Source organism: Parasteatoda tepidariorum, chromosome 3 (assembly GCF_043381705.1).
Source record: "Parasteatoda tepidariorum isolate YZ-2023 chromosome 3, CAS_Ptep_4.0, whole genome shotgun sequence".
Taxonomy (NCBI): Eukaryota; Metazoa; Arthropoda; class Arachnida; order Araneae; family Theridiidae; genus Parasteatoda; species Parasteatoda tepidariorum.
Window position 1 is genome coordinate 91,127,252 of NC_092206.1, and position 60,948 is coordinate 91,188,199.

Consider the following 60,948-nt stretch of genomic DNA (forward strand, 5'->3'; position numbering starts at 1 on the left):
CTCAGTTTTATTACGACCTTCTAAAAAACGCTAATAAACAAAATTATGTTAACAGATACAAACGATTATGTAGGCGCTATAACAAAAAAAAAAAAAAAAAAAAAAANTAAAAAAAAAAATACGCTTTATATTTCATTTAATGCAGAAGAATCTAATGAAGATCAGCGTATTTGAAACTCTGAAATGTCACACCCATATATAACTTGGTGAATGATAGATACGTGATACCAAAAACAAAACAAAAACATAAGCATACACAGCTGTTTGGCGATTTGCGAAAACGTTCCTTTAATGCCAACTGAAAGTTTCGCTAACTCTTTTACAAGCTATGGTATGTTTTGGCAATTCGCTACCCGCTCGCATCAAAAAATCTTTTTAGATTCTAATAATTAGAGTGCCAGACCACCGGAAAATAAAAAGCTATTATATCTGAATAGAAAATCACATGGAGGATTGAAATGAAATGTTTTAAATCAGAGAAAGAGTCAATAAGTTGATAAAGATTTAAGCCAAAAGTAGGGATGATTACCACTTGCAGTGGATGACGTGTTAAAATGGCAATCTGATGCTCTAAGCCTAGATCAATGGAACATCGGAAATCAAAAGAATAAAAATAGAAAGATAGACCTCCCTGAGGCCGGAAAAGACTCACCGGAGATGCCTTCGACTATTACATGATGTTTTTGTGAGGATTTCGCGAAGAAAAAAGATTATTTAATGGTTTTTAAAGAAGTTTTTTGAGCTACTAAGGAAGTTGTTGTTGCGAGAGTGGGAACTAGATCCTGTTTCCATCTTATCTTAGAGCGGGGAACTACAAACCATGATCCGTCTACCACTGAAGATATTTTATGTCAGCACTGTGGTCAGTGTGAGTAGGATGCGGAATCCGAAACGACCAGCTATAGTAGGGATTCGAACCCCATTCACCTCATTGGTAGGCGAACGCTTTATCCCCTGAGCCACCACGGCTCAATCACTTTACTGCTTTAAGGATTTTTCAAACGTTGTTTTGCTTTTCATATTTTACTTGCTTTTGTTTACCTTGTTTTTATTATTATTTGCCCCGATTTTTACAATAAACAGTTCTTTACTGGGCGAACTTGTTATATTGCTGACGATGTTACATGGAATTTGGATAATGATTTTTTTATTTTATTTAGACAGACCTATGATTTTTCGAAATAATGCAGATGGAGCCGTGATGGCCCAGGAAATAGAGCGTTCACCTTCCAATGAGGTGAACCGGGTTTCATTCCCTGCGCTGGCCGGTCGATTCAGATTCCGCACCCGGCTCGCACCAACCACAGTGCTGACATAAAATAGCTTCAGCGATAGATGGGTCAGATCATGGGTTAGAGTCCCCTTGTCGTCAGACTAATCGTGGAAGGTATTCGTGGTTATCCTATCCATGTAACGCAAATGCGGGCTAGTTTCATGAAAAAAAGTCCTCCCCGAAGGCAAATTTCTCCCAATACTTGATCCAGGAATTCCCTTGTCTTCTGGATTGATTTCAAAATAGTCGTAAACCTATAGGAGTCTTGAACCCAAAATTGGGTCCGCTGCTCAACGACGGTTATAAAATAAAATAATGCAAATGATCTTGAACGTAATATGGACGGTTTATACTTGCCCGGTATGTATATGTCTAAGGCATTGATGGTTTTACTACAACTGCCTGGTACACATTTGTCCGGTATTTCATACACTGATGTTTTCTTTAAGCTCAAGTGCCGCATTATTAGATCATTCTTCATTGTACGATAATTTTGCTTTATTCGTTTACCGTTCCTGACCCAATTGTGTTTGTCGTTTGTTATTCGTTTACTATTCCTAATACAATTGTGTTTCGTTTACTGATCCATTCGTGTTTCCTGTCAACCGTATCATACTCTGGATCATTTTGCCTATCCATATTCTTCTTTGGGATCTATCCGTAACACCAGGAAGCAGATCTTTTCTTTTATCTGGGTTTCTTTTTCTGTACCAATTGTTTAGTATACTTATTTTAATTCCCTTTAATAGATTTTCGCTATTATATAGTGTCACCACCTTTTACAAATTTTAGTCGCCTGTGGCTCTTGTCCAAAACGAATTACTTTCCACAGTCTTACAAAAACTCAAATTAATATAATTGATATATTAAATATTTTTGAACAAAAGATCTTAAGATCAGTGGTCGGAAAAACTATTTTTTCTTTGTAATTAACTACAACTACTTTTTTTATTAAATGTAGCAACTACAAATTGCTTTCGAAATGCCGTCACTACTTCGCCACTTTTAGAAAACAAACTTTAGAGGAGAACTTAACTTTCACCAATATTCAAAATGATTTTGAACAAAAATTTGGTTTAGTTAAATATGAAGAGTTAAGAAGTTTTAATAGTTTTTTTTATTTTTATTTCAAAGCACTTTTTTTACGAATTTGTTCTTTTAACCTCTAAACTCTATGCTTTTCTTGACAGGGAAAATTTATTTTAAATAATGCATGGAAATTATCTAATATTTGTGATTTGAATGATCAATGCCTTCTTACATCCTTCCAGAAATGAAGCACAGTGGGAAAAACAAAACGCGGATCACCCTGAATAACTTTTGATCTAATGATCGGATTTTCACGTTCTAGGATTCAATCTGGATGGTTTGAGGGGGTGACCACAAATATGCTAATTAATTAATGCAATCGATATTTTAAACTACGAAACTTATTATACTGTCACAAATGCTCACTTCATAGTTTCTGTGAAATCGAATTTAAAAAAAGTCAGATATGTAAGATTTGATTTGTCAGGGACAATTCGACCGTGTTCGCACCGATTTTTCTGAGCATCAAACGTAGGTAGGTAGTTCATTTACGTCGCACTAGAGCTGCACAATGGGCTATTGGAGTCGGTCTGGGAAACATCCCTGAGGATGATCCGAAGACAAGCCATCACAATTTTGATCCTCTGCAGAGGGGATGGCACCCCCGCTTCGGTAGCCCAACGACCCGCACGCGAAGTCGAGCACTTTAAGGTAGAGCAGTTTAAAGAGGACCCGTACCGCACACCCTCGATCCCTACCGCAGACTGATCCAAGTGGTCACCCACCCGCACACTGACAGCAGCCAGTGATGCTTGACTTCGGTGATCTGCTGGGAGCGGTGTCTTAACGATCAGTCCACTGCGGGACGAGCATCAAACGTAGATCTTATTAAAGCTCGGCCACAGAAGCAATCTCATAGCGTACGTTGACGGGCACGCGAAGGATTTGCACCAAATGAAGCATGAAAAATTTCTTGCGTTTGAACTTAGTTTGTTTACTTAACTAACGTTAAAAGTAGTTGCCAGGAATCGCTATAAACTACTATTTTTTTTGCATCGCATCTTCACTACTTCTTTTTAAAAGTTGCGCACTTCTCCACAAACTAAGGGGGAAAAATGAGCGACTACGGTAGTTTCGTTACGTGTAGCGCTCTAATTCGGACCGCTGCTTAAGATGCATCGCGGGGGGCACACTGGTTCTTCGGAAGCAAAACCCTCTACAATAACCTTAAATTAGATGAAATTGATCACTATCTTAATAAATATGACGCTTCTTTTTTCAAGGATGCTAAAAACCTGCTACTTAAACAAAGTATTAGATTTCAAATGAATAGATAGAAATGCTAAGTTTAGTCCTGCAACCGCTTTGTTTATTAGCGACAGTGTGCTGTCTAAGCATTTTAACCTCAATTTAGTTAAGGTTCCGTAGCCTAGAAAAAAAATGGGAATGATTATTCTAAAGGAATTATTCTGACTCCATTATTCTGATTACTTTTCCGAAAGGAATGCGATTATTTTATTTTCAATGAGGCTTATATGAAAAAAGGCAATATCAAAATGCATTATAATAATCAAGCACAATTTTAATTATTTTACATTGAATGAACATTTTCGAAGAACAATAAGGTTAAGGACTGTATTTCTTGCAATCGTTATTTTCCACAATAAGTAGTCTGAAGATAACATTCGTGATGGCAACATGATAGCCACACAATACCGAAAAATGAAAAGCTCTTTAACCTTTAGCTTGCGGCGCTTAGTAGGATGAAGCCATTCTGGTCCACTTATCGCACCAGCCGTTATCAAAAGGTTAAAAATTGAGAATGGACTAACGAGTATCTTGTGTGTTCATTTAATACACTTCGTCCATGTAACGATATTTCCAATATCAGATTTTCTGACGTTACAACAATGGATAGATAAGGAGGAACTGACACTACAATTTACGTAAAACTTTTCGTCTCGAGATAGATCTCATTCAATTCAACGTATAAAAACTATATCGAGAAATATACCTCATTTGCCAATCTAGAAGAAATTTTATTCTCCTTCTCAAATTCTCTCAATAAAAGGGGAAAAACCGTGGTGACTCAGGGGATAGAGCGCTAGCCTCCCAACGAGTTGATCAGGCATCGAATCTCAGTAATGGCTGGACGATACGAATTCCGCACCCGGATTGCACCGGGACCACAGTGCTGACGAAAAATATCCTCAGTGGTAGATGGATCGTGGATTAGAATCTCCTTGCCGTCAGGCAAAGCGTAAGAGGTTTTTGCAGTTTTCCTCTCCATGAAACGCAATGCAGTTTTAAACGTTGCCATGCTAGTTAGTTTCCTCAAAAAGTCCTCCGCGAAAACAAATTTCTCCCAATACTTGATTCAAGAGTTTCATTATTTTCTGGATTTGGTTGAAAATTGCAATGCTACAGAGTTACACACTGGTAGACTCAATATTGGGTTGGGCTGTTGAACGACGGTGATAACATAAAAGGAGGTGATGCGTACAGAGGAGAATAGGTGAGTTTTCAGGCATTATTTATAATAGCAAAGCTTTTCATCAAAAATATCTAGGGTATAATTTTTCCTTAGAAACACTTTTTTTACTATAACTATTGGACTAAATTAAGAGGTAGCACTTATTAAATATTATATTTGAGGTTAACAACCTTTTGATCCATTAACATTGATTTTTCAGCAAGCGAGCAAAAATTATTATGGGTAAATTGTTCTTCACACTGTACACATTAATGAAAGTCTGGCAATTTGCAGCTATCCAATATTTTAACTTTCATCAAAAACTGTTTAGCAAATCGTAGTATTAATTCAACCACCTCAAAGATAACTGCGAGTGATAAACCAAGGAACAATCCTATATCGTTGCCAAAATTGCTTAACACCTCCGTACTTTGATGCATCGGTTCTTGTTGAAACACGTGGCTTCCTGAAAATTCCTGATGAACTCGAAGCATCAAAAACCCTTCCTTGAAACGAGCCAGTTTTCTCAAATCAAAACTTAAATCTAACTTATCGAGTAAATGCTTTTTAAAATATTCCACCGATGGCCAATCAGCTTTAGAAATTTGCTCGGTAAAAGAAGTTGTCTTGCAAGGAAAAGGACAGTCGCAAGTACTGGTTTTCTCTTCAAGCATGGAGTCAATCGCATCATCTAAACAGCAGGAATTCGTTGCGTTGGTAACATCGCAGAAGTGTTGCCCATGCCGCTTTTCGAAAATGGTTGGATCTACACAACCGCATTTGTCGAAGCTTTGCTGCTGAATGCACAGTCGAATGCATTCGTCGACATGGGTGGTACCTGATCCGTAATTTTTGCATTCATCTTGATACGGGGTTGGCAATCTGTTGAACTGGTTTTTAACGAGAGTAATGTCTGTCTCTGTACCTGGAAAAACATAAAATCCATGTTCTTCCACGTTAGGATTTTCAGTTGGATCGTGGACTACGATTTTGAACCCCTTACTTGGAGTTACGTAGGGCATGTAATTCTCAATGCTTAAATCGAGAATTAATTCTAATCCTCTTGTCTCGAACAAATATGCACTAGTTTGAGATTTGTTCCTTTTAAAAGTAAAACAATTTCCATGCCGGAAGCTTCGAGTTAAAGTAAAATTTTTCCAAGAACATACTTCCCCGTTGAATGAACACCATCTCACCGTGTCTTGTGCCTGATTGCTGTAATTTTGACGCTTTCTCTCCCCCGCTTTTAGATAGATGTCCAAGAACTCTTTCAGTTCGATCATTCCTTTTCTTTCAGAGTTCGCTTTTAAATCTTCTTCTGATTGTTGAAAAGGTGGCAGAATGAAGAATGTTTCCTTTTCCTCTTCACTGAGAACAGTTTTGTTGAATAAATTGCACGAAAGCAACAGTCGTCTTTCAGATAGGGTAAGGTGTTGCGGTTCATTCAAGAAACCTTTACCCCAACGCCGGCACTTTTCAATCGGTGTATTCTTTTTGAAGCATTTGTAATACTGTCCCCGTATTCTGTTAAGATTGCATACGGTAACGGCTGGAAAGCTTCCTCCGTATTCCATCTGCAAGTTAACCATCACAGGATAACTCAAATACTGCATCGTGAACTGAATGCCGCGGTAAAAGGCTACAGTACTTCCAATTACAAAAATGAGTGCCCACAAAATTTTTCTGCAAATATTTTTTTCGTGAATCTGATCAAAACGAATATCAGAATCTGGATTCTTTAATTTTGAAATTTTGTAGCTTTTCTTCTTTGAACCTGGCGATTGCTGACCATCGCTTTGTATGTCAGTACTTATAAATCCTGGAGTATTTCGAGTGTGTACAGCATTTGTTTCGGATATTTGGTCAGGACCTATGATATTCATTTTTCTTCTATTTCTTTTAACACTATCAGTTTTTTCTTGAATATCTCTAATTAAATTTTCTTTATTAACTTTTTTCTTTCCTTCAGATAATTTTTTTTTATTGTCTTTCTTTTAAGACCTTCGGTTATCTTTTTAAACTAGCTTTATTTATGACTTTGATCTAAGACGATGAATGACAATTCTTTTTGTTTGTTTGTCCCACTCTTTATTTTAAACTTTCTTTCTAATTTCGATTAATCTCCTTCATTTTTTCCCCCTTTTTCCTCATGTATCTCTAATATTTATCTATAAATATATTTGGATCAATTTTGGTTTTTTAATTTATTCATTTCTATAAAATTATTTTTCGCATCTGTATTACCTTTAGTAACACTATCATAATACTCTGACCTTTTATTTTTTTATCTTGAGCATCTTTATTTTCTTTAAATTTTTTCAAATGTCTTCTCATCTGAAAAAAAAAGCAAAGTTTAAACCTCTTTTTTTAATATAACTAATATTAAGTAACTAACAATTGTTTCGTAAAATCATTTAAATCTTATTGTTCGATTCCAGAGTGTAGTGAATGTTAGAAATTATAATTTTCCATATTTCTTTTAAGAATATGAATAAAATTATTATTATATTTTATTAAAAAATCTGTTAGAGCCTACTTTGATTTGAGACGATAGAATTTTATTGCGTAATTATAATTGCAGTTCTGCTACTAATTTTATTATAATCTGACTTTATTATATCTCATTTAATATTATATCTGATTTTAATATCGATTATATAATTATCATTAACAATAAACAACACTGTGCAAATTTACTATATCGCAATTTTTTTTCACGATTTGTCATTTAGTTGGTTTTTTTTTTAAACTTTATCACACTAGCCTACTTTGTAAAAATACGACATGGATTTCCATAGTAGAGGTGTCACTAAAAGCAGGGTTGCCATGGGCTACTAAGTGGAGAAAATTCAAAATTTTATTCAAAAGAGATTAGCAACTTTTTATGGCATATTTATTTCAGTTTACTATTGAAAGTGTTTCTGCTTTAGATATGAATAATTTGAAATGTATGCAGAGATGCCAACTGTTCCGCCTTATTCAGAAGTTTTAATAAATTGATGACTAATTAAATAATAAAATTTGTAATAAAAAAAGGATAAATAAGCCTACTTTTTAAAAGAGTAACCACGAGTATAGTATAAAAAAGTTACATTTCATATGATACATAGAATTTTTGATCAGTAGTGATGGAAAAATTATTTAAAATGAAAAATATTAAACCAAAAATAACTTGAATTTCGATACCACTAGAAAATACTTCTTTATAAAGCGGAGCAAGTTGGCATTTCGGGAAAAATATACTTGAGGGTGCCCCTTGGCGAAATTGGTGACTTATGTTTGGCGCTATTCCTTTTGCGAGGAACACCGGGTAACAGGAATGACGGTCAAAACATAGTGATATTTCAATAAAACATTGCAAAATTTCAACAAAACATCGGCCAAAACTTGCAATGAACCCAAAATAAGCAAAATTAATAAACCCAAGAGGATTTTGAATCGAAGCAAAAATTAATGGAGTAGGCGCAGAAAGAAAAGGAAAAAAAAGTAACTCCTTCAATAAGTTTGAATATTCTCAGATTTAGGTGCACAGAATTATCTAATAATAGTTAGATACTGTCTAAATTTATCATGAATAGAATCTGTGTACCTCCATCGCCACATAAATACGACGAAATACGAATCGAAAATGGCGCCTGTAATACCGGACTAGCGGTGGCATTTTTTTCTTAAATCCCTTTTTATGACTGCCCACATACCTTCGATCTTATTGACCAGAAGCAAAAGTAACCTTACCAGCCGGTATCCAACGTAGAACTAACGGATCTCTGAAATTACATATATAACGTTGAACATTTAAAAATAACGCTAAAATCTAAACCAATCAGAATCACGATTGGGTTCCAAAATCGCCCAGCTTGGAGATCAACCGCGATCATAACTTGGCGAGAATCAAGGGGCACCCTCAAATATAGTCTACCCGGCATTTCTGTCATAGAGAGTGGTAGTTACGATTGAATAATTAAAGAGACTATAAATAAACAAAAATGAATTAAGTTTCCACTACTTTTGACATTTTTAGTTGCCAGAGGCATTCTTGATAATCAAAAACTTGCACCCAAAACTGAACTTACTTCCAGATCCGTCTTTGATAACCTCTAGTATAAAGATGTCCAAGCTAGAAGCTAAATTATATCACTTCAGTAGAATGCCATTTCCGTGATTTTGTGGTTATGAATGGCAACAAGTTGTTTGAGATTATTCTTGTTGGATGATTCTTATTTTCCTTCAAGTCGAAACGAATTCCTATTGGTTTTTACTAGTAACTGATTGATCGTTAATGATTTTTTAGTTGATTGGTAAGTGAAGTGAAGTCAGCTTCGTTATCTCTCAATTGAATTTTTTTATTATTATTAAATCTTGTCTCCAGTGAATATAATTGAATAAAAGTAATTTAATATGAACTTCCAATGTTCATCGAAATACAGTGAGCAAAAAAATAAGCGGGCCACCCTGAATAACTATTGATTTAATGATAGGATCTTCACTTTCAAGTCATCCATGTTAATGGTTCGAGAGGATGACTTCAAATATGCTAATGAAATTATAAAACTAAGATTTTTTTTTCAAAATTTGATTTCTTTCAAACTATTCGTTCGATTTCGCTCAAATTCAGAATTTTACCTTTTAAAATTGCATTCTTTAAAATGATGTAAAAAATTGCATGCCTTGCAATTCAAACTTTTTCGACCTTGAATAAAATGCTAAAAAATAATAAATATTTAGTAAAAGTCATATCTTGCATGGAATTATCTTTGTATAAATGAAGTTTATAATTTTGAGCAAAAAATTTTCCATTCGCATTAAAATTTCTCGAAATATGATGCAATACGCGAAATGTAAAATTAACATTAAGCAGTTCAAACTTTAGGATTCTCTCCTGACCAAACTTTGCGGACCATGTTTCCCAGATTGCGTCTCCCCCCGATATTTTGGTGCCGAATCCATCGGAAAAAAAGGTATGTTTATTCGGAGAAAGTACGTTTTCGTGTCTGATTTCATAACTTAAAATATAATCTTTTTTCGATTAATTTGCACATTTGAGAACACTTTCTTAAACCTTTAAGATTGAATCCGAGAAGGTGAAGGTCCAATCATTAGATCAAAAGTTACACAGGATGATCTGTTTTCCATTTTGCGCAATGTATATGTCACGCGTCACATTTGCTTTAAATTGTTTAAAAAAAATAATATATTAAATTCTATTATGCATTCAATTTGAAAAAGATATCTTTAATATGTTTACACAAATATGATAATATAATGTTTACACAAATATGATCCTAAAATTTATATGCTAATACCATTAAAATATTGTGATGAGCGCATAGGTCTTCTATTCATGCTGCTCGATTACTACTGGATTTTCGCAGTTTTCAATAATATTTCCCCTTATAGTATAGTGTTAATTATTTAAAAACAATTAGACTTAAAAGAAAAGATTTTACCATTACCACATATAAGTAACTTGGATAATAAATTGGAAAGTGTGAAAAGAAGGTATGCTTTTGGGCCCTTTTGAAATACCAGAAATGTTATTTTTTCACACCTGTTAGTGCAATTTTTTGGGGTTTACCTAAGATTTTAAATTTTTTAAAAATCTTGCTTGATTCTTGCTTTCGTTAATTTAATGCAAAGAAAATTTTAACTACTTTACATTTAAATAGCTTAAACATACACGAAGAAGGATAAACAAGCTATTGTTTTGTTTTTGTCCCGACATCAAGAGCATATACATATCCTCAATTTCATTATATCAGCTTAGTTAAAGTTCATACTTTTACAATATAGTCTTATCACCCTACTGCATATAATTACACAGTCCAAACCTCAATGATCCACATGAATATTCCTTTACTTCATTTGCATTCTACAACCTCATCGAATCACCACAAAGATCAAGCTTAAAATGAATGGGGCCGCAAGCGAACTCAAGTGCCCAGATATTTTATACAGTTTAAGTTTAACAATCGTTTTGTATTTTAAGTACTAGCAAAAGATGAATTAAGTATAATTGTTATTTATCTTCCATTGGGAAAAAGGTTTTTCAAAGCGCGTAAGAGGCATGCTTGTTTTAAAAATTTCACGAAAACTTTAGATGGAGGGAGGGTGTGCAGGATGCCGTCCGGATGGTTCGTGCCAATCTTCGTTGCTCCCAAAAATCCTCCAAAAACATTTAAGTGGTTTCAAACTACTCATTAAAGCAATTTTGAAATTTTCCTAATTTCGCAACCACTTTAATTTAGATAATATTCTTGTATCAGATTTCATTATATGCTAAAGGTTTCCGATTCTCTTCGGTGATTGTGAAATTTTAATGACTCATTTTTAAAGACAAGAATAAATATATTATATGGTATAAAATTTACTTCCACTTGAATATTTTTAGTGGATCTTTGGGAGCTCCACCCGTCAAAAATCGGCACCCACTTTCCGGACGACCATGGTAATTAGGAAACAAATCTGTCTCAATTATTTACTATTAATAAAAAATGTCTAATAAATATGATAATAATAAGTAAAGTCTTATTAATAGGATGCTTGGCCTAATTGGTTAAATAGTCGTAGCTACCAATAACTACGTACTTGCCGTTACATTCATTTTTATATTTAAAAAGGTAATGAATTTTTAAAAAAATTCTTTTTAATTTTTGGCTTAATAATTCTAGTTTAAAATGATTTCGACTACTTGTAAATGTCAATAGATTTCTCTTATATATAAAAAAAATTTTTTTTAATGGTGGGTACTTGGCGGTTGTCACATTGGCCACAGAAATGCCAAAACTGCTACTCTCTTCACGTTCCCCAGTAGGCACCTGTGGCGAAGCCACGGCAGTGGAGCAGCGCCGCCCACGTCACACAACCACAAACCCGTTTATAGGGCAGGTCACATTCACACACAAAGGAGAAAGGATATAGAACACAGAGAGAAAGAAACATCCATGCCCTGAGCAGGATTCGAACCCGTGACCAGCGGCTCCACAGTCAGGCACGCTAACCACTCGGCCACCAGGTCGGCGATTAATCTTATATTATATAGTGAAAATGGATGTGAGCCATCAACAATTGCTTTTCAATTAGTGTTTCACACCCATTTGGCAAATACTTCCTCGGAAAATGTAAATGTTGGCTCAGATCAGATATTTTGAATAAGTAAGATATGTATATTCAGTAATGTAAATAAAGTATAGTTGGTTATCTTTTGAAACAAAATTGAATCGTTAGTTAAAAGGAGAAAATATTAATTTAGTTCAAATGTTGAAGTATTACTGTTACGAATGAAATCAAGAGAATGTTGACTGTTACCGGGGAATGTCCGAAATATTTGTTATATCCGATTCGATATTAATTTGTTCGCTGATATTATTATTTTTATTCGATATTTTAATGTCTGCTAAGGGCAGATTACGAGTTCAGTGTACCGGTTAAATGCCTACCGGGCAGTGACATTCACCGATGGAAATCAACAACCACCAATCTCGGTCATTCACAGTACGATATATATTATTGTGAAATGTTATTGCGATATATACAAAAGTGTTGTTAAAATGTAATTATTTTGTGAAGAAAATTTAAAGTGGTAGTTAAGAGGAGAAAATAATTTTTTTTTCAAATGTTGAAGTATTACCACTTTATAAATAAGAGTACTTTTCACATTATTGCATTTTTTAAGAAAGAATTAATGAGTTGATACTATTGAAAAACTGAAAGAAAAAAAATTTATATTCAAAATTGATATACATATTGTTAGTAATTAATGTTATGTAAATTAAGTAATAGTTGTACTTACCTTTTAATCTGAAATGATAAAACTAGTTACATAATTTTTTTTTAATTTGTTAATATTAATCTGTAGAAATTCGAGATAAGAATAAACAAAAACTGTTAGTGGTTGTATTTACTGAATGTTGCCACTCAATATTTTTTTTAAAAAAAGTAATAAATGAAGCTACATTAAAAAATTGATGCTTGTATTTTCTTATAAACCATTTCAAAGTTTAAAATAATTATATACGTATATTTGGAGGAAATGACATTTTTGTTTTCATTACCTATTACGTAAACGTGATTTTAAAGGAAAGAGATCCTAATTTCTATTTAAATTTTCATTAAAAATGAACTTGATGCACATATTAATGTTTTGCCTATGTAGTTAGACATTCAATTTATATTTTATTTTTAATAATGATATGAGAACTGGGACAACTGAATTAACTGAAGAATTCCAACTTGAATCAAATAATTTAAAACTAGATTTTGCAGAAAGCTTTTTTTTATGATCATTAAGTCTTACATAATAAATGAAAGAAAGAATTAATCTAGTATATGAGGGTGCATGTTTTTTTCTATAATAATATCACATTAGAACGTAAAACAACAAGATTGGAAATAAAAATACGTTTGTATACAGTAATTTAAAGTATTCTTTTCAAAAAACGGAAGCAATAAGATATTAAATTTTGATAAATAGTAAACAATTCATGAATCGACATTTTCGAAACAACAATTTCAATAACATATTTTGGTGTATATTTTTTATACAATAATCAGCAATTCATCATGTAATTCAGGAGATTTTTTTATTATTATCCAGAATTGGAATTGAAGAGACCTACACGCTTGATACTAAAATAAATTGTTTTGGCATCAAGCATGTATCGATTCGTTAAATTATTTCAAATCGCGTGATTTTTAAAAAATGCAATAAGCAAGTAACGAAATAAATTTAAGTTTAATACTAAACAAAATTGGGTTAGGCAATAAATATTTAATACCAGCATTGTTTGGTATAATTGAACAGAACTTTTATTACTTTACCTAATTTTAATTGCAAATAGAATTGTATAATGTTTAATGGTATATAAATATCATTCGTGCCAGTTAATTATTCTGCTTACTATATTTTTTCTATTTAAGCGTTTTTAAAACATCTACACGGGTCGCTGAAAAATTGAAACATAGATACGGGTATATTTAATTTTGAAATGAATTAGCTTAACGTGTTGTCCAATACATATAATATGTTTAATTATTCAAGAAGAGTTAAAAAAGTTATTCCGAATTTAATTTTTAATAGAATGATTTCGGTGTCAAAAAAGGTAAGCAAATGATGTAGATGAGCATTTAGAAAATTTTAAAGACGAAAACAATGAAAAATATAAAAATGACAACCGAAGCTGATGTCGTCAGGGGGCACCAGTTCCGGAAGTCAGAAAAACACGAAACCTTTTCTATCGAGAGAGCATGCCAATTGTCTAAAAATTGCTCTCTCTCTGTATCCCGAAGGTTTTGTAAAAAATCCAGAAAGAAAGAAAAGAAATACAAAACCGAAATACAAAAGTAAAATACATAAACTAATTATAAAGGGAAAACATTGTTCATGAAACCTACTTAAAAATATTCCTAATTCAAACCAAAGCACATAACTTTCTAAAAATCTTTAACCAAGAAAGAAACAAACATCGTCCGCATTTAATGCGCAGAAAGAAGAGAAAAGAATGAAAGGAAAGCAAGAAAACAGTTGCCATCTGTTAGTAGAAAAGCTTAACTGGAGCAAACTCAGTCAAGTCTCTATCTAGCCCTATTAAAAGAAAACAAAACCTAATAATTAGTTTGAAAATCTTTGAAAGTTATCCATTTGAAATAAAGATTATGAAAATCTTCATGACCAGTAGTATGAACGACAATATTATTATATGTTTGAAGTTTTATATGGGACATAAAACAGTGAAGGATCAAAATTTAATTTTTACATCCTTGTCAAAAATCTTCAATTTTACGACTCTTTATGGTATCGAGCACAGGGGTTCGTGTCGATTGGAGATTAATAGTACAGTCCTTAAAAGTCCAAAAATTTATTAGTAGAATCTCCCAGAAAATACAGAAATTTTTAGAACTCAATTACAGTATGAATATCCAGCTGGTTCACAACAAATCACAGGCTTTGAAACCTCAGACCGTTCATGAAAGACTCGCAAATCAGAACACTACTGCAGTCACAAGCAGACTTATGTCTTCTAATACTCTCTTTGCGAGGCACACTTCTATTTATATAGATAGGCTTGGTGACGGAACTTTGGACATGATTCTAGACAATTCTCGTATGACTCTGTTAATACTATTAATGTCTCTTCGAAACTCGAATTTTCCAGAACTCTCCAACCAAATGCCAAAATGGTTGCCAAAATGGTCACCAAGACGCCAAAATTATCGCCGAGTCGGAAAAAATGTCGCCAAATCGAGTCATCCATAAGAAATGCGATAGGCATTATTTTCTCTCTAAAATACGCAATTTTCTATTTAAACTATTTATTTAGGGTCCTTCTGAGATATTTAGCCTAAAAACAAGAAGAATGTTTACAAAATTATACAGATATTTACAAATCTGTAACAATATATTCAAGAGAAAAGATATCGCTATTTACAGCGTTAGCACATTTTTCTCGAAACTATCCCTCAAATTTTATACATATCAATAATATGGCTTTTTTTTCTTCTAAATATTTCTTTTTGTCACTACATTTTTTTCTTTCGTCGTGCTACCAGAGCAGCCACCCTCTCTACTGCAACAGAAATCCTCCAACAACTTTGAACAACTCCTGTTAACTTCAATTTTAAAATCATTTGAACAATTTCTCGAACTCTTTTGAATTCCTGTGAATTTTTTTGCGAATCCTTTGGGAAATTTGCAAATATTTATGAATTATCTGGACTCACCTGGATTATCTGGACTGAATTATCTGGATTACCTGGTCTCACCTGACCATCACTAGATCAACTGCATATACTCATAACGTGCCCTTCTGCCAGAGACATTAAAGACCTTCAGAAACACCTTATTTGAATTTGTGTGGTATATCTCACTATATTTTAAAATCTAATGGTGGTGTAGCAGTTTTTCATTATTGTCCGTCCGTGAATTTTTATTGAATCGAAAAATCACGTGGTAGGATCCAGTTTTTCTTAATTTATTTTCATGTTGTTTTGGTTGCATAAAAGTAATAAAAGTATTGTTTTTTCAATAAATATTTTTGAATCCCTAATTTAAAGTTATTTCTCTGTACTGCTATTATTACGCTTTTAATTAAATAGTTTAAAACTAAGAGAATTGTTTATTATTATTATAATGTAATTCTGCGCTACATTTTAAGATAAAGTTATTTAGAAAGGTGGTCTAATCTTATTAACCATTTTACAATTATTATTGCCGATCGGCCTGTGTAGGGGGCAAGGAACTGTCCTTGCATCAGAAAGGTCCTGGGTTCGAATCCCGGACAAAGACATGGATGTTTCTTTCTCTCCCTGTGTGTTCTATGTACTTTCTTCTTTGTGTGTGAATGTGACCCGCCCTATAAACGGGTTGTGGTTGTGTGAATGGCAGAAGTCGTGGTAGAAGTCGAATTCCTGGCCATAGATGGCACTGAAAAACAGGAACAATCGCACCCCACTGCCTGAACAGGCATTCGACAAAAAAAATATTATTTTTGTGCAAATAACATCATATACTGTTATTAATTACAGTCAAAGAGATCTGTTAAATGATATAGAGTTTCATATAAATGTGACGCAAGTAAAAATAGTATTAAATGCATCTGGTAAGCGATAATATTAAATTACGGCTGTGAACTCATCAAATTTATTTGAACAATATAATGTTATAACAATAGAAATGTTATTTTAAAAAATGATTACTTAGAAAAATTATCCCTGTTCACCCATAGATCTATAAATTTATAATACTAATAGATAATAATAGACGGGGATCGTGGGAAGTGAAACACAAGCGTTAGCAAACAGAATTTTTTTAGTACATATATCGCTCATGGGCTGCAACAGCGGCACAACTCAAAAAATCAAGTTTTGAGATAATTGGGTTTAAAGTTTTCATCGCTAAGCAAAATGCATAAGAAATGCTTTCGTTTGCTTAAACGAACATTACTTTCAAGTTGAATTATGAGTTGTGCTAGTATTGCTGTTGAAAGAATGTGTATTTTCCTATTTACACCTGTTCTTAGTCGAAAACTCGTGTTTTTTGAGTTGTGCCACTATTGTAGCCCATGAGCGATATGTTTATACTGCATAATTTTAACTTCATTAGAAAAACTGTTTTCTGCCAAGAAACAATTATTGCGCACCAATCATCGGAGTTGGTGAGTGGCCGGCTTAGCCTCTTTGTAAATTATATTTTCCTTTTATGAAATTCAAAATAAATGTAAACAGTACCATTTAGGCTGGTTCAGCACTGGTTATTTTAATTTGCTTTACTTTAAAAATGAATTGTTAACTATGTTTATCTCTCCCTCCAAATTACCCTATCTGAGATAAAAACTTTTTTAAAAAAATGGCTATAAAAAATATTGGAAAATTAAATAAGATTTTGATGAGTCACTATACGGTGTGCGTATTGACAAAACATACCGTAGATTGTAAACGTGGCGATTGCAGGTGGAGTTGGCGATGGATTACGCGTAAATGTGGTGGAAGAACGAAATTACATTAACCTAAGCAGTGTAATTCGATATTTTCTTCTTCTCCTCGACTAGCCATTATGAATAAAAATAACTCATTAATTCCTTTTAGCAGAGAAAATAAAAAAGAAAATAACACCTTTTTATTGTCAGGATCACTTTACAAATACACTGTATTCATATTTTATTAAGCGCTATAATTTATATTTTATAAAACGATCTAGTTTTTTGATAAAACAGATTCAATTTTTTAATTTTTTTTACAAGAATTGTGTTTGCGAAGAAATAAAAATAATTTATTAATGAACCAATCACAAAAAATAACGTAACATTTTAATACTATGTTTTATTGAAACGCTATTTTGAAGAATTAATTCTATTTAACTTTTATTGTAAGAAAACATAACCTGTTTTATTTTAGTGATATTTTCTATGAAATCAATATTCTCTATAAAAGAATAATGTAAGCTTTTTTATAAAGATTATTTTTTTAGAAATTAACAAAGACATATTATTTACTAGAAAAAAAATAGAGTATTCAAAAATGTTATCACGCTTTAAAGTAATAGTTTCTTGTAAACGNCTATGTTGTTTGGACTGTCAAGTTCTACGCTTTTGGCAAAATAATTTTTAGGGTGGCAAACCATCAAAAACTAGAACTTTCAAAACTTTGGTTAATTTTATTATTTTGTAAGTTTCACCGAGGAAGAAATGTAATCAAATAGCTTTTAATATGAACCCAAGACCTGCAAAGTGCTACCAGTCAGTCATCGGGCCACAAAAGTAGATCAGAACTACGATGTACTGACTGCTTTGAACAAGATCTGAAATACTTAAAATAAAGAAGTGGAAAACAAGAGCATCAGAACAGGTCCAGATGGAAATCTGTTCCTGAGGTTCATGATCCACACCGGATTGTTACACGATTGGAGAAGTACAATTAAAAAACCCATACCACCATAAAATAGAAGGCCAACATTTCAAAATTTATTAAGTAAAATAAAATTTAATATATGTTGGCCTAAACAATAATAAGTTTGCCTAATATATAATGACCTAACATGTATGACCTAATATGTTAGTATGTTGACCTAAAGAAATCTTTAAGTGTTGGCCTTCTATTTTTATGGTGATATGGATTTGGCACTTGCACTGCATTTTCTTCTTCTTCAATCGTGTAATAATCCGAAGTGGATCATGGCCTTCCTCAGGAACAAATTTCCATCTTGATCAATTCTGATGCTCTATAGTTTTTCTATTTTGAGTATTTTAGATCTTGTTCAAGGCAGTCAATATATCGTAGTTCTGATCGTACTTTTGAGGCCCGATGGCTCAGTGGTTATGGCACTGGGCTGTCATTGTGAAGAGATGGGATTCGATCGCCAGTGGCGGCTTGAAGCCCACCCAACTTCAATTCTGTGGATACCAGCTTGTCAGGGAAGTAAAGGCAGCCTGTGCGCAGTGCTGACCACATTGCCCCAATCATGCCGTTGGCCACGAAATTGTGGAGCCTTATCCTTCATGACCCCCATACCTACTACAGGCTGTTGCGGGAATGCTTTTCTTTTCTTTTACATTGGGTCACTCCGTTTTTCAATTTGTTTTCAATTATATGTTATATAACATTATTCTAGTAGTATCCTAGTATATATGTCTTAGTATTATTCTAACATCCTGTTTAATTGTCATATTTTTCACTTTTGAAAATTTCGCCAGCTCGTAAACAGGCGAATCGTGCACGTAAAATTGTAAATTCATGAGCATTAGTCAATGGCATTTAGCCGAGAGCAGGCAGACGAATTTAGAAAGAAAAAAAAAGATTACTTTCAAATCACGCATTTTTGTTGTTTGATTTTCTTATGTTTTATTCGTCTAAATACGGTACAATGCTTAAATCGTAAATGGCACGTGATAGCAAAACTGTGTAAGAGCTATTTTTTTTATATATAAATAAAAAATAAAAAAACCCAATAAACTACGAAATGAACCAGGTAATAAAGACTGTTTCGTACGATAGTAAGTAATTAGATTTTTATTTATATAATATAAAAAAATGTCAACCATAGAGGTGATGTTCATATTTGTTTGCACTTGAAACATTATTTTTGTCCATAACAATCAAAGAAAGGCGCCAGGAAATCGGGGTTTCTTATCTTTTTATTGCAAGAGAATCTATGTTTGTCTTATACTAGGACGCAGGAAAATAATAGGTCGGTGAAGAAAAAAAATTTAGAGATTTTAATTCAGCTAAAACTGTACTTGAGCGTGTTAATTATTCAACGCAACTTTAAGCCTGGAGAATATAAAAAAAAAAAAATGGCGATAAAAAGATTCTATCGTTACCTTTTATTCAGAAAAGGTGATCTAATTACGATTACCAATATTTATTTATTACAATATGTGTTTACTTGTAAAAGCTTCTCAAGTAAATATCCAGAGCCAGACTAAAGCAGGGGCATACGGGGCAGTTGCCCCAGGCCCCCACAGCAGAGAGGGGGCCCCCAAATCGAATCGAAACTTTATTCTAAGTTTCCTTCTTTAATGAATATATGTTGAATATGTTAATGAATAGTGCTGTTATATGTTCGTGCGTCAAATTGACGCGTGTTCGTAGAGATAGGTATATAAGAAACGTTCGTAAACCTAGTGTTAAGTCATCGTAGTATTTCCTGAAAACAAGGTAGAGATGAGCAGGTCTCATGATTTCTCTTATCAAGCCATCTTATGTGTATCTATGCACCCGCCTCAGAATGGGTCTTCAATACATTCATCTGTATGCGGAATCTAGCAAAAGATGTAAAGGAGTACCGGGACGTAATAATTAGTTTGTTAATTGTGTGTAAGAAATGAGTAGTTAATTATAAGTAAAGATAAAAAAGGAGACATAAAAACAAATAAAATACAAAAGTCAGGGAGGTTAGAGACATCATCACTTGATAACGAAGTTACTTATCTACCGTTTTACAGTTATAAAATGAAATGATTATTGAATTCTACTTGCATTTTAAAATGTCAATGTATCCATCGTTCAATGAATTTNCTTTCTTTCTTTCCTTCTTTAGCAAAAATTGGGTGCATGGGCCGCGCAGCTGCCCCTATCGCATACATCATGAAAAGTATTAAAAACAATAATGAGTAAAAAACGTTTTGAGTTAAGCAACATTGCGGTAGCTTGATTCGTCTGAACTAGTCCTAGTGTTTTGTTTTTATTGGGCACCTGGACCACGAAGCGACCCCTGTCCCATTCATCTGGAATTGTAACACTGTTTAGGTTGAGCATTGAGGTAAGCCGGCAGTGGAGTTGCTTTTATGTATAAGTACTCACCAGCAAATTATATTGCTAGCAAATACTAGATAAACATTAACATTATTCGTAACGTGCATTAATTCATCTGAACTGGATTCACACATCTCTATATCTATATTATAGCGAAGAGTTAGTTTTCTCCAAAAAAGCTTCAAAAATATAATGTTTTTTTTCCTCCTTCAAATAAGTAAGAGCCCAGCTTGTTATACTACTCAGTTTTAAACTTCTTTAAAAAATTTAACAAAAATTTTAGTCTAGAAGAATCATACGAATTGCATTCATCGTGTGTACAGTGCGTAAAAAAGAAGAAAGAAAAGAAAAAAAAATACGGATCACTCTGAACAACTTTTGATCGAATGATCGGATTTACATGAACTATGGCTCAATCTTAAAGGTTAGGGAGTGACCCCTCAAGTAACGTACTTTCTCGGAATAAATCGGATCTGGATTTCTAATCAGCAAAATATAGGGGGGGGTGGTAGCCATAATCTGGGAAATAGGGTCCCAGTAGTTTGGTCAAAAGAGCCAAAGTTTCGACATGTTAATTTTACTTTTACCTATTTTGCCCTAGAAGAATTCTTCGTTAATAATATTAATAAGGCGAATTTTTACGTTTCTTCTACATGAATTTCAACATTGATCTTGCTTTTTGTTCACAGCTTATTATTTCAATTAATACCTACCACCAAATTTAATAAAGCATCATTGGCGTCAGTGATAGTATATTGATATTTAAAGTTTTCTCGTTAAGCGAATAAGTAAAATTTCCCCATTAATTTTGCTTTTCAGTACATAACTTATCAATGTTTTTTTTATATCAATGACTATTAATTTTAAATAATTTAGTTTTATAGAAAAACGTTTTAAAAGCTTGAATTTAAACAAAATAAACACATTGTTTCAAATAACAATAGAATTTGGTGACGTAGTCCATTAGGTCACATTTAATTGTATCATTGAGTTTATTAACATAACGAATGAAAAATAACTAACGTTATAAATGGCGCAATAAACTCCTTTTTTTGATCAAAATTATAAACTAGCAAACATTACTGATCTTATCCTTAAAATATTTGAACAAAAAAAAAAATCGCATTTTCCATAGCTTAATTTAAAACAATGAGGAACGCTTAACCAATGAGAAAATTCAATTTTTTAAATGGCTCCATCGAACAAACTAATCAAAAATTTCGAACCAATTTCAGGATCTGGGGTTAATTTTGCCCCCACCCCACCACCTGCAGTCTTAGTCAAAATTTCAAAACTTGAGAGCAAATGGTTCTGGAGTTAAAAAATAGACAAATACAGAGACAAGTTATTCTCTTTATTGCAATAGATTTTATAGCCAAACGAAAAAATTAACAGCAATACACATTATTTAACCAAGACTAACTTTTATAAACGTGCTTTAAAAAACGTGCGACATTAATATTTCATTTTTCTAACGCACTTCAATAGCCTAATGCCAAACATCATCGGAACTCCGACCACGCGAGAAGTGTCATCCCTATAAGTATATATTCCACTAAAATTTTATTTCTACTGTCTGTTATAAAAATATTGGCACAAAAACATACATAAATTTTTACAGCGAAGGATCCTGTTTGATTTGTAACAGGTGTAGTTCAGTCAAAACAGAACGATAATAAACAAACTGTATAAAATTGATAAAAACAAATAGCAGATATTTATGAAACAGTTTTGATTTAATGGTCTCGTTTTTATTCAACTAAATTCAAGCCTTTTTGTTTGCACAGATTTAAGTGGATGTCGTTACAATCTAGTTTTATCTCACCTTCCAGCACTTAGAATTCAACTGATGCAACATCGAGAGTAACTTAAGAATTTCTCAAATGAAAAATGGGCAAAAGCCTCAGAGATACAGTAACGTTAGCAACGCGATCGTTCAAATTAAAGGGACTTTCCGTTTGAAGGCGTAATCGGGGCATCAATTCTATAATTTGAAAAGCTCAACTGATGGTAAGGTTCTGCTGCCATCTACACTTAAAAATATGACTTTTTTATACGGTATACCGGGCAGGGTAGAAGTGGTAGTAGACGGGTATTCGCGATCGCAACGTTCGAATACGCCTTCTGGGGAGGAGACCGGTTCCATGGCTTGACCCTCTCCTCTTTTCAGTGATATAGGAATATACTACGATATTTCCCCCTTTCTTAAATATTTTTCGCATATAGTTGTCACAAATATTTTTTGAAATTCCCAAGTCGCTTTCTTTCGGAACTATGTTTAACGTAGTTTTCAGTCTCATATACACTCTATAACAAAAAAATCGACGCACCAAGAAGCAATCATCCGATTGATTTGAAATTTCGTATGCATGAATGTTTCGAACAGCTATGGCTGGAATGATGCCGACTGGGGACGTGTAGTCTTTAGCGACGAATCCCGCTTCCAACTGTGTCCAGACTATAATCGAAGAGGTGTTTGGAGACGCACAGGGCAGAGGGGGGATCCTGCCTTCACTATTGCACGCCACACTGACCCTCAACAAGGTATTATGGTCTGGGGTGCCATTTCCTTTGACAGCCGGACCCCTTTGGTCGTCATTAGAGGTACACTTACTGCACAGCGGTACGTCGACGACATCCTAAGACCTGTTTTGCTACCGTTCCTTTTGCAGCGCCCTGGGCTGGTTTTTCAGCAGGACAATGCCAGACCACATACGGCACGTGTTGCTATGAACTGTCTGCAAGCTTGTCAAACTCTTCCTTGGCCTGCCAGATCACCAGATCTCTCTCCCATCGAGCATGTCTGGGATATGATGGGAAGGCGATTGCATCTGGCACGGAATGTTGATGACCTCGTTCGACAATTGGATCGAATTTGGCAGGAAATACCGCAAGAGACCATCCGGGAGCTTTATCGGTCTATGCCAGGCCGTGTGGCAGTTTGTATCCAGGCTAGAGGCGGGTCAACACCTTATTGAACTTGTTATTGTAACTCTACAATAAATTATTCAATTGTTCTGAAATTTTAATCATTTACTATTCTGTACATTGTCTTCCTATCCACCAATTTTCGTTTCAATCGGACAACTCCTTCTTGGTGCGTCGATTTTTTTGTTATAGAGTGTAGTTTCCTAACTTAAAAATCTATCTACTTCTAATCTATTTGGAAATCAAGACAAGAACTAACGTGCTTCCTTCTTCTATGACTCTCCACACGCTAATGGTGAAAGCATGAAAGGTGTTGCCATAGGTAGAGAGTTCTGCTCTACAACACCTATAGCCTATTTCGTTTGCCAATATTAGACAAATGTATTCCGGGCAGTGGCATTTTTATTTTATTTTATAACCGTCGTTGAACAGCCGACCCAATTTCATGGGTTTACGACTACTAATGTTCAACTCCGTAGCCTTGTAATTTTGTACCAATCCAGAAGACAAGGAAACTCCTGGATCAGTACCCCCAGAGGTATTGATTTGTTGTGGGAACATGGAGGACTTTGAGACTCGACAGATTTAACGTGCATCAGTCACCATTTACTACACGGGGAGTCTTCGGCCGGCGAGGATCGAACCCACGACCTCTTGGATATGGGCCCAGTGCCCTACCGATCAGGCTATCCCGGCCCTGGGCAGTGGCATTTGACTTTAAGCAAATAACAGCGTAGAGTATACCGGGAAAATGAATGCCGGGCAGTAGCACATATAACCTTGAAAGACCTCTCTCCGCAAAGGGAAACTTTTTATCGTAGGGTTGTGAGAATGGGTGTAAGAGAAAAAGGGTGGGAAAACGTATTCCCTGACCAGTCAATTATGGGGGAAAACTAAAGTTTGTGGAAGACAAAAATAACCTTTTCCTAAATCCCTACAGGCCTGTTTACACGGTCTGAGTTCTTGGAGGAATTTCTCTCTCCACGGAATTGGATAATTCGTCGACACTATCCAAGTTCCTGAATGTCACTGATTGGTCAGATAAAATGCCTGCGCATGCGCATTGTTCATTTTTAATATTATAAAGTCGTACTTTCATGAATTCAAAATTACTAAATAAATTCATAACAAATACATAATAACAGAAATAGATCATAATAGATTAATTTATTTGGATTGAAATATATGACAACGGACAGCAAAATGACGCAATCTGATGCCTGCTTGTTGACGTCACAAAACTTAAGAAGCTGATTGGTTAGGAGAGGAAAAACTTGGATGAAAGTAGAATATGCTGTACTATCATCCAAGGACTTGGATGATCGTTCTCAAGATACAAGAACTTAAATTGTATAAACAGGCCTTATGGCAAATTCTCCCACCAATCAGTTCAAAGATTTTGCGACGTTAACAAGCAGGCATCAGATTATGTCATTTTGCTGTCCGTTTTCATATATTTTAATCCAAATAAATTGATCTGTTAGGGTCTATTTGTGTTATTATGTATTTGTTATGAATTTATTTAGTAATTTTGAATTCAAAATGCGAGTGCACAGGCTTTTCATCCGACCAATAAGTGACATTCAAGTTCTTGGATAGTGTCGATAAATCAACAAATTTTTTAAAGAGAGAAATTCCTCCAAGTTCTAGGATTCAAGAACTTAGACAGTGTAAACAAGCTTTTAATCTTGTCAATTTACTTGTTTTTCTTTCTTTTGTGGACAAACCTTTTTCGCTGTGGTATTGTTTTCCGGATAAAACTCATGGCTCGATATCAAAAAGTAATTCATTGACCCGAAAAACATCATCGAGGAATTTGTTTTGAGAAATTAAGTTTTTTAAGAAGTTAAGCAGTTTTTTTTTAAAATTTATTTTTGCACTGTATAAAATTAGATAGTTAATTTGCATTGAACACTCTTATGATCTCTTTGTTGTGGTTTTGTTTTTCGGATAAAACTCAGGGCAGGATTTTAAAAGTAATTCATCGACCCGAAAAAACGTCACAGAAGAATTTTTTTAAAGAAGGGATTACCTGGGCTGGAGAAGAGAAATTTTATGAATTACAATAATATTGCGCACAAAAATCGGACTTTTTTCTGAAAAATAGTATAGTTTTCTAGCTTTAAAATAGTAACTGAAAAATAGTATAGTTTTCTAGCTTTTCGATTTTGGAAAGCTCTTAAAATTTTGATTTTCTCTTGTATTGATCCAACATACATAAATACAAAGATTGCCAGAAATTTCATTTAAAATTAAACAAAATAGATAAAATAACGTGATAATTATTATAATGTTATTTTATCTAATCTGATCTTAGAAGAAAAGAATAAATTATTGGTAGATCGTGTTAATCGGTTCGAAATCGGTCGATTACGGACGATTACGCCACTGTCTATGTTCGTTCGCGCAGTTTTTGATGAGTCATATTCTTAACTTGGACGGAAATGAAATTCGTCACAACGTTGCACTTAGTCTTTCATATTTGTTGTCAGTAATTTAAAAGACATTTTGAAACACATACGGAACGATAATTATTTTTTTAAAATATAATAGCACAAAAATGAAAAGGGAATTGGGGTACATTTATCGAGAGCCACAAATAATCCTTCAAAGAGTCGCATGTGGCTCACGAGCCGCAGGTTGCCCCCCCCCCTCCTGTTATAATATATCAATATTTAACTTGGTAAATCAATTTAGTTCATTTTTTGAATAATTATGTTTTGATTTCTGAACACTTTATATCTCGTAACTGTATATATTCAAAAGAAATAATTATTATCACCTTTAAAGGAAAGAAACCTTTTTTAAGGGCTCGAAAAAACTCAGAAATTTTACCCGTCCCCGAGGACGGCTTGTCCAACAATGTACTCGTCCTCCTTTGAAACTAGACCATCGCTTTTAAATAAATAAAAACATAATTTTCTCTTATTTATTACAAATATTTATATAAATTGCACAATGAAATAGTAGTTACTAGGATTACAAATACTAGAATTACATTATACAGTAATAAAAGAAATACTAGGTCACTAATAGTAAAACCTAGTATTTCTATTATGAAATAATTTATTTCTTTGATGAAATAATTTAAATAACAAACGTTAAGTTATCTGTCAATTATCATGTCAATTTATCCGATGGTACTGCGTTTTTTAAATGAATCAAATACAACGTTTCTTTTAAATANTGCTTCTTTGGAACCTCTACAGCCAGATCTACCTTCCACTTTCAACGAGGTCTTTTCAGAGTGCAAAAAAATGTTTATGGACCTCTGGAGGGTTCCTCCTCCGCATAGTTGGTATTTCAGAAAACGACCTGGAAGTGCCTTGCTTTTTGAGGGACCTAGAAGCCAGCAGACTTGTTTCTCTCGCTTTGCAAGTGGCCACTTGAGGTGTCTCTTGTATGTTCAGGGACAAAAGACTTTTGGACTTTGCACTAAATGTAGGACTGCTCAGGCTTCGCCCGAGCATATTCTAAACTGTATCGATTTTAAGATCAACGAGGTTTTTTCAAAACCTCATCTGTTTTCAGACTTTCTGGACATTTTTGGATTTGGTCTAATTGGGATGGACCTCCTGGGGATTAGAAACAACATGGATTTGGTAAATGAGACACTCATGCATTAAATGCGTTATTTCATTCAAAGAATTATGAATTGTAATTTCTAACTTAATAATTATTTCTTTTGATTTAGAATATCATATTAAAAAATGTATGAACTCATAAATAATACAATGGCTAAACTGAAAATAAAAAAATATTTTTATGGGTAAATTGATAGGTAAAATAAGTAAGATGATAACAGTTGTTAATATTTTTAGATATGAAGTAATGAAAGCTATAAGTGCCTTTTTATTAGCTCAATTTTGTAAGTTTTTGTTGTTGTTGTTGAAAGAATAAAATATAATGATTTTGGTGAGAATCAAAAATAAAATAACAGTTGACATACAATAAGCAATAAAAAACATTTTATTCTTAAACAGTGAAGCTATTACAAATTTCTATATAAAAATTCATTGAAAATAAATTTTCAAAATTTCTGCAAGAAATATTATCTGTAATTCAAGAAGTATTTATCTATTTAATTCCTTAGATTTGTAAAACACTGCAATGTATACAACGTAAGGCAGTGCAATGTATTTACAAACTATTATTTTCAAGATTTAATACTTTTTTAAAAATATACAATATATTAAATATTAGCAATATATATGTTACGGGCTACGTTTAAACCCAGCATTCTATAGTATGCCTAGGTATTGTATATAATGCCTAAAACTAGCAGCTAATGTATGACCAATTCATATTTTTCCTAGACATTCTCTACAGAATACCAAGTGAGGAACCGGCGAAGTTTGAAATGCATCACAATTTTGTTTCGAATATAATGGAACGTAATGCAAAATGTAATTTAAGCATACCACGTTGCAACAAGTGGGGTAATTTTAATTTTCGTATTTTTTATATGAAAATTTTGTTTCCCTTAATAAGAAAAACATGCATTTTGCTTTTTACAACTTGTTTGTTTTTTACATTTTTCTTTACGTATTTCGAATAATTTTTTTTAATGGCGCTCTCATTTTTTCTGGATAACATTAGCATTTTTCAGGAATACACGCCATTTAATAGCCTTGCCATATAATAACCCTACCTATGTAATTGCTTTATCAGTACCTTTTTTTCATATTTTTCTAATAACGTCCGACATTCTATATATACAATGCAAACGTTTCATTCGTTGCCATTAAAAATATATATAATTAAATACAAAGTTTTGTAACTGTATGCGAAATAGAGTGTAAAATGATTGCAAAATAGATCAGGGATAAGTGTGACATAAAATAACTAACAATTTTTAAATATTTGCTGTAAACATCGATGATAAAGACAAAAGGTTACCTACTTTTTGTCATAAATATGAAAATAAAAATTTTGCCAGGTGCGTCGATTTTCGTTCAGTATTTTCAAGATGCTTATGTATTCACAAGGATACAATATTTAATTAATTGTAGTACTCTTCCTATAAAATTTCTTTTTGTATTCATCTAGGATATTTTACCCCATGCTCTCTCAAAATTTCAACAACTTCTCAATCTAAACAAAAAATTCTCAATTTTATTTTATTCTTGTCGTCTGCTGTTGTTGTTGTTGTTGTCTTACGCCACTTGTCAACACTGACAAGCCTATTTTATGGCAGAGGGGTGCGCTTCTTCTTGTTTTCCAGTAGCGCCATCTATGGAAAAGAATTCGACTTCTGCCATACCCATATGTCAAAGCCCGTTTTACCGGGAGGACACATTCGCACATCATCCATTCATCCACAGTTCGTAATTTTGACCTGAACCAGAGCACCATCCATCTCCGATTTGTGTGAAAACTTGGAAGACTTTCTGACCCTGACAGATTTAGCTTGCATGAGTCATCATTTTGTACACGGGAAGTCATCGGTCTGCGGGAATTGAATTCACGACCTCTTCGATACGGGCCCTAAACTCCTATAATATAAAAAGATCTTAGAGCTTAAGAAAGTAGAAGTATAGATCATTTCTATGTATTAAACAGACTAATATTTTTTTAAGCATTTAAAATATAAGTTATGGTTTACAAAATAAATGAATTAAAATAATTTTTTACTTATGATTTTTAGTAACTTTAGTTAGAGTGATTTTAGAAATAACACGAGATTATGTTCGTCGTTACATATTATCCCGAAACCTATTTAGTTAAATTATTATTCAGCATTCTTTCCGTCACGTTACAGATACCATCGATAAAGTTAAAAACATATACTTTGTCGAGAAAAAACTCTAGCAGCAGTTCCAGATTTGTTATTTTTGATTATTTTAAAAAATATACTTTTTTTTCATTTCCACTACTCCATGTTCTTTATTGAGGTTTGGTAAATTTCTAAGAGAACTCCGATCATAACATTTTTTCGTTTGTTGTCGCACTACAAAACCATATTAATTTCATAGTCATCACTTCCACCACGAAAACACTAAGCGAAAGCGAGTTTTCTTGTTGTAGTTGCCGTTGGCGATAAAAGGTGAGATTGTTCTAGTTTTCCAGTGGCATCCTCTATGGCCAAGAATTCGACTTCTGCCACACCCTTACGTCACACTCGTTTATAGGGCAGACCCATTGGTACAACCCTTCATCCACAGATCGTAATCTTGAACTGAATCAGAGAACGATTAATCTCCAATTCAGTACCCCCAGAGATATAATTTGTTATGGGTACATGGAGGACTTTGTTACCAACAGATTTAACGTGCACCGGTCACTATTTACTACACGGAGAGTCTTTGGCTGACTGGATTCGAATTCCTGTTCACAAGAATGTGAGTTCAGTGCCCTGCCAACCAGGCTATTGCGGCACAGCGAGTTTTCTTAAAAGCGATATATTATCCGGTTGGGGGGAAAAAGAACGCCGAATAAAATACACCGAAGAAAAAGGTAGCGGAAGAAAAAGCTAAAAAAAAAAGTAGCGGGAAAAAAGCATCGGGGAAAAGCACCGTACGAGGGTTGTTATTTATATTTCTGGCCTTGGCAACAGTAAGTGTTGCTAGGCGACCGCAGACGATTTTAATCGAAAGTTTGATATTTTTAAACAAAAATTCAGCAGACGATTTACCATTGTAGCTTCATTTGTGTTGTTGACAGTAATTTGAAAAGTTCTTCTCTTTCAAAAAATGGAATTGAATCGTGAACATTTTCGTGCCATTATTTTTCATAACTTTCGACGTGGATTGTCAAGACAAGAGTGCTTCGATGAACTTAATTCTTTATTCAGCGATAAAGCGCCATCCTACAGCACTGTAAAAAATTGGTATAACGAATTTAATCGTGGTCGATGTTCGATCCAGGACGAATCCCGTGCAGGTCGTCCAAAATCCGTTGTTGTGCCAGAAAAGATCGATGCTGTGCGTGAACTGATAAAGCAAGATCGTCATGTGACATACCGTGAGATAGAGGCGTCTTTGGACATTAGTATGACTAGCATCAATAAAATATTGCATGAACATTTGAGCGTAAAAAAAATTTGTTCGCGTTGGATCCCGCATAATCTGACAAACGCTCAAAAAAAGGCTCGTGTCGATTGGTGCAAGGAAATGTTGGAAAAATACGTTCAAGGTACATCAAAGGCTGTGTATAACATCTACACAGGTGACGAATCATGGATCTATGCATATGAGCCGGAAACAAAACAGCAATCAACTGTATGGGTCTTCCAAGACGAGGCAAAACCAACAAAAGTTGTTCGAGGAAGAAGCACATCGAAACAAATGATTGCCTGTTTCTTCGGCATTAACGGTCATGTGGCAACAGTGGCGTTAGAGCAACGCAGGACGGTCAATTCTGAATGGTACACGACCATTTGTTTGCCAGAAGTCATCGGAGAAATTCGAAAAAAGCAGAAGAACAGGCGAATCATTCTTCATCATGACAATGCGAGCTCTCACACATCGACTCAAACAAAGGCATTTCTGACGGAGCGAAAGATCGAACTGATGGGTCATCCGCCGTACAGCCCTGATTTGGCACCCAATGACTTCTTCTTATTCCCACACATCAAAAATAAATTACGTGGACAACGATTTTCGACCCCCGAAGAAGCAGTTGATGAATTCAAAATGCATGTTTTGGAGTTACCTTAATCGGACTGGAAAAAGTGCTTTGAAAATTGGTTCAAACGCATGCAAAAGTGTATTGATCATCATGGAGAATATTTTGAAAAACAATAAAACCAATTTCGATCCTACATATTTGTTTTCTCATTATTAGGCCAGAAATATAAATAGCAACCCTCGTATTAATTATTGTATAAATGTAACGACCGATTCGATTGGGGCTGTTGAACTTAAATTTAACATAATTAAATAGCTTATGGAACGTAATTACATGTTTCTGAAAAAAATAATTAAAATATACGTTAGGAACGTTTACGGAGAGGACCTTTCACCACTTTAATTTATTTAACAAATAGATCAGACTTTTCAGCGGTTTTAAAATGGCTCTAAATTTTACACTTATTAAATTGCGATTTAATAATACACAAATAATACTTTTTACACTAATCATTTTTTTAAAAATTGTGCTAAATTAAAATATTTATAATTTTGATTAATATTTTTAACTTATCAAAAGATATACATCTCGTGAGACTACTGTTTATTGATATATAATTAATATTCCTTATATAATTGTACATTTACTACTAAAAATATTAAACGTTCCGTTCTGTCAACTTCAAATAAAACTTTGTAACTTAAATTATTATTGAACTAATATCTAATTATGATAAAATAATTACACAAAATTCGAAATTAACTGCCCGAATCCAATAAGACGTCATTATTATTGTACTACTATACTTTATGAGGTGCTTTTTTTCCGGAGCTCTTTTTTCCGGGTTTTTTATGACGGTGTTCCTTTTTCCAGGATTCCTTTTGTCCACGTGATATCCAAAGAGAAATTTTGTTTATCCTTCGGGACTTTGTTTACTTCAACTTTGTTCACGTGATATATTGCTTTTTTCCGCACAAGCATTTTATGTCCCCCAGTATGTTGTTCAAAAAGGCAACTAATTGAATTATCATTCTGCATTCCAATAAAACTTAATTAACTACACTAGAGAAAAAAATGGAATTACATCTTGTTTTAAATGTCATCACAGTTTGAATTAGCAATAAAACTAAATTGTGGATCTCGATTAAATATAATTGCTTGACAAACTTTTACTGAATTTACAACGTCATAGTAAACATATTGTATTTAAAAAACAATATTTATTCTTAAAAGGATTTTCTGGTAAATACAGGTGTGTCTATACTTTTTGTTTTCATTGGATGGAAGAATATATATTTTTAGCCCTGAAAATGTTTATTTTCTTTCTCAGGCGTCACGAAACCGTCATATTTTTAATACTTTATTTACGTTTAACTTTTGTTACAGCTCAATTCATTTAAATCAGTTGTTATAAACACATCCAACGTTAAATATTTACACAGAGGTGAGACAAAAACAAGTTTTGATTTATTTTATGGCCCCATTTTTCCTATTTATTACAATTTTTACCTATATAAGCCTTGCCCTACTTTTCGAAATTAGAACGAAATTAACTCGTTTCCGATTGCTTGATACAAAAAACAATGTTTCTGGAATGTCTTTCGATACCACTTGTTTCGTCCACCCTTGTTTTACTGTTTACATATACTTTGGTAAAATGGTGGCGAAAAAATAGAAATCTACCACCTGGCCCTAACGGACTGCCACTTGTTGGCTACTATCCCTTCTTGTCCGAAAAACCTTACCTTGACTTCGCTTCTTTCGCCAAAAAGTTTGGCACTGATGTCATAAGTTTACGAACCACTGGAGGCAAACTGATTGTTGTATTAAACAGCTCAAAACTTATCAAAGATATATTCGTCAATCGTTCGGAGGAATTCATTGGCAGACCAATAGACAGCAATTTCTTGGAGTGGCTATCTAATGGATTAGGTAAGCGAAAATCATTTTGTATAATTTTCTTAGAAGAGAATTTATTTCACAACGAAATAAAGATTGGGTGTATATGTGACCGTGAATGATCGAAATCAAGAGAATGTCGACTTTCACCGGTGAATGTTAACAGTCACATAGTGAATGTTCGAAATATTTGTTACATCCGAATTATATTAATTTATTCGTTATTTTAATATCTGCTGAGGATAGATTAGGAGAAGCATAAGTGTTCAGAGTATCGGATAAATGAATACTGGGCAGTGGCACTTTACCTTAAAAAAACATTGATGTAGGGCATACCGGGCAAATGTATACTGCGCAGAGGCACTTCACTAGACCTAGTATATATTTCGGATAATTACCAAAGCAACTGTGTAGTTGTCAACATTCACCGATTGAAGTCAAAAACCACCCATTTCGGTCATTCGCAGTAACATATATCGATATTAGATTTATTTTGATATAGATTTTGATATATTAGATTTATTTTGATATAGATTTTGATATACTAGATTTATTTTGATCGATATTAGATTTATTTTGATCGATATTAGATTTATTTTGATATCATTAAACTATGTTAAAAGGATATTTTTGATGTTAAATTATTCGCCAAAATTTTATATCCTTATCCTACCTAACCTCAAGAAATAAATCGCTCGTGATTCCCTTTTTTATGAGTGTTTCGAAGAGTTTTAGCACGAAAGTTAAAACATCCAATATGGGGATTATTTTATCGATATTGAGGCGAAATCAAATAAATAATTACGAAAATTTATAAATAAATCGTAGTCATATGTCTATTTCTTGTTTAGCTACTCTCTTTTCTTATCATAATATCAATTTGGGGTTTGGATAACAATGTTTGGTACCGATGCTACAAGTTTCTGAACAACTGGTGATAAATTAGATTCATGTTTTAAATAGTTCAAGACTTATTGGAAGCATTTGTTAATTAATCTCCGGAATTCATCAGTAAAGAAATAAAACATTGATATTTGAATAAAACCTCGTATTATACGAGTAGTTCTTTAAATATGATGCTTGGTTGCCATTTTGCTTCTAATGAAATAATATTGATTTATTATGATTTTGACCATCACTATTTGTAAACAATTTGAGCAAATTCCCCCCCCCCCTCTGCCCACTTGTGGAATGACCTTTCGTCATACAGGCACCTGAAGGGCATATTTGTTGGTGATTCTTTCAGGGGTACCCTATTAGGTGGACCAGTGTTGCTCCCACAGTAAGGACAGATAGTACAGAGAATGAATGAACATCCATGCCTTGCGTAGGATTCGAACCCCAAACCTTTCTGATGCAAGGCCAGTTCTCTAACCCCTACAGAGTCCGGCCCGGTCGGCATTTAAGCAAATATATAAGGTTTAATAAAAAATTGCAGGGACTTTAAGTGTTGGCACAACTAATATAAAAGACTTTCGGGTAGGCATCTATGGTAAAAGTGAACACTTCTTTACTCTTTCCTACAAAGGGGTTAAGATAAAATTTTTCTCTTACAAGTACTTTTTATTTCCTAAAAATAAGCTGCAGTGTCAATTGTCCTCTTACGTTGTACAATTTTTGGTAATCATGTAAAAAGTACTCCGTTTCAAAAAAGTGGTAGGGTAGCCCAAACTTATGTGTGGTAGTGGTAGATCTTAGACTAAGTGAATAAATTCTAATGTAACTATCGCTTTAGTTTTAAAAAATATAGTATATGCATAGTTTCAGAGTAAAGTGTAATAAACAAACTAATATGTGATAAACCACAACTTTAGATACAAGGGGTGATCAAATGAAAAGGTACGAAACGACACGGTGGGTACAAATGTAGACTTTATTCAAAATATACACCATAGGCCTGTGCACAGCGATCCCACTGATGAACAAGCCGCAGGATTCCTTGTTCCCAGAATTCCTGTAGTCATGACGAGACCCAGTCCTTCACAGCGTCCTTGAGTATGTCGTCCGAGTTGAAGAGCTTCCCTTTCAGGTGGACCAAACACATGGAAATCGCAGGGCGACTAGTCCGAATTGTAGGGCGAATGGTCCAACGTTTCCCACTTGAACTTGGCCAGTTCCATGTGTGTGAGACTGGCGACGTGTGGACGCGCTTTATCATGGAGCAGAACCACACTCTCCGTGAGCAGCCCCGGTCTTTTATTTTTATTGGACCTGCGTAGGCGGCAGTTTTTCCGTGCTCGAGGAAATCGGATAGCACATCGCTGCTCCTCAATCGTCGAATTTTGCAACGCGAACGCCATCCAGTCCTCATACGGACTGTCGCATCATTTGGACGCCGCTTTTGATAAGAGCTCTGCTCTCTCCTGTTCATGCGGGCACCAGCGCATGCTTCGATCCCAGTCAGAGACTCCAATCGCATCCCGAGATGTCTCGCTACGTTCTCCCATAGCGGAATATGCAAATATTTAACTGTTACGTTTTTACGTCGTTTCGAACCTTTTCATTTGATCACCCCTTGTAATTCGTTATTATTTTATCATGAAAAATTTAATTCTAAAATATATATTATTTATAAATATTATTAAATATATATTATTAAATAAATATATATATTAATTCTAAATATGTAAGCAGAGTTTTCGTCACCTGCCTCATCAGTAAAACATAAAAAATTTAGAAGAAATACATTTATTGCTAACTTTTTTTATAATTTTCCATGATATTTTAACATTTAAAGTGGTAACAAATTTTATAGGTTTTTTTCCCCATTTTTCTTGAAGTTATAAATGAAATATAAAATGATGTTAATCTCAACTTTTTAAAAAATTAAATTGCGCATGGAACATAACGTAATCACATCATAATTTTGAATTTTATGTTGTGACAGAATAAAGCCATAGTTCAGTTTATTGAATTGTCAGTTCAATATTACTTTTTGAAATCATTTAAGTAAAGAGTACACTTACTCATTATTCGACTTACGAGCCACTGTTTACCGTGATATAAAAAGTGTCTTGAAGATTATATATATAACGATACGGAAAAGAGCAAATATATAATATATATATATAATATTGCGATTAGCATAATATATATATATATATATATANATATATATTATGGATGGACCTGTTATATCTGATCAATTAATTTATTAAGTAAAATTCTAAATAAATTGTAGTCTTTATAAAATTACTTTAATTATTTAATTTTAATTGTCCAGTGTTATGAACAGTTTATTTTTATTTATTACTTTATAGATTTTTATTTTATTTGTGAGTATGGAATGGACAGATGAATGCAGGTAATAAGTAGGCGCATTACAAAGAGTAATTTTTATCTTACTATAATTATTCTTTATTTCGAAATATCGCATTTACCATCGTAAAGGAATGCGTCCTGAAGAGAACCTTTATGTTTTCCTATTTAAAAAAATTCAGAGTTGTTTAACAGAGAATTAATATCCATAAAATTTGCGTGGGGTCCTTAGCCTTCGAATATATTTCATATCTTCAACAAGCTGACATAAAATGTTCCTGATCACCGAAATAATCTAGTGCTCAAATGCAGAAATCGGAATGGGTTATCTATGACAAAAAAATTAGATACATCTAAGTGAGTGGGTTTATTTGAATTTGCTTTGGCGCTTATAGACATCAGAGGAGTAGTTAAGGACTACTTTAATGGTTTTGGCAGATCATTGAGAGCCCTGAACATATAATATAGAGGGGGCTGCTTGATTGGCGGAGAAAAGTACATTGGGTGAATAAATTATTTCAAAAATGAAAGTTTTTTTAACTGGTGACGTAATTTTTTCATTAAGCTTATGTTTTGGCAGGAGATTATTTGTAGGTTATGACATGTTGAAATTTAGCAATAATGGCTAAATTGAGAGCGACAAGTGCACATCAAACTAAAGATCTTTGTGAAAGATCATGTTAAGTATTATTTTAAATGCCATTCGAGTTTCAGAATAATTATTGCTAATAAGAAAAAAAGAAGGGAAAATCAGTTTCCTATTTTACTAAGCCATATTTTTTAACGAGCCAGTTCTCAATATAAAGAAAGATATGCATTGTAAACAGCTTTTTGTTGTTTCGATATTTATAAAAAAAATTTAATTCATCGAATTTACTAAATTGTCACTTGGGAAGTTATTAAACTAAGCTCTTCAATAGTGTAAATAAAATAAAATTTTATTATTTATATTATTGCTTGTTCGATTATGGAAACAAAAAATAAAAGTCATAAAGATTAAATACAGTCAAGTTTATGAACGAACAACGTAATTCAAGGTGAAGGTTATAGATTTTATGATTAAAGTAAAGGAATAACACATTTTCGTTACATTAAAACTAGGCTTACGGGACGCTTCATTTCGACGCATTTCGAATTTTATAAAGAAAATTACAAAACCTGTATGCATTTTTATTTTATTTCTTGTAATGACTTTTATCCATTGATCGAGGTAAATATATGTTGAAGTCTATTTTCTTCAAAAGCGTTGAAATATTGAAATTCTCTTTGTGGTATAGCGTCAATTTGACGCCATCGTAATTTAGACAAAATTTTGAGTAAACATGCAAACATCACATCAATAATAAATAGGAATGTACCGACAATACTTCGATCCGTTATCGTTATCTCAAATGAAACAAGCTATAAACAACTGTTGCCGATAAGCAATAATAAAAAGAACAAACGCAGAATGTCAATTGATGTCAGATTTTGAAGGTTTCAGTTGCTTAGTTCGAGTATTGAAAAATAAAATACTAGAATATTTTCATTTTTTTTTCTTATAGTATATAATTACATTGCTTTCTAAGTGCAGAGATGCCAACTGCTCCGGGCACGACAAAAAGTAATTTAAAAAAACGGTAAATAATTACTAAGTAAATTTTGCAAATATAAAGTGGTAAATTATATAAGCCTACGAATTATTTAGAAATAGTGGTGTAAAAAAATGTACTAAATTGAATTTATTAAACCAAGAATCACAATTAATAAACTACCACTTTAAAATATATATTTGCTGTTCGGACCAAGTTGGCATCTCTATATATAGCAAGTTGGCATATAACAGTAAGTGCTGTTATATGTATTTGTTCATGCGTCAAATTGACTCGTGTTCGTGGAGATAGGTATATAACAGGGGTGGCCAACCTGCGGCTCTTTGAAGGATTATTTGTGGCTCTCGATAAATGTTCCCGAGTTTTCTTTTCCTTTTTGTGCTATTATATTTTTAAAAAATTATTATCGCTCCGTATGCGTTTCAAAATGTTTTTTAAATTACTGAGAACTAATATGAAAGACTAAGTGCAACGTTGTTCAATTTAAGGTGAGTTTTCCATTTCCAATATGACACAAGAATCTGGAGAATTAGAACTAATTGAGGTACAAGAAGATCAATCTCTACAATTAAAATATAAGTTGACGTCGATTACTGAATTTTGGAAATTTGTACCAGAATCGAAGTATCCTGTATAAAAAAGGCTGATTGTCGAATGATTTCAATATTCGGAAAAACGTACTTAAGTGAATAATTTTATTCCACTTTAAAATTAGTAAAATCCAAACATCGATCAGTATTAACTAACAAACATCTCAAAGAGTTGCTGAAAAGTGCTGTCACCAATTATTCACTAAATTTTAAAGAATTATCAAGAGAAGTAAAATAAATGCGTTTAATTTTAAATTTAATGCACATATTTTCTACTTATATGTTTTCAATAAATATAATTTATGCAAAAAAAAATTAACACCTTTTTTGCATACCTTTAAAATACGTATTTAAGTGCTGCTCGCGAAAAATTTTACATTTTGAAAAAATGGCTCAACTATGTAGGAGCTAGGCCACTCCTGGTATATAAGAAACGTCCGTAAACCTAGTGTTAACTAGTTCAATTTCTGATGAGCATTAAGTTTTCATATTTTTGATTTTTCTAGTCTTGCCTTCAAGTACTTATTTACGAATTTGTTTAGAAAAATAGAAAGCTACGTAAAACATATGAGATAATTTTCCAAAAACTGCCACATTTACTCGTTGCAACTAGTAAACTTGATACAAACTAGGAGTAAACTTTTGTTCTAGTAGTAAATTTTAAAATAAGTACAAACTAGTTGCCTTAAATATTTACTTTCGGTAAGGGGATAATAATTAGTAAAAAAATAATAAGAAGATTATTTTTGTTTAAAAAAAAAACTTTAGCACATCTTAGCAAAACATGTCTTAAAATTTTTCTGCATGAATATTGAATCGTTTATTTTTACGTTTAAATTATTTGTGTGTTATGGGGTTAGAAAAAGTTTTAAATGAAATATTAATACATTTTTAATATTGATTTATAAGGAAAAAAAATCAGCTATATCGCTTAACATATCCAAAAATGAAATGATCTCTCTTATTAGTATAGTTGCCAACTTAACTGCTTTAAAAATTACAGCAACTTGCTTGTTAAGAAATTCATTATGCGCTTAAAACTAAGTGTTAAAAACTTTGTTTTTTTTAAAGCGTTTTTTACAAATCAATATTTTTCTGAACTATTATGCATAAATAATAATTAAGTTCGATCGTAATGTTCAAATTCTAAATGAAAAAGTAAACGCAAGTTTTGTTATATTTTCTAAAAATGATCATGCAAATAATGAAAGATTTCTTAATTTAAAGATAAATAATAAAATTGAAATTTATCAATATATTTACCTAACAGCATAGAAAGAAAATTTAAAAAATAAGTTCGTTAAAAATTATTTGTATGTTTAAAACAAAGCGCTAAATAAATTTTAGAAAAAAACGCTTTTAAAACACTTTTTTTTTATCATTATTATTTCANAACAATATAGAAAGAAAATTCAAAAAATAAGTTCGTGAAAAATTATTTGTATGCTTAAAACAAAGTGCTAAATAAATTACACAAAAAAAGCACTTTTAAAACAACACTATTTTTTGTCATTATTATTTCACATAAATAATTAAATTAAATTTAATAATGACCGAATTATGAACGAAAAAAAGTAAGGTTTAATTTCTTAAAAATAAAAGCGAAAAAATTGTGATATTCGATAATATGTTTAGCTAATTAACTAATAATATTAAAAGAAAATTAAAAAGAATGATTATATTCTCTTATAAAATGAAGTGCTAAATGATCAAAGGGAAAAAAAATGAATAACATTCGCAAACCTTTAAATTTTTTTTGAATTAACAAAGTTGAATGTTCAATGACAAAAAATAAGTTTTGTTTTAACTTTATTTCTAAAAATAAAAACAACTTAAGACTTATAAAGTTAAATAATAAAAACCCATTAAATTATTAGAAGTTTTATCCAAAAAGTTTTTAATAAATTAAAAGAAAGTAAAAACATAACCTAACATATTTAATTACTTTGTAATTTAATTCTTTATGGGCGCCTTAAATTAGATTTCCGATAATTTTCACATTTGAAAATAAAAAAAAGTTTTGTTTAAAAAAAAACTTACCTAATTAATGAAGAAATCTTCTTTATATATTCTTTTCAATAATACATTGCGTTCAGAGCAAGGTAACGACGGCGATCACGAAGTTAATCCCACTGAAAATAATCTACAAGAAACGATATCAAGTCGCGACAAAGGAAAAAAAATACTATGGGCTGTCGCGCCACTGAGTTTAGTAGTTTGGTAGCCCGACGAACTGACTGCGAAGTCAACCACTTTAAGATAAAACAATTAGGCTAGGACCGATACCACGCATCCTCGTTCATTTCGCAGGTTGAGCAAAGTGGTTAGTCAGCCGCTCTCTGACCACAGCTAGTGAAACAATCTCAGGCTGGTAATTATGACACTTGCACTTATGGAGAAAATATAAATCGATTATTCATTTGGTGTTTTAATTCTCAATAACCATAGTAAATCACAATAACCATGGTAGTCAAATTGAACCATTTCTTCCAAAAGTCAAATTCGACGCTTTCTTCCAAAGGTCCATAAGCTTGTAACTCTCTTAATTTGTGGAGTGTGGAATCAAGAACGTTGTTGTTGTTGTTGTTCATTTACGTCGCACTAGAGCTGCACAATGGGCTATTGGCGACAGTCTGGGAAACATCCCTGAGGATGATCCGAAGACATGCCATCACAATTTTGATCCTCTGCAGAGGGGATGGCACCCCCGCTTCGGTAGCCCAACGACCTGCACGCGAAGTCGAGCACTTTACGGTAGCACAGTTTAACGAGGACCAATACCGCACACCCTCGGTCCCTACGCAGACTGATCCAAGTGGGTCACCCACCCGCACACTGACCGCAGCCTGTGATGCTTGACTTCGGTAATCTGATGGGAACCGTGTCTTAACGATCAGTCCACTGCGGGACGAATCAAGAACGTAGATGCTCACAGTTAAAAGTCCTAACCTTGTCATTTTCAATAGTTTCCTAAAATGTAGTGCTTTGATCATCTTACCAGGTATAAAGCATCTTCATAATTTCGTATTTCTTTGGTAAGTCTTCATCCAATAGATGAACGCATTCACTTGACACAAAATGCGAGTGAGGCAAATGGACGGAGCTTTCAAAATTGCGCATCAAAACTGGACGCGAACCTGTTATCACTTATGCTTTAAAATATAATTGGAGTGACATACCATTCAGTGACAGGTAACACAGTTGAGTATTTTATTGAATTCAGAACATATTGTGTTACAAATAATTAAGGCCGGAAGTTAATTATTGTAACAAGCACCCAATCTCTAACTACCTTTAGAAACAAATGGCATCAGTTATGGTATTATTCCTTATTATTTTAGTTGTAAGAAAAAAGCATTTTTATTTAATAGATAAATTGCATTTAAGAAAGTTACAAAGTATAATTATCTATCCTCCGCTATTAGATTCATTAATAACGAGGGGCAACTACGGACAGCTCCGCCGTAGCTCACGCAGGGATTTCAGCAGGTTTATAAGGTAGCTTTAGAAAAAAAGTATGACTGCGAAATGAGTACGCTTATCTAGCAGGAGCTAAATATGGGTGGTCATTACAATAAATTTCACTCTCTCTCATAATGCTACAGCTCGCAGTGGGCCCTGTTTTCTGTATTTGCATGCATAAATTTACTACTCTTAATTTTAATGGCACAGTACATCCCTTCGCAACCAACGACAACCGGGAAGTACTAGCTGCCCGCAATATTTATTCTAGTAGTAAAAACTAAATTTCAGCCTTTTAAACTTTTTCAACGCTTAAAATATCACAACATATGCTATACATATCTCAATGATATTTAAATGCGATGGAAGCCGTAACTATTTAAAATCAATTAGTGAACGAATTTCGCTAACCACTTTGAATAATTGGAAGAAAAAAAATCAGCGGCTTTTTTTTGTTGACAGTTTTGCCGTTGAGAGATGCCCGGCAACGAAAATGTTAAAATGATTTAAGGAGCTCTCAATGATAGATCCGGTTAATTATTTACGACTTTTAAATATCTTCTTACACGTGCTTGTACAATAAACGGTAGTCCTCCAAAAATCATAAAACACTTCTGAAATTTATTTCCGCATTATAAACACATTGAGTTCAGCATTCACTTTCAGAATGAGTTTTATGAAGGTGCCGGGCTGTCAGTTTCTGTGCTGATAAGACATTTCCTAACATGGTGTAAAACATTTCGAAACGCTAATTTGAGGTTGCTCCCCCTTTTATTTGAAGACGCCCAATTGGTTTAGAGATAAAAACTGGTGTATTCCTTGAATTGTATCAATTTGTGTAGTACAACCTGTAATTTCATAATCTGTGTCTGAAATGATTTGTTATCATAAGCAGATGTAGTAAGCTTCAAAGTTATCACAAAGTTATCTTTCTAACACAAAGCTATCTCAACGGGCTTAACAGTTTTTGATGCGAAGCGTTATCTCCTGTTATGTCATACGCTTTTGGAAAAGAAAAAAAGTTAAGTGTGGTGTTTGTAAAAATTCTGATATGCTGTCCACTTCAGATGATTCAGCGACGGTGTTATTTGTCAGTATTACGTAAAAAATAGGGAAAATCATAAAATTTTCTCCACGTTTTCGTGTTAGAATTGCCTTTCTGTAACCCAGAGTTTATTTGCTACGCGAAGTTTTTTTTAATTACATTGCGATGCGAACATCAATTTTTTTTATTACAACTTAAATATATATTAAATTTGTGATTCGATTTAAATATTTCTCATGCTTACGACTGTGAAAATCAGCATATAAGGTGCCAGTTTACGACGAATACCAACAATGATCAAAATGCCATTTATGACAAACGACGAAAAGTTATTAACAAATAACAGTTTATTTCATATTTAACAACAAACATAACATATCATAACCAGAGCGGATATGTCAAAAATTATAAGTTCCCGATCTAATGAAATTTCACCACAGAAGTATATATTTTTTTCACCCAAAAATGAAATGAATTGTAATTAAAGTCAAATTCGTATAATTCACAATAGAATCCAACCACGAACTGACCAGAGGATATGAAAACTTCGCGGCTTATACTTTCAGTAAGAAATGAATTAAATGTTCGGCACTCTCCTTTTTTTTCCATTCTAATGGCATGCACTGAACTTTTACGTCCTTCGCTTAGGAAGAACCGTAAGTATTACTCATTTACCCAGTTGGCACCTCTGAACCGAAGTCACGGAGGCGAGCAACATTACCCACGCCACAGATACCCGTTTATAGGGTGGGCCACATTCACACATCACACAATAGAGAACGACATCCATGCCCTTAGCGGGATTCGAACCTGCAGCCATTGGCTTCGCAATCAGGCAAGCTAACCGCTCGACCGTCTGGCCGGCCGATACTTTTCTTGAGCTGAACTAATGGGCTGTAATCAACGGTATGACATTCATCTTTTATGATGATCTGCTACAACCCTGTTGCATTCGTACTCTGAAGTACGATTCCAATCGAAGACAGCATGATGCAGAGCTCGCGCTAAGCATTCGATACCTCGTCAAATGCGATAAAATCGTAAATTTGGCGAATAAAATTGTGTTTTAGCGAAAGTATTGGCAAATGTTTTTTTTTCCACTGAAAGAAAAATATATATAAAAATTGTTAAGATTTGCATTTGGTGAAGATTTTCGAAAACTGGCGAATGATTTTGTTGTTTGGCTAATTTACTAGCAAATAGTTTGAAATTCTTATCTCGGGCCCTGATGATGGCAGTAATAATCCTACGTTAGAGTGATTTTTGAATTACTAAAGCGGAAAAAAAGCCGTTTTGTCTGATCATCCCAGTCCAAATCGCGGTAGGCGAACCCATCACATCAACTTATTTATAATATTTTTAACTTCAATTTTTGAATATTTTGCTTAATTTGGAGGCTTTATTTGAATAGTGGACCATTCATTTTGGGGACTTTAAAGTCTAAAGAATGTATTGTATTTTCTATCTTGTCTGGTTTGCGATATTTTCTATTCAGCCATAGCATTAAAATAAGATATGAATGACTAGCGGCCATGAAAGTAAAAAACATCAGGTAAGTTTTTCGAACACGCATGTCAGCTTTTGTGCTCAATTCATAAAACGGGTTATAAACCCTTATTAAATTTAAAAAGAGATAGATTAAATTGGAGAGTGGGGAACAAAGATACCTTCTTACTCCGTGCTGTGACCCCGCATGGGTTTTTGTCCTAACGCCGGTGTCGTGACCACAGGCAATCAAAGATACATCCAGGGCTACCACTGTAACCGAACCTGCTACCTCTACGTCTCAGAACGTTTGGTGGAAAAACAATACGCCGCTACCACGAAGGTCCCACCAGAAAAGTTTTTAGTTGAGTTGGTCCACTATTTAATCTTTATACGTGAGAACATGTTGCCAGTTTATTAACTGAAATTGAACTGAACTGAATTTATTAATTGGGAAACTCAGAAGTCCTCGTCTCATTCATCGTGAAATTACAAACAATGAGTAAAAACAATTTGGTAATTAAAAAAAAATTACTGTAGAAAAGAGGCAATGGGACAGGAGAAAAGCACAATAATTGCCATACAATATTACGAATAAAGTAATTAATAATTTAAAGTCTTTTGGGTCCACAAAGTTCCCATTGCAATAAAATCAAGTTAGTTGAAGAATGTCTACGTGTCCATAATAAATCATATAGTGGAATAGTAGATGATGATGAGGAGAAACAGTGATGAATATATCCTTTCCTTTCTGTTTTATTGTGCTACATACATACATACATATATATATATANAGTTATCGCTATTTTTGTGATTTTTCCTTAATTTATGATAACCAGTGTATATATATATATATATGTAGCACAATAAAACAGAAAGGATAAAAGGAGAAGGGAGAAAAACAAGGAATAATTCAAGAAAAGCAATGATAAGTTTTATTTACTGCGCATAAGCTACAAGTATATAGAACTCATAAAATAAGTTAAAAATATAGGGGAAGCATGGAAAATAATATAATAAAGATTAATGATAAGAAAAAAAGACAAATTATTAAAATAAATATTTTAAGAAAAATGAAAAATATTTATTAAAAGATCGGAAAACGAAACAGCGAAAAGATATAATCTCATCCTCAGCTCACACGATTATATCCGCAAAAAGGAGTGCTTTCTAATATTGTATTAATATAGCCAAACAATTAATTATGTATTGATATAGTACTAATGTAGCCAAAAAAATTTTTTAACTACTTCTTTTTGAATTTTATGTTTTAATGCAAATATTATCTCGATAATCTAACTTATTTTTTGGAGTAAATATATGGCTCTTTTTTATAATTAAAAAGTACCAAAATATATTTTTGCTTTGAATTAGAGCGTCAGAAAAATACATATAAAAGGGACACCGCAGTGTCCCATCTGCGTCAAAGGGTTAAAAAAAAAAGTGTCAGCTTTGAAAATTTCTTAAATGTGCAAATTCGCTGCTTTGGAAACTGGATTTTTCAAAAATCATTCAAATTTATTTATAATTTTGACGCAGTGCTTTTGGTAAAATAAATTAAGAGAACTTTTTTTTTTGTTGCCAAACATACCATTCTTTCGCCGGAATGCATTGAAACTTTCAAGTGATACTTGAATAGATGCTTGTTAGTATTGTGCTATTTCACAGATAAAATATTGAAGTCAGCGAGTATTTCTTCTTTGCAATAGTAGCAGCGTTTTGTATAATATTTGAAGGGGAAAAAACGAGACATAACTTGTCTCTCTAACCTTTGAAGAATATTTTAAAAGGTTACAAATCAAATTATTAAACATATAGAAATTGAACATAATTTTTACTGTAAGCGATAGTTTTAGTTTAAATATGAATAATTTGAAATGTAAGTCGTAATGGTACTTGGTACGATTAGTACGATCGTAATGGTACGATTGGATAATTAAAAAGATAATAAATAAATAAAAATAAATTGAATTTCTACCATATTTTACGTTTTAGTCACTTATTGCGTAAGACTGTATGTGTGAGTGAGTCCGTATAAAGACTGTTTACTCAATATTTTATTTATTTGAATTCATATTTAAAAAACTAGAGATTTATATTTACTATAGTATATAAATAATCTCCACGCTTTTATTTCCATTTGGAAACACGTGAATGCGATAATTTTAAAAACTAAAGTGTTAGCTAAAACTAAAAAATATCCACTAGTATAAGGGCACCACTTTTTTCGTTAAGGCCTCTTTTACAAGAATTCTAAAAAATGCATTTACAACTCCTGTTAATGGATTGATTTCGAATAAAATTCTTTTATACAACTCATTAATTCTCTTCCCTATCACTTTAAATTGTTAAAATTCGAACTATTAAGTGTTTTGAAGTGATTGAATGTTCAAATTTCACAAAAATATATGATATTTCGATCTGTGATAATTTTTTGAAATAATATTTTTTTCCGAATATCAAATGAATCTTATACGCCTAGTGACAGCTAAAAATTACACGAGACAAAACAATCAACTCTTTCGACACTTCCTTAAGAAACTGGGTTTAACTCGTTTTAGTTCCTTACGTTTCTTTAATGGCGGGCTCCTTCTGTTCTTTTCATTTACCAGGCTTTGATTCTATTGGTTGCTATGATCGTATGAAGCGTTATCATTGGCTAACGCGCCACGCGTTACTAGAAGAGGTAGAATCTTATGAAATTTTACTTATCGAATTTGCACCGCGTCATATTCCATATGTTTATAAATTCTAATCATGTTAGATTATCTTCATGATACCTTTCAATTGTTAAATGTTTGCATAATGTTCGTAAAAAAATAAATTATATCTAATAAATCAAGGTCGAGTGTTTTGTTTCACTCTTGTATCGGCACATATAAAAACCATGGTTTGGTGGGATTTAAAATTCAAAATCCCGCTTTTTATTGGTTGATTAAGACCTCATCTAAGATGTTGTTCGAATATCTTTCAATACCCCTTGTTTCGTCCACCCTCATTTTGCTGTTCACCTTCACCTTGATAAGTTGGTGGAGAAAAAATCGCAATTTACCACCAGGTCCCAATGGATTGCCACTCCTTGGTTTTTACCCATTCCTCTCGGAGAAACCATACCTGGACTTTGCAGCTTATGCCAAAAAGTTCAATACCGAAGTCATAAGTTTTCGGACAACAGGTGGGAAGTTGATTGTTGTCCTCAATAGTTCGAAACTCATAAAAGATGTCATGGTAAATCGTTCGGAAGAATTTATTGGTAGACCGATTGAGAGCAACTTTTTGGAATGGTTGTCAAATGGCCTTGGTAAGTTAACGATTTATAAATGCTTTCCAAAGCTCTGATTCAAATATTTTGAGATTTATTATTTGAAATTATATGGTTTTTGATGTTTGAATTTATATAACTTTTTCACTATTAATTTTTGAAACTTAAAATTAGTTTCAACGGTTTATTATTCAAATTTAAAACGATTTTTAATGGTTGAGTGTTTTAATTCAAATGGATTTTCGAAGATTAATTATTCGAATTTATATGACTTTTAACGATTGATTATTGGAACCTAAAAATTATATTCAACTAATTATTTCTTTCCAGTCTAATGTTGCGAAAACGTACATTTTTTTCTAGCTTCCCACAATATTTAAATTAAGTTTGTTAACACTTGAAAATATTAACTGGATGATCATCAAACCTTATTGTTAAATATATTTATAGACATCATGGTGGTCAATATTTCTATAAATAACAAAACTAATGGCAAACTATTAAATTTAAAAAACACTTAAAACTTTAAAAAAATTCGATTGATAAAATAAAAGAAAGTAACAATAGAGGTATTTAAGAACGTGATAAAATATTTATATTTCAACTATGTTCATTATTTAATTTATGTTCTGGTCACCACTGAAAATTAAAAAAAAAAAGAAGCTTTATTATATAATTTTATAAGCAATTAGTAATTTATCTGAACATTAACTCTTTAATTCTCCGTAAAAATATTGGATTCCAAACAATTTCTATAGCAGGAAATTAATTTTAAAAATATTTTATATTATTTGAATGCATTATGTTACTGAATATGTAATGTTGCGTACAGCAATAGCTTAAATTAAAAACCATACTTCGACATGCTGTTTATTCGATACTTTTACCATCACGATATATTCAAAGTAATTTTTAGCTTTATTATTTTTGACATGCTTTAATATTTAAGTTAAAATGCATTAAATAATAAATAAATGCAATAATTTTTATTTTCAAATATGTTTATTCAATAACTAACTCCATTAAAATATAAACTGAAAAATTTGTTGAAAAAGCAATATTTACTTATACTTATTTTTCGAAATCGTAGTTATTTCATATTGTGCAAAGAAATTCACACGACATAGCGATTCGTTTAGATATTAGGAAACGTTTTAGTAAGAAAATCAGCTGTTTTCAAGGTTAAACGTGATACTATCTTGTGAGAAAAATAAAAATCACTTCATTATGATGTAATATGATAAGCTTGGTTAAAGCTGCTTAATCTTTATCATTTTATTCCTTATCGCTACGATTTTTTGAAAATAAGTTCAACTGTCCTTTAAAAGAAAATATCTTCCTTATTTTTTTTTTTTTTATAAAAAAGAGTCACACTATAAAAGGGATGATAATACACATTGAAATTTCATCATCATCATCAAAATTTATCTGGGTTCCTGAGGACGTTAGCGGCTTTTTTTTTCATCCGTCTTAAATTACATTTACATGTATTGGCAATTCTTTATTGTTTGGATTTTTCTAATATTAGTGATATTTCTTTGAAAGCTAATAACAATATATAGGGTTTAAAAAATTTCTAAAAAAACTTTTTTTGAGTAGCATTAATATTTTTTTGGCTGCATTTTAATTTAAGAATCCCATTCAGACAGAAAAAGGGTCTTTGTAGGCAATATACGGTGAAAGAATTGAAATTTTAGGGAAAGAATCTTTATGTAGGAATATACAATGTGTCACTTAAGAGAATTAAAACTTGACGGGCTTAACTTACTCAAAATAGAACGGTAAGAACAGTTGCTAACATAAACAAATGCCACGTTTTAGTAACCAATCAGGATTGAGAAAACCACACTACGTCACTTGCACGTATTCCATTGTATTATATGATAGAGATTTGTTCTCTGAGTGCCATTGAATTTGCAGCTACGCAACTGATTGTATATATATCGTGTAACTTTATGTAATATATGTATCATTTATATAAAGGTTTGTCTCTAATATTGAAACTTTAGAGAAAGAATCTTTAAGTAAGAATATAGAATGTGTCACCGAAGAGAAATTAAAACTTGCGGGCTTCACTTACTCTAAATAGAATGTTTTTGTCGAAAACAAGTTAGAAATGGAATGGTTTTAGTACCAGATCTTTCTGTTTTACAGGGCACTAATAGCCCCGATTACTCTATATATGTTTTTGAGTTGTCGAATTTGTGTGGCAATCATAATTCCTGATAACTGTTTAAAAACACAATTTTATAAGAAAATTTTTTTACCACTATGATAATTTTGAGTCCTGCTATTCATCCTAGTTTATAAATAAAATGACCGTCCCCATATTTTTTAATTATAATCTACTTTGTTTATATTAGAAATAAGAAATTGATAACCTAAATTCAATTGTTAAACAAACGATAATGCTCCAATTTTCATTTTGAAAAGATAAAATTATGAGGAAGAGTTTCTTCCTGGATATGAATCACATTTGTAGAAACCTCGTGTATCAAAGCGAATAGTTTCCAAGGTTATCTTCTGTCTCAATTGCCGTTTTTAACGATTCATAAAGATAATGAATTCTGACAAAGAGTTGAGTTTTATCTCAGCATAAATCATCTCCTCTTATCCTACCTTATCGTAATAAATTTTATCGCAATTTATACACCCTTAGTTTTAAATAAATTTTATTTGTCTTCATAATGCCCTTTCATAAATTTTGCAGAAGTGCAGAAGTTTCAGCTATGGAAAAAGCGATAATAAATAAAAATGGTTAAGCCAAGTCTAAGTTTATATCTGTTACTTACCACTTAAACATCGACCTGCACTGCGACTTTAAATCTTAGTAAAAGAAATTTTTTTAAATTATTAATTATGGTAGGCAAAACTATTATGTTCCTACAAAATAAATGAAAGTATTTTATTTGTGCAACCCTTTGACATTTTAAAAAACCAAGCTTTTTTATTTAATAGAACATTAAGCACAAATGAGTAAATTGTTCCCAATCCTGCTTTGAAAAAGGTTTTCCCACTTATCAGAAAGTTGGTAAAAAAAAAAGTCCTATTGGAACAACGAGTTACTTTCTAAGGGGTTACAGAGGCTATGGCTTCAGAATTTCGAAACAAAAATAACGATGGCGACAATGTCTACAACATTCCACACTGACCGCTTATACTTCTTAAACAAGCCTATAACTATTAATCTGATGCTGGATGGGTATCAAATCACCGCCAGGGAAAGAACCCCGGTCCTATATACAATAACAGCTTAGTACCTTAACCACTGTGCCATCACGGCTTCGGGTAGAGAGTTCTCTCGCGATGAGGCTTTTAAAAGGTTGGCAAAAGTTCTCAAAAATTCTGACTGCTTTTACTTTTAAATGTCTGTCACTCTATAAAATATTTTGCAAAAAGTGCAAGAGTTGGCATGCCTGCACATTCATTAACATATTCAAATATATTCCCCCTCAACTAAACTTTTATCATGTAAATTGACATTCAAGGAATAACAATTTTATTTAGCAGTTAAGCGCAAGAGACCAGGATTAACTGTTTAGCATATTGTAGTCAAATATGTTTTTCTTTTAACTATTCTAAACTTCTTATTTGAATGAGAGATTTGAGATTTTTAAAAATGATATTTGCAAATGAAGAGCTCAGAGTATTTAAAATAAGCTCTTATTATAGCTTTTGTTGTTTCGTGTAAATTACTATGTAACTAATTAAACATAAAAAAAAATTAAACTACATATTCGTTTTATTCATACAATGTTTTCTTTTTATTATTATCAGGTATTACTCAAGAGGAAGGTTCGAATTGGAAAGAACACCGCAGATTCTTCCTCCAGGCTGCAAAAAGTTTCGGTTTCGGCAAAGTAGAGATTGAATCCACGATACACGAGGAAATCAGAACATTGATTGATGACTTGAGAAAGACAAAAGGAGAGTCGGCTCGGTTTGACTTCCACATTTCATACGTCATTAGTACAATGATCTCCAAAGTTATGTTCGACAAGAAGTTCGAGAAGTATGGCGACGTTTTTCCCAAATTGGCACAAGGAGTCGTTGACTTGATCGACATGATGGCCGATCATAGGTTCTTCTTCATTGGTTCTATGTTTAGGTCAGTAAATATCTTCAGAAATTCGAACAAATTTAAAATCTGTTTTAATTGTTCAGAAATCCTTTTATTTCTAGTTTTTATTCCCGAAATTCATTTTAATATAAAATGCATCACAATAACATTTCATGATTTTAATATAACTTGATTGAAAATTTCAAAAAATCACTTTTCTTGCTGATCTAAAATTAATTTTAATGTGAATTTTCTTCTGATTAAATTTTTTTTTAACTGAATTGAATTTGGAATCTATTACAGTAGGGAACCGATTATCCGGAACGATCGGGACCATCGCAATTCCGGATAAATGATTTTTTCCGGTTTCCTGAATCGCTACAAAAAGCTGTTTTTTTATTGTTAAACCCAACTAAAAAAAAAAAAATTTTGAAATATTCTTAAAAAGAAGAAAAAACGATGAAGTAATACACTATGATTATTTCCAAAATGATGGTAAGGTAAACATCTTTCAAAAAAGAAAGAAAAATCCTAAAATCTTATGAGGAAAAAAAAAATTTTTTTAAATAATGGCGAGAAAATTTATTGAATTTCGTTCTGGTTTTTTGGTTTTCCGGTTTTCTGATTTCCGGATACTATATATATAAACTCCGGATACTGTATATATAAATTCCATATATATATAATCATCTGAATCAAACAATTGTCTAAAAAAGTTTGTTTTTGATTTTCGTGAAATTTATTACAGCTTTGAATCCATTCCAAAGAAATTTCATTAATAAAGATGTTTAAATCAGTAAATATCCCCAAACTATTTTTTTCTTCTGATTGTTAACTGAAATTCATCGTACTTTGAAATCCATTTTAATTAAGTTTCTTAACTAAAATATTTTAATCAGTACACATCTCAAAACTACTTTTGTTCTGGTTTTCTCTAAAATCAATTCCAATTTAAAATTTATTCCAATTAAATTTCGTAAATTGGCTATTTCTAATTCAATAAATTCATCCACTTCAAGTCTGTATGTTCTTAAAGAAATTATTTCGATATTTAAATCTATTCTAATAAAGTTACATAAACAAAAATATCTTAATTACTTAAATTAGAAAACCGCGGTGTTCTTGTTCTCTTTCTTGAAATTGATTTCGATAAATCCTTTATAAATTGAATTTCCGTAATTAAAATCAATTTCCAGTTGTTATAAATAGGTTTTAAAATTTTGTAGGTATGTGGCAATGCGTTTGATGCCGTGGTCAGCAAAAGTCAGAGAAGGCAGACAATTTTTGAAGAAAACAGTCCAGAACCTTATTGAAGAACACATCAGAACATTTGATCCTAAAAATTTGAGAGATTACGTGGATAGTTATCTCTATGAAATAGAAAAATTAAAAAAGAATGGACAACTTGAAAAAAGCACATTTAATGGTAAGCTATGTTTGATATTCGATTTTAATGATGATGATTTTATTTAAAATAATAATTTCCAGTTTAAATTATACAATAAACTTGATCTACCAACTTGATTCTTCGTTAAAGTCCTATTTCAGGATAATAATTGCCGAAGTTAAATGATTCTTAACAGTATCATTAAAGCTAGGTTGAATAATACTTGATGATAATTGCTTAAATGCATCCACTTAATTAATTTTGTTCGTTCTTAAAATTAATAATATTAGAAATATAATTAATTTTATTCTTAAAATTAATAATATTAGAGATAGATTGTAACATTAAGAATATTAGCTAATGATATTACATGGTTGATATTTTCATATTATGTATTCATCAGCTGCATTACGTTAATTATATTATAAATTTCTAATGATTATTATTTAATGAAAAAAAACTGATGGAATATATAAAACCGTCGAACAATAAAAAACTATCAACAGTTAAACGTTAACGTTTACATTACGTTAACATTTAACGCTTTCACGTACTGTCGCGCACGTTTATATACGTTCGTTCTCTATTTGACTGCGCACGCCAGCCTCACAGATTCATCAAACTGCGCACATCGATGACACAAATTTGTCAAACTGCGCTTGCTCAGTTATTCCCAAATAAAGTTACGTGAACGCGTTGATTGGTACTTAAAATTGCTAAACCTTATAATTTTTGTTAATTGTATAGTAGTTAGACTCTCTATTAAAGTTTTTAAAACTATATAATGGCTTAGCATAAGCTAATATAAAGCAATAAGTGCATCGATCTAATCGCATACCCATTAATGTTAATAACCTAAAACATTTTATTAAATTTAATTGAAAATTTTGAAATATGCATTTACAAAAACATTTGAACCAGTTTAACTAAGATGGTATGTTTGTCTTCAGGTGAAAGATTATTGGCAGTTTCCATGAACATGTTGATGGAAGGATCTGGTCCATCGGGTATTCTAGGTCTCTTGTTAGAAGCTGCCAAACATCCTGAGGAACAAAAATTGGTGCAAAAAGAAATCGATTCGGTTGTTGGCCGAGATCGTCTTCCATCTTGGTTAGATCGTAACGACCTCGCCTACACTGAAGCTTTCATCCAAGAATTGCACAGATGCGGACAATCATTCTATATTTCAAATCTCTACAGCAATTTTGGTAAGCTAACATAACTAATTGTTTACTGTAGTATAGTTGTTATATATCACAACTGTAATAACTATTCCGTTTCGCACTTCGAATCAGAATTAGTTAATGATATCAGTGTTCTTGATTATTCCATAAACAACTTACAACAAACAAAATTATTTATTTTTCAGTTATATTTACAAAATTGTAAAATACTAGCTTCATCAATAAAACTCGAAACACTCAAAGATATAAAATGGCTTAAATATAAATATATTAATGCTCAAAAATAAATAAATATCAACTTAAAAACCATTTTGTTTCTTCTCCACAAAAGAACTAAGAAGCCCAGAAAAGCAAAACAAACCGTTACTATAGCAACTCAATTTTATGAACTAGATCAAAGTTAAAAATTGAGCTGACGATAATTCTCAACAATAACGACGGCACACAACATTAAAGTTACAACAATTCTACTCAAACAACAGTTGTAAAGCCTTCCTATAGCAATAATTCGCTTCTGTAGTAATTCGCAAATATTACTATATTAATCAAAAGTTACATTTAACAAAAGTTAATGATTTTTAATTATAAAAACTTAGCCCATCTACCAACCAATATTGATTTATTTTCGGATTTACCATTGAGCAATTTTTGAAAGATAATTAAACTTTTTACAGAAGTGCAAACGTGTTTGAAATCCATTTAACTTTATTCAGATTGAAGTCTATTTATACCTTAAGAATCAGAGTTTATCGTCCTATTATCGACAACGGTTATTTATCGTCAGTCCGAATATCAACCATTTTTTAGGCAGTTCAGTTGTTCAATTTTCAACTAGATCTCTATGCCTGATGACAAAACAAATTATTAATCTTTACTGAATGTTGCGTGCTAAATTTATCCCAATGAAAATGCTGGTCACTTTTTGACAAAAACAGACTAAAAGGAAAAAAATAATAAATAACATGAAAATTTTAACGGCTGTGTTTTTTCGAAACTACTTGTGCAGAAAGTTATTTTTATTTTGTCGAAAACAAAAAAAAAACAAAAAAATAAATAAATAAATAAAATAATAATAATAATAACAAAAAAAAAACGTAGGATGCATCACTTCCACATAAAACTTCTATCACCGTATGAAATACCCCACCCCCTCGTACGCCGAAAATGATGCATCCTGCGTTTTGTAATCTAGGTCTGACAAAAAATGAGATGAATAGTTTACAGAAGTTAAGACTTTAGTTAAAACATTTTTGATTTAAAATTGTGCCAAATATATCAAACTGATTTAATTCTAAAACGTAGACATTTTTGTTTCATTGCAGAAGAGACAAAAATTAACGGATTTAGAATTCCCAAACGAAGTACGGTGATTGCCAACCTGTGGACCATCAACAACGATCCAGAAATTTATCCTGAACCGGAAAAATTCGATGTCAACAGATTTTTGGGAGATGATGGAAAAAGGATAAAAACTGACGGACCTTACCCATTCGGAATTGGTAAGTAAATTTCAACTACAATTATAGGTTTTGTACAAATCTTGAAGAAAGAAAAAAAAAAAACAATTTAGTAATTTATTTATATAAAATTTGTTAACCATCACTAAAAATCTTATTTGTCGAGTTATAGTTGGTTGCCACTCTCGACTAAATATGCAAAATGTGATAAAATCCAAACTTTTATTAAGAAAAAATAGTTTTAGTTTAGTCTGAATAATTTATAGTGTAAGTTCTAGTGGCAGTTATCATTTTACTACTTCAAGGGATAAATGAATACAAATGAACTGAGTTCCTACCTCTTTTAACATTTTTAAATCCCTGTGTATGTAAAAAAAATCTAAAGTTAAATTATCGGCCTCAACAAACTTTTTTTTTTTAATTTCCTTTTTTTATAATAAATAATGAAAATGCGCGAACTTGAACATTCAGTTTTGTAGTTTATAAGTTAGATAATAATTATTATTAAAATTATATACATATATTAAAAGCCTCACCATTAAAATGTTGAAACGAAGTGGCATTGGGTATGAATTTTTAAATAATTTATATGTAGTGGTGTGGAAGATTAATTCAAATAAATAAAAAATAATATATTAAAACTTAAACTTAGGTACCACTAGAATAAATTTTTGCAAAAAGCGTTGCCCTAATATGTATTATTTCTCTTTCCACTGAGATTAACCATAGTTCCAAGTCTATTAACAGAGCTATTAAGTTTGAACTTAAAAATTCATTCTGTTTTTATAAACAAGGTTTCATGTAATTCTAATTTGTTGATGAAAACAAGTAAATGTTTCTAATGTAGTTTATTATGATTTGCAGGCAAAAGAGAATGTGCTGGTCAAGCTTTGGCATCAATGGAAATATTCTTAATCATCTCATCTCTGATGCAATATTTTACACTGTTGCCTGGAAACGAAGAAGGAACCCTGAGAGCTATACCAAGAGCATTTTAATAATCGAACGTTCTTTGATTATGAAATACGTCATCATTTAGTTTTAAGAAACTTTTCCACTTTAATAGGCAATGTTTGCCTCCTATTCATGTTTTCGAAGTGGTTCGTTATCTCAAACTTCAACAAACTGAATAGGTTCAAAAAGTTATTCGAAATGTAATATAGTTATCTGATGCGTGTTTTAACTATTTTGCTTCTTTTACATGGCATTTAAGAGAAGATTTGTACATATCACGTGATCTCTGTAAATAGTTCATTACTTGTGTGAGTGCGTGGGTGAATGTTGACTGTATGTATTCATTAAACGAAAATACTTTTCATTGTTCGAACGAAAGTGTGTTTGAGGAGGGGAAATTTAGCTTTTACCAATCGCTCAAATTATATTAATCATCATTCGTTTTAAAAATTAAAAACATTCATACTAAAATTTAAAAAAATAGGTGCGTTAAAGCTAAAAATAATAATGACCCGCAATGTTTTTCTTTAAGAATATAAAAATTCAGTTGCTTTAAGAAATAATTCATTCCATTTAAATAATAACGTTTGTTTTTCCTTTTCGCAAAATAAATTAAGCAACCTAATGTTTTTGTTAGCATAATTTCTTAAACATAAACACAATTTCGTACCTAGTGCATTAAAGGAATTGTTAACAGTGCAAATATAAACATCGAGAATTCATTTTTAAAAAAATTGTATTTTAAGTAACTATTTGTTATAGTATTAGTTAATTTTATCATAAGATATTATTTGTATTCACTTAAGCCTTTACTTTATTGTGATATTGTAAATTGTATTGGTTGGCAAGTGAACAAAAATTGTCTTATTTGTGGAATGTCTCTCACTATTGTAAAGATATCATTAATTATTCAAAATAAATATATTTCTTCTTGATCTGAGCATACTTTTTCTTTCAGTAAATGTTATTACGTAAGTTTTTACTCATAAGATAAGATAATTATACATAATTACACATAATTTAAGATAGCTAATTGGTACATTATTACATACCAATTAACTATCTTAAATTAACCAAAAGAATTTCAGATTATAGTAATAGGTTACAGAAGTAATAGTAATAGGTTACATTATTATTTAGGTTACAGTAAGACATAATCTTTTTTTTTAATACTTTTGCATACGGCGCTAGGCATGATGAAGCCATTCTGGTTCACCTATTGTACCATGGTTCACCTATAGTACCAGAAAAAAGCAAAGGATTAATTATAACAATTGAATATAACTTCTTCCATAAGTTGGAAATAGGGACATCTTAAAACATTTTTTTACTTCAAATTTTAAATTTTAATACTTAAATTTTACTAGCCGTCTTTATCAAGGGGGAAGGACACCCACACAAATCTGTCACTTCGCGGTTCCTAACTGTATGTTAAGTCTTTTTGGTAGCATGACATTTTAATAGTTAATTTTAAAAATAAACATTAAGAACTTAGAAAAACCTTTAGCGAGTGTTTTAATTCCTAAGTTTGAATTCAGACAAATGTAATTTTTTTAAAGAAAAATCAGGACAAAAAGTACGGAGTTATTCATAAGTCCCTAGGTTTTTTTTAAGGCTATAGTACGAACACTAAAACGGATATAGCTAAAACAAACCTAGCACTAAATGCAGAAACAATTCTAGTTTTTACGATGATATCTCTTACTGTTTTTCCAAGTGTGATACCTTGATCACACGGCGTACAATCCAATAGTTCAGCTGTTGCCAGACTCCATTTCATGTGAACGCTATTGACAACACGTGTGATCATTTCACACGTATTTTCTGTTAAATCACGTGATAAAGGAAACAACGTTTTTAGACCACAAGAAACGACCACACATGCTCTCAATACCGTAGTTACGATGTGAAAATAGATCTGATAGGAATTAAACAATCAAATTCAAGTGTACATAAATAAAACTTTGATTGTTTCAGTATTTAGTACAAAATTCGTTTTTGCTGTAATCGTCCATATCCTCCAACAACTATTAAATCAAATTTGAAAGAATTTTCCCACCACTACACATAACTAATTAAAGAGGTAGATAAAATGTCAAAAAGAATTACTATTTTCCAATCCCTGATTTCGCCATTTCAAGACTACAAGACGAATTTGAAATTGAGGAGTGGTGCACAAATTGAAATGTAGCCATAATGGTGATAAGAGAAATTTATTATTAATGAAAAACTCAAGAATTAGTGCAAAATTCACTGAAAGCTTACAAATCTTCACCCAAACTGTTCCAGTGATACAGAAAACTAAATACCTTGACCTGCCATTAAATAACTTTGCATTAACTTTGCACATGGAATGACCCTATAAAAGACATCTCAAAAACCTAGGGATCGCTCAAAGCCATAAAATCATCACAGGAAAGCACTCAATTAGGCTACTTCACCTGAAGAAAATATTTTATGTCAAAATCATAAGACCGATAGCCACTTAAGCTTCACTTAAAACCGCGAAAACTTTAAAAAGGGGTGGCAAAAATGGCTCTTAGAAATTTTAAAAGTATTAGTTTCACTTTAATTCTTAGTAAAAACAATTTTTTTTAAATTCCAGTCTTCAAATTTTTCATACATATAGCTATAACTAAAAGGTTAACGGTGTAAAGATTTTATAAAATTTTATTTTTATTGAATGAAGACTTTATTTTTCTTTGGTCAACTTATCTCAAAAATTCCTGATAGTTTAACGGTCTATTATTTAAGGAAAACGAATCCACCCAGTTGCTTGTTTTGAATGTATACGAGGAGCTCCTCGTGTGTTGAAGGAGAAGAAACGTATTGCAACCGAACCACCACCGCTTCAAGCAACTAAAAGGCTCCACGAGGCGTTCACAACACATATAAACCAGTATTGGTAACTTCATTTCGTGTTCATAGACTTCATTTTTTAAGTATTTATTGCTTAAGGCATATGGTGTTTTGCCAAAAACAGTGAATACTCAAGTTCCAGTCACCAAGAATCACATTTCACAGGCAATATCATGAGTACAGAGCATATATGGTAACGTTACTTTTAAAAAGTAACGAGTAAAAGTACAAGTATTTTTAAAAAAAGTATCGAGTAAAAAGTTCTTATTTTAAAGAGTAACGAGTAAAATGTACAAGTAAAAGTACAAGTACTAAACAAAAAAAGTAACGATTTAAAAGTACATTTCTAGGAAATCGAAAATTCAAAGTAACCTAAAATTTTATTGAATAATATTCTTATGTTCTTTAATGTTTTTGAAAAATTGTTGTTATTTATTTAATTATTTTTAATTTTGAAAGTTATGGACATTAAATTATTTTTAAATTCGGAAGAATATTATAATATAATTTTATAATATAATCGTATAATATAATTTTAAAATCAAATATAATTTTAATATCAAACTTTTTATGGATTTGCACGAAAAAGAAATTTTATCTATTGATTTTAATTTTTAGTTTATTATTTTTATTTATTTAAATTACCATTGATTTAAAATTGTTTTACTCTATAGAAACGCGTTTTAAAAGCACAAACATAAACAAAGCAAACACGGGGTTTCAGATAGCTTTGTGATCTTTGAGCTAGTAAAAAATAATTGAATGTGCAGTATAAGTTGAAACAGAACAGTCTACAGTTTTATTTGTAACAATGGCTAATGCTGAAGTCATGCGAGAAAATCATTTTCCGAACATTTCTGCCTAACGGAATAATTAAAATTTGTAAACGAATTTTAGTATCAGCGGCTAAATTAATACCTTCGAGTTTTCAAGAGTTAAAATAGTAATTATAATAGTTTTCAATAGCACAAATAGTTCTGAAGTTCTTAGAGATTTGACTGGGCGTTGTTTGACAAGGTCGGGCATAAACATAATTTTAGTAAAAAATGTACTAGGTAAAAATGTATTTAGTAAAAAATGTATTAAGACAAAAATGTATTATTAGTGAGTTCAAAAAGAAAATTGAAAAACGTAATAACAAAATCCAACATTTTTTATTTAAAATGTATTAAATAAATGCATAAAACTCGAAAATGAATGAAAATAACTTGCTAATTAATATTTTTATTCATTTTGCAAAATAATTGCATTTCGAAAGTGGTGTCACTGAGTCTGCTGCGAGAATTTCTCAGAACGTGCTTAGCCACGCTGAATAAGCGCTCCACGGGAGGTCAAGGTATTTAAACACGAAGTTAGCTGTGAATGCATATATATTGCACATTAATTTTATAAATTAAAAAAACATAAGCATTTTTTTTTAAATTTAATTTCTTTTTTT

General features: G+C 32.1%; 2 protein-coding genes across 3 annotated transcripts; one reads left to right on the forward strand and one right to left on the reverse strand.

Annotated features, from left to right (window-relative positions):
* Positions 1–3,814: 3,814 nt before the first annotated feature.
* LOC107437732 (amiloride-sensitive sodium channel subunit beta-like) lies at positions 3,815–7,103 on the reverse strand. Its single transcript, XM_016049824.3, has one exon. It carries the CDS (start codon positions 6,656–6,658, stop codon positions 5,045–5,047), a length of 1,614 nt encoding a protein of 537 aa, XP_015905310.2. The 5' UTR covers positions 6,659–7,103; the 3' UTR covers positions 3,815–5,044.
* Positions 7,104–32,543: 25,440 nt separating this feature from the next.
* On the forward strand, positions 32,544–57,586 carry LOC107437738 (cytochrome P450 18a1). Of its 2 annotated transcripts, none has more exons than XM_016049835.3 (6): positions 32,544–32,948; positions 51,387–51,717; positions 52,896–53,095; positions 54,007–54,264; positions 55,563–55,739; positions 56,562–57,586. In XM_016049835.3, the coding sequence occupies exons 1-6, from the start codon at positions 32,600–32,602 to the stop codon at positions 56,693–56,695; spliced, it is 1,449 nt and encodes a 482-aa protein (XP_015905321.2). In that variant the 5' UTR covers positions 32,544–32,599; the 3' UTR covers positions 56,696–57,586. The 2 variants fall into 2 exon arrangements, with proteins under 2 accessions (XP_015905321.2, XP_015905319.2); XM_016049833.4 differs by lacking the exon at positions 32,544–32,948 and adding an exon at positions 47,024–47,648.
* The last annotated feature ends 3,362 nt before the right edge of the window (positions 57,587–60,948 follow it).

Bases quoted from the DNA above. Each gene is read 5' to 3' on its own strand.
- LOC107437738 (XM_016049835.3), top strand. From the start codon at position 32,600: ATGTTTCTGGAATGTCTTTCGATACCACTTGTTTCGTCCACCCTTGTT. The intron at 54,265-55,562 runs GTAAGCTAACAT...GTTTCATTGCAG, and splicing joins AAATCTCTACAGCAATTTTG to AAGAGACAAAAATTAACGGA. The intron at 55,740-56,561 runs GTAAGTAAATTT...TATGATTTGCAG, and splicing joins ACCTTACCCATTCGGAATTG to GCAAAAGAGAATGTGCTGGT.
- LOC107437732 (XM_016049824.3), bottom strand. From the start codon at position 6,658: ATGAATATCATAGGTCCTGACCAAATATCCGAAACAAATGCTGTACAC.